Consider the following 71,076-nt stretch of genomic DNA (forward strand, 5'->3'; position numbering starts at 1 on the left):
ACTGAACAGTGTCTGGCATAGAAGGAATTTAATGTATATTCATCCAATAAAGGTTGTTACATGAATGACATGAGAATCAGAATGGTTATCTGGCTTAGATGGGCCTGAAGGCAGTGAAAATCCAGCTAGTATTAAAACATGGGAATCTAGAAGCCCATGCCTGCAGTGATAAAAGAGGGGTTGTCTAGTTTCTTCTAACTGCACTGGAGAATTTCCAGAAAGAGTAATATACTCAAATTCCTAAGATCTGGACTCCATGCATGGTCAGAGGACTTTCCATAGTAATACAGAAAAGATCTCTTATTTCTTGTACATACAAGGTTGAAGTAGCTAATAGTTCATCTTAAAGTTGATTTCTCCAAGTTGCCAAACCACAGCATCAGTTGAAGTCGTAATCTTGCCAAGTCTCTTCTGTACAATTTAGACCATCGATCAAAAGAGGAGCACCCACAGAATTGGAACAGAAATATATGAGAGGGTTTAACTTATAGTACCCCAAACTCCAAATTATCCTCACACTCCACCCTGCCATCCTTCTTGTCTCCAAAATTGTAAGTAAGACCCCCAAGGGAAGAGGTCCATCATAAAGCCACGCTGAGAAAAAAAGGCTTACTCACCAGGAGAATTTCAAGATGTTACTAATCTGTATCAGAAGAAATGTGAATACTGGGTTTGGGGATGGACTCTAATTTTTTGATCAGGCTAAGTTAATCAATATAGAGGCATTAACCAGAGACTCGCAATTTAGCTGCTAGGTTAAGTATCTAGGAGTGGGTCTAAATATTTGTTCAGTTGGGTGGCAAAAAAAACTCAATAGTGGCCTCTACAAAGTAAACTTGAGTTTCCATAGAATCTTTGTTGCAAAGAAGGAAGGAATAATAATAATGGAGGAGGAATAAAGAGGAAGAAATGCAACCAACTAGGGAAACAGGAATGTTGGAGTGGAGTTATGTAGAACCCATTCAACCAACTCCCAACTATGAGAGCCCAGAAGACACTGCCTAGACTCTGGCAATTAAGAAATACCTAGACAAGAGGGAACACAGCATCTTTGAAAAGCATAGTAACAGTTGTTCTTTGGGGTTGTGGGTGGGAGATGCTACCGTTGAATTAGGTTCCCTGATTTCAATAGAGATGGGGTCCTAGGTGGCAGAGGACAGATAGGGACCCTTCAATGCTGGAGGGCTGAGATAGTAAGCAGAATGAGAAGACCTGTAGGGATCCATATGATTGTCAGTTCATCATGGATCTATGATCAAAATACAGGGGTGGACCACCAAGGTCCTGCTTCAATGAGCATTCAGTTTCAAGTAACAGAAACAAATCTCACTTTCTTAACAGAAAGGAATTTAATACAGAGCATTGGCCACTTACAAAATCATTAGAAGGCTGGAGGAGCAGAATCTAGACTGAGCCTCTAGGAATGGTTCCCAGATTAACACCACAGAACCAGCCCCCAAAGGAACTCCTGGTCTGCCACAATAAGTAGCCCTAGGACCATATTGTAACTGGTAGATATACTCCAACAGAAAACACTTCCTTCCTCCAGATCTTTTTCCACTCAACTCATGTCCCACAGAAGTGCATCTGATTGGAAAAACCCAAATTACACTTATACCTGTAGCTGTAAGGGAGTCTAGAAAAGGTAGGGTTAAAGATTTTCTGTCTCTAAGAACAGGGAAGTTCATTAGAAGGATGTGGGAACAGCAAATCAGTCTGTCCTATCAGCCATAGTCTCCTACCCCACCCCCCAAAAAGAAAACTTGAGGCCAGGAAGAGGCCTGTCTTAAGGCCTGTGATAGAGAATGACAGACTCTTATCCAATTCCAAGACCAGAATCAGCTCATAGACCCAGAAGACTTTGAATAAAGGGAAGTCCAGGTACTCTTGAGGAAGGGCTCTGCAATAACATCACAAGCAAGTACTGTATGTCTACCTCCTAATCTTCCCCCATAGGCGCCTGTGAGTATTTACAAGAGTAGTTGTGTACTGGGGGAAGGGAAATATTCAGACCTTCAGGGATTATTAGACTCTGGCTCCAAACCAACTTTAATCCCTGAAAATGAAGAACAACACTGAGGTTCACAATTTAGACTGAAAGCTTATGTGAAGGTAGCTTATAGTTGTCATTTCAATCACTATTCTTTCCCAGGTAAATCCAGAAACTACATTTCCCAGCTTCCTTTGCCACTAAGATAAGCCATGTGATTCAGGTTCCACCAATCAGATGCACCATGTGAGACATCTTAGAAGAGAGGTATGTGAGGAATGGGCTCCACTTGGGGCATCTGCTTTGCTGACATGGATGGCAGAGACTGTGTAGTTCTGAAGCCCAAGCTGTGGAGGCTGTTGATTCAGCAGGCTGCATCCTGACTCAGAAACTCCTAGTCTTGGCAGAGGCAACAGCTCCCTTGGCAGACCCATTCTGCTATGTCATTTTGGGAGATGTTAGCAATTCAGCCTAGATCCTGTTTCTCTATCCCTCCTAATGATTCTTTGAGTTATCTAGAGCAATTACAAATCCCTTACTTATTAAAATAGCCAAAGTAACTTTTTTTGGTTGCAACTGAAGCTCTGACCATTACAGAGGATGAGGTGGCAAATGGAGTTTTGACTTAAGTCTGCCTCTCATGAGCCCACTAGTACCCTGCACGCAACCTGTGTTTTTTTTCCCAGTCTCTGAAATGGAATAGAAGTAGACAGTAAATGGCTCCTTGATCCAGGGAGTAAAGATTATTGTGGTGAGAAGTGCAAACAACACTACATCTCTAAGGGAATGAGAGAGATTAGTGCCATACGAAAGATTTGAAAAATTCAGGGTTGATGACTCTGATCACTTCCCAACTAATTTGTTTTCCCTGTGAAGAATATGGGCATGGGCTTCCTAGGTGGTGCAGTGGTTGGGAATCCGCCTGCCAATGCAGGGGACAGGGGTTCGAGCCCTGCTCCAGGAAGATCCCACATGCCATGGAGCAACTAAGCCCATGTGCCACAACTATTGAGCCTGAGCTCTAGACCCTGTGAGCCACAGGCAACTACTGAATCGAGAAGAGTTAACACCTATCCTTCTCAAACTCTTCCAAAATATTGCAGAAGGCGGAGCACTCCCAAACTCATTCTACGAGGCTACCATCACCCTGATACCAAAACCAGGCAAAGATGTCACAAAAAAAGAAAACTACAGACCAATATCACTGATGAATATAGATGCAAAAATCCTCAACAAAATACTAGCCAATAGACCCTGTGAGCCACAGGCAACTGCTGAAGCCCACGCGCCTAGACCCCGTGCTCTGCAACAAGAGAAGCCACGGCAATGAGGAGCCCATGCACCACAACGAAGAGTAGCCCCCACTCACCGCAACTAAAGAAAGCACACGCACAGCAAAAAAGACCCAACACAGCCAATAAAATAAATAAATAAATAAGTTTTAAAAAAAAAGAATATGGGCAGACACTAGGGAATGATTATTTTACAATTTATGACATATCTATTCCAATAACAATCATTGATCCAGATTGGATCACAGTAATCCTTGACACCTGATATGGAAACCTCTTTTTTCTCTATCCCAATAAGCAAAGAATACCAGAATATGTTTGCTTTCACCTACAGAGAAAGCAGTACATCTTTTTCCAGAATTTTCAGAGAATCAGACTTCAGGGATATGCAAAGAGAAGCCATTGCCCAATTCACACTAAAGGATTGCTTCAGGAAGACACCACTGCTGTCAGTGCTGGCCACAGACATTGCAGCTCAAACCATTGATGTTGGGCATTGTATATCCCTGCAGAACCACCACTGCTGTTGCCTTAATAAACTGCATGTCTCTGCCCCAGCCCTGTTCCTGCCATATTAGATTCCACTCAGTGCTTCCTTCACATGCAAAGCAAAATCTTGTGTAGGATCCCTTGATTGGCAGAGCTATGTCACATGCCCATGTCCTAGCTGCAAGGGAAGTTGGCAAAGCAAGTTTCTGACTTCTCCCTTGGGGAGTCTCATTCTCAGCCTTCAAGGCAATAATGGAATATTGAAATCTTTTCATGCATCAAATTGGAGAATTCCCCAAATAGAGATAGAAGATGTAAAGAGGTAGGAGAGGAAGACAGCTGGCAGCAGGAAGAGAACCAGAGCAGATTGTAACCAGGTGCACTTTAAGCACTAGAGAAAGGATCACAAACTCTCACTGCTCAGGCATCTTGATAGAGCCATTTTGGACCCAGAGACATCATCCAGCTTCCATCTCCATAAATCCCAGCATCTTGGGATTTCTTGAGCTTCCGTGTTTACTTAGTGTCCTAAGTTTACCTTTACATAATCCCTTCCCCAGTGATTCGGACAATCCGTGGCAAATTATGTTTTGCAAAGATCAACATATTTCATTCCACAGGCTGTCCTTCAATGTGACATTGACACTCCTCCATCTTGAGATGGGATCTTTGTTTTCTATTTCTGCCTAGCAAATTACAGCAAATGTAGCAGCTTCGAACAACATGCATTTATTTGCTCACAGTTCTGCAAGTGTGATCTGTTTCTCCTTGAAGGATATCACAAGGCTGAAACCAAGGTGTTGGCCAGGTCAAGTTCTCATCTGGAGACTCTGGGAGAAAATCTACTTCCAAACTCTTTCTCATCCTTGGAAAAACTGAGTTCTTTGTAACTGAAGGATTGAGGTCCCCGTTTCCTTGGTGGCTCTCAGCTCTTAATGGCCATGCACATTCCTTTACACATGCCCCCTTCCATCTTCAAGCCAGCAATGGAATATTGAAATCTTTTCATGCTTCAAATCTCTGACTTCCTCTTCTGTGACCAACCAGAGAAAATGCTCTGGTTTTTTTTTTTTTTTTTTAATACTTATTTATTTATTTTATTTTTGGCTGCTTTGGGCACATGAAATTTTTGGCTGCGGCGCACGCAGGTTCCTCTCTAGTTTTGGCATGCAGGCTCCAGAGTGCACGGGCTCAATAGTTGGGCTTAGTTGCCCTAGGCATGTGGGGAATCTTCGTTCCCCAACCAAGGATCAAACCCACCCACATCCCCTGCATTGGAAGGTGGATTCTTAACACTGGACCACCAGGGAAGTCCCCAAAACTCTCTGCTTTGAAAGAGCTTATGTGATTATGTCAGGCCCACCAGATAACCTCCCTATCTTAATGCCAACACAGTAGAGACCATAATTGCTTCTCCAAAATCCCTTCACAGTAGCACCTAAGTCCATGTTTGATTGAATTACTGTGATTATCTTAAAATTCTGCCTATTGTAAGGTCTATGCTTCCTCCCCTTGAATCTAGGCAAGCCTGTGAGTACACCAGAAGTGACACTGTGTGACTTCCAAGTCTAGTCAATGAAACAAAACAACTTCTTCCTGGTTCTTGCTTGCTTAGAACATATGTCTCGGGAGACCTGAGCCAGCATGTAAGAAGTCTGTCTACTCTGAGGCTGCCCTGCTAAAGGGATCACATTGAGAGTCTTCATATGGAGATGCCAAGGAGCTCCTGCAGGGCCAGCCCCCAGGTTTGAGTCTTTCCAGCCCAGATGCTGAACATGTAATCAAGCAAGACTTAAAATGACTCCAGCCCCCAGCCTATGAGCCATAGTGACACCAAGTGGAACAGAAGTGAGCTGTTCCCACCAAGCCCCCAAATCAACTTTGTTCTGTTAACCCTCTAAGCTTTGGGGAAGTTTGATACACAGCTGTAGCATCTGGAACATAGGCTGAGGGCTCCATCTGTCCCTAGTCGGAATCCTTGGAGAACATTGGCAGCTGCTATCTTGTGTGAATGTTCCTCACTTTGCCTTGGAGCACTTTGTTTGTGCCTACACGTTTCACCACCTGTGAAATCTTCCAAAGCAACACCCACATCATTTTCATCTGTAGCTAAGAGACCTTGCACACTTCTGTTCATTATCTCGGACGAGCTTGAGCCAGCTGGCTGGAGGATGAGCATCATGTTGCCCTTTCACCCCCAACCAGCATGCAGCCAAGCCTCAGAGACAGAGCTACCTAGTTGACTTGGAGCTAACCACAGATGCTTAAAGGAAAACAGAACTGCCCGGTTCAACCTGTCAACAGCAAAAGCATGAGCTAATTAAATGGTTGTGATTTTAAGTCACAAATTGTGGGTTGCTTTGTTACAGGCAAAAGTTAACTGGTAGAAAAGCTAACCAACACTCTTAAAATGGATTCAATTGATTCTCCCTTCAATTCCTTTCTGCCCCTTCTCAATCCCAAAGGACAAATGGGTCAAAGTCCAAGTTTGATTTGCAGTAGGAAAGCTTTATTGGGAAGTCCAGATAAGGCAGGGAGTGGGGTCAACCCCAGACCAGACAGAAGGAGAGACGTCTCCCCAGTTCTCCCAGAGAGGGAAGCCAATGGGCAGCCAGAGGCACACATGCCCAGTCTGCCCAGTCCCAAATGGGCCCTGGGGGCTTGTTGCCAACTATTCCCAATATCACAGTGCAATGAGCAGGCTTCATCCAGGGTCTGTCTGTCTGGGGGATGCTCAGCTGTGGCGGGGCTGGGAAAGTTTACAGGGGCTCTAGTATCACAGCTGGCAGCCTGTGGAGAGACAGAAGAGAGGTGAGTGAGAAGAGAGGACTTATGGTAAGAGACAGAGAGACTGGGACTTGAGGGAAAATGGGCAACTGGGAGCAAGGAGGATGGAGCTCAAAGAGCTGGAGAATGCTGAGATGGATTCCCTCAGGAGTCTCATTGCTGCAGGTGCTCTCTCATTTCTGAGGATGGGGGCTCATGAGGCAGGCCCCTCCTGATTCGACAGCTTTTGTTAGTAAATCCCTTGCCCTCACCTGGACCTTTGATACCAGCTCCTGGCTGCTCTCCCTGCCTCTCTCAGCCCTCCTGACTCCTTGCTCGCACAAGAAGCAGAGTGGACTTTCCAACCCCTGTCTGACCATCACTGACTTCCCTCCACCCCCAAGATAGAGTCCACATTCCTGGCATTCAAGGCCCATCATAAGCTTTCATTCCAGCCCCATCTCTCCCCCTTCCTCAGACCCCCTAACTAAGCCATGCAACACTCCCACACATCGTGCGTACCTCAGAGAATGTGCACACTTGCAGTTCCCTCCAATTAAAATGTTCCTCTCCATCTTTTCTACCCAGAAAACTGCTACTTTTCTTTGGCAACTCATCTATGTGTCCCCTCTTCTGTGAAGCCTTCCCGATTCTCTCCCACTGGCTTTCTGCTTTACTCTGTTAGTTTCCATGCTGTATTGCCGTACCCCCAAACCCAGACCCCACATCGACAGTATAAGCTCCTCTATGCCTCCACTGTTCATCTGGAACTTGTTCCTGTGCTCAGCACTGTGTCTGGTCCAAATAGGATCCCAACAAGTTGGATGAAGGAAAGATAACCTATCGCTGCAGGCAGGAGATGCTAAGAGCCAAAAAAGAGTTAAAGGTAAGAAAAGAGAGGCTGAGGTCATCAACAATGACCTCTAGAAGAGGCAATGACCTCTGGGCTGCAGCTGAAGGATGTTTAGGCTTCATAAAGAACCAGTGTTTCCTGAGATGCTTTCAGGGGATGCATGGAGGCTGTGCTGAATAAGAGTAAGTCACTTGGAGAAAAACATATTTCCTTTCTCCATTTTTCAATCTTTTGCTCAGTCAAGGAGAAAATCTCAGGTCCTAGGGGCTCTCCAACACCCTTCCACACTTGACAATCACCGTTTAATAAAACCAAAGCCAGCCTTAGACTCAGAATGTTTAGGAAGCCACAGTATCTAGTTAGAAGTTAAGTATTTATTTATATCATTCCCTCCTATTTCTGGCAAGTGATTCAGGTTTTCATTTTTTGGTTGTAATGTAGGATTTTCTTTATACATCTTCGCTGAAATGAAAGGTGAGCAGATGTACCAAATTGCACTAAATAATTAAATAGCTAGGACTAAATATGTTAAATAAAAAATTAAACAGGTAGTACAAAAAGTATTGAAGGCATTTTGTAAATGCCTAACACCTGGAGAACTCTTAGACCAAGGTTGGTGGTGAGAGTGTTGGCTGTAAACCTTTCCCCAGGCTTCTGAAACGCTCTGCTGGTGAGACCAGCATCCAACTGCGATGTGATTGCAGACCTGGGAAGGCCCTATCCCAGGCCTGGGCCCACTTCTATTGCCCTGTCTATCTTCTACCCCCATTCCCATGCTGATGCTGCCACTCTGGAATGGAAACTCCAAGTTGCTGGATGGAGGAGAGGTTGGGCAGAGCTGGGGGTGGGGAAAAGCAGCACCTCTGGGGCCCTGCGTGTATATTCCCTGCAAATGCATTCACGTTGGGGCACCCTAAGAACTCAGGCCTGTCTGTATCAGGGTAGCTGAGACCAGCCTGACTGAACAGAAGTTCCCTGCTGGCTCTCATGAGAAACTGCCTCTTTCCAGCCCTGGTCCCAAGCCCACCAATCTCTGCCCTCAGCCACCTCCTTGACTTGCCACCCTCCAGGCGTGTCCTAACTCTCATTCAGCTCAGAGCCGCAGGCCTCAGTCCTCAGAACTCCACTGCAGCTGCCCAGGAAGGCTGACTGGCCATGGGGACCACTGCACAGCCGGACTTCGCCCCACACCCCCCTCCCAGGGCCAGCAAGATGAGGACTTGACAGTTTTCTTTGCTCCAGGCTGCCTGTCAAACCTGGTTCTCCCCTGAATTTTGGATTTATCTGGCTGATTCTCTGCCCACATGGGGGGAACCCTGGCCTCTGCCAGCTTCCCTCCCTCCTTTGAGAGCTAAGAGGGCTGGGGTCTTCCTCCCATGTATGGCCATCCCTGCACACCTGCTTCAGTGCCTGTTGCTCTTTCCTGAGGCTGCCTGTGCTCTCACCAGCTGGTGCTCCCCACTGGGGCTCGGGGGAGCCGTGGGTTGGTGAGCGAAGGAGCTGCCTCCCAGCCCCACTCTCCCCACCCCTGGGGTCCTGGCCTCAGTTGCCTCATGAGAAGCTGTTTCATGCAGAGTTGTCAGGGGCCATAAACACAGTGTGGGTGAGGACTTACCTGGAGGGACCTCTCTATGAATGCCCACCAGTCCCCATGTGCCACCCTGCTCCCCACATCTGTCAATCCTCTCCACATCTGGCCCTGCCTCCAATACAAAAAAAGAGCTTTCAGTGCTGGACAGCTTCTAGGGCCCAGAAACGAGGTCCTATTCCTGTCGCACCGGGGGGCCATCCTTTCTCCTCTCCTGAGCTCTCTGTCTGGCCCAGGGAACCAGGCTGAGCAAGGTGGGGTCAGGGATGAGGGAGGCTGGCCGAGCCCTGGCCTGAGCGATTGCTTTCTTCACGGCTATGTGACATGGCTCACTCCTCTACCCTCTCAGGGCTCAGGGGCTGTCCTCTGAGCCCACCTCCAGCACCCTCCATGAGAAACCTCCAAAGCATGAGTGAGGAACGGTGCACACGCAGCTCAGGACACCCTGGCACCTCAGGCCCAGGCAGAGTCAGCTGCCTCTGGGGCCACGTGCGCAAGGCTGCAACCAGCACCACAGTGTAGCCAGCATCCTCCATGCCAGCCTTGCCAGCCAAGGCCCTTCTCTCCATACGCTGCTCTTAGATTACAGGGCAACGCATGGAGAAAAGGGGCTTCAAGGACTCTGGCAGACAAAGGAACAGAGAGGGAACCACACAGTTCCACCTACGAGGTGTCCCCAGAGGGCAGAGGATATGGAGAACTAGGGGACAAGGACAGCCTTCCTCTGGCCATGCGGACCCCACTGCTTGCCTGTAACCAGCTGCTCAGACCTTCCACTTGCTTCCCCTGACTTGGTGTCTGTCATTGAAGCCAGGTCAGGCCCAGGGAGGGCCCTGAGTCATCCTGTAGCTGGCTGCTGGGGGAGGGAGGACAGGCGTGGTGTATGGGCCCACCCCTCCATTAGCCACCTAAGCAGGGCCAAGGCACTTGCACCTTCTATCAACGCTGAATCTTTACTCACACATTAGGCATCTGCCATTACCCCACCCAACCAGACTTCCCCCCTTCCAAGACCAATGGGCATGGGAAAAGGCAAGGACAATGAGGTAAGCCCTCAGATGCCTCCTCCCCTGAGCCTGGACACCCCAGCCTTGTGTCTGAGAGGACACGCCTAGCAAAGGAGTTCAGGACAATGGCTTTGGAGCCAGACAGGGCTGAGTCTAAAGCCACGTTCTTCTGCTTACTTGGAAAAGTTGCTTCACCTCTTTGGACCTCAATCTCCTCACTGTAAGTTTGGATTCATCCCTTACTGAGCATCTACCATGTTCCAGGTGTTATACTGTGTGCTGAGGATGAGGTGATGAAGTCAGACAGAGCCCCTGCCTTCTTGGGCAGCTATGGGATAAAACAGACTCTCAAGAATAAATATGTACTTCAAAATTGGGGGAGAGAAAGATGGCAGCAAAGTAGAGGGACGTGGAATGCATCCCTCTCCACAGACGCATTGGGAATGCACCACATTCCCACAGAGAACTAACTGACCACCAGCAGATGACCTTGGACACCAGAAACGACTGCAAGGATCCTGACATAACCAGTAGGGAGGCATTTACAATGGTTCAAAGCAGTTGAAGCGGCTGAGCTGTGGCAGACGGGAGGGAGTGAGAAACATACAGAGGGTCCACACCATGGCTCAGTGTTCCCGGACTGAGAGGTCGATTCACAGCTGAACAGGGGGTCTGGGAGTGGGAGCATGGGAACTGGAGAACTGGTTCAGGATGAGAAACACTGTTGGCAGTGGGGTGACAGACTGAGAGGACAGGAGAGAAGAGGTCCACAGTGAAGAGTGCCTTCCCCCGGAGAGCTGTGCAGCCATGGTGGCAGTTGGTTGCTCCTGGCTCACAGGTGGTGGGGAGGAGCCATAGACATAGCCTCTCTCTCTCTCTCTCTCTCTCTCTCTCTCTCTCTCTGCACCTGTGACAGACAGAGGAAGGACACCTGTGGGCCAAGCTATGGCACTCAGGGATAACAAATGCCCCTGGGCAGGACTGGATTAGTTTGCCGGCAGCTGAGAGCAAAAAGCCCACAGAGCAGCCCAACTCTGAGACATTCTGTTTACACCTGAGCCACCAGCATCCCTCTGCAACAGGCACCTCCACGCCCGACTGAACCACCATGACCCAGACACGGCACCACTGCTCACTCACTCCCAGGGGAAGGAGCCACTATTGTACCCTCTCTCTCTCTACACTCCAGAAAGCTCTGGTGATGAACAATAAAGGAAGCTATGCTGGTTTCAGAATAATACAAAAAACCCAAGGCGGGTAGAAGGACACTTACAGCTGAGACCCCGAGGAAACAGAAATATTACTATTAATTCTATTGAACTGGTCCATTCTGGGGTCAGTTCTAGTTTTTTTTGGTTTTTGGTTTTTGTTCTGTTTTGTTTTGTTTTTATTAATTAAGATCTCAGTCCGAAGGGATCTACAAGTTTTATAACATATTTTTTATTCTATTTTTATTCTATTTTTATTTTTAACCTTTTTATATATTTCTATTTCTAGCTAAGTTTTTTGTAGTGCTGACTATATATCCCTCCTACCTTCTTTTCATCTCTATCTTTTATACATTTCTATTTCTTTCTTTTCATTTTCATATTTCCAGTCACACTATGCTCTTCCAGTGCCCTGTCTTCTATCCTTTTTTAGTTTATTTCATCTTAATATACTTATAAGCAACATTATCAGTCTGCTCACTCTCCTTGCTTTATTCTCCAGATGACACATTGCCTTGGTATTTATTATTAGGTTTTTGTCTTTGTCTTAGTTCTTAGTATAAGTGTCTAATTTCATTGTGAGAATCTTCATTCTGTCTGGTGGTACTCTAGCTCTTTTTGATATTTGACCCTAGCTTTCAATATCTCCCTGGATTTGTGTTTGCATGTGTGTGGTGTTATTTGTTTGTTCATTTGTTTGTTTTTGCTTTTGTTTCTGTTTTGCTTTTGAATTTCTGTTGGTTTTCTCTTTGAATGTCTGATAGCATACTGGGGTTCTTCAGTCAGGTCTTTCTAGTGCCTTATGTTCTACTGGATTCAGTATTTGTGTGTCTTACACATGTATGTGTTTCCTAGACTTAGTATTTGTTTGACTCAACAGTCTGCCATTAGTCTGGGGCTTGGACAGTCTTCTTTAAATCCCTTTATTGCTGTGACAAGCAACTTCTGAAGTTTGGACTACCATGAGAAAACAAAGAAACACCATGCAGGCAAAGGAGCAGGAAAAAAACCCACAAGACCAAATAAATGAAGAGGAAATAGGAAAAATGCCTGAAAAAGAATTCAGAGTAATGATAGTAAAGATGATCCAAAATCTCAATAACAAAATACAGAAAATACAAGAAACAGCTTATAAGGACTCAGAAGAACTAAAGAATAAACAGCAATGGACAACAAATAACTGAAATTAATAATACTCTAGATGGTATAAACAGCAGAATAACAGAGGCAGAAGAACGAATAAGTGAGTTGGAAGATAGAATGGGAGAAGTAACTGCCACAGAGCAGGAAAAAGAAAAAAGAATAAAAAGAATAGAAGACAGTCTCAGAGACCTTGGTGATAACATTAAGCATACCAACATTCGAATTATAGGCATCCCAGAAGAAGAAGAAAACAAGAAGGGGTCTGAGAAAATATTTGAAGAGGTTATAGTGGAAAACTTCCCCAACATGGGAAAGGAAATAATTAACCAAGTCCAAGAAGCACAGAGAGTCCCATACAGAAAAAACCCAAGGAGAAATACACCAAGACACATATTAATCAAACTAATGACAATTAAACCCAAAGAAAAAATATTAATAGCAGCAAGAGAAAAGCAACAAAAACATATAAGGGAAAACCCATAAGGATAACAGCTGACCTTTCTACAGAAACTCTGCAGGCCAGAAGGGAATGGCAGGATATACTGAAAGTCCTGAAAGAGAGAAACCTACAGCCAAGAAGACTCTACCCAGCAAGAATCTCACTCAGATTCAATGGAGAAATCAAAAGCTTTACAGACAAGCAAAATTAAGAGAATTCAGCACCACCAAACCAGCCTTACAGCAAGTGCTAAAGGAACTTGTCTATGTAGGAAACACAAGAGAAGGAAAAGACCTACAAAAACAAACCCACAACAATTCAGAAAATGGTAATAGGAACACCCATGTCAATAATCACCTTAAATGTAAATGGATTAAATGCTCCAACCAAAACACACAGACTGGCTGAATGGATACAAAAACAAGACCCTTGTATATGCTGCCTACAAGAAACCCACTTCAGACCAAGGGATACATATAGACTGAAAGGAAAGGGATGGGAAAAGGTATTCCATGCAAATGGAAGTGAAAAGAAAGCTGGAGTAGCAATACTCATAACAGACACATTAGACTATAAAGTAAAGAATATTACAAGAGACAAGGAAGGACACTACATAATGATCAAGGGATCCATCCAAGAAGAACATATCACAATGGTAAATATCTATGCACCCAATATAGGAGCACCTCAACACATAAGGCAATTGCTAACAGCCATAAAAGGGAAATCGACAGTAACACAATAATAGTGGGAGACTTGAACACCCCACTGACATCAATGGACAGATCATCCAAACAGAAAATAAATAAAGACACACAGCTTTAAATGACACATTAGACCATCTTGACTTAATTGATATTTATAGGACATTCCATCCAAAAATGACAGAATACACTTTCTTCTCAAGTGTACACGGAACATTTTCCAGGATAGATCACATCTTGGGTCACAAATCAAGAAAACTGAAATCATATCAAGCATCTTCTCTGACCACAACACCATGAGACTAGATATCAATTAAAGGAAAAACACTACAGAAGATACAAACACATGATGACTAAACAGTACATTATTAAACAACCAAGAAATCATTAAAGAAATTCAAAGAGGAAATCAAAAAATATCTAAAAACAAATGACAATGAAAACACAACAACACAAAACCTATGGGACGCAGCAAAAGCAGTTCTAAGAGGGAAGTTTATAGCAATACAGTCCTACCTTAAGTAACAAGAAAATTATCGAATAAACAACCTAACCTTACACCTAAAACAATTAGAGAAAGAAGAACAAAGAAACCCCAAAGTGAGCAGAAGGAAAGAAATCATAAAGATCAGAGCAGAAATAAATGAAAAAGAAAGGAAGGAAACAATAGCACAAATGAATGAAACTAAAAGTGGGTTCTTTGAGAAGATAAACAAAATTGATAAACCATTAACCAGATTCATCAGGAAAAAAGTGAGAAGATGCAAATCAACAAAATTAGAAATGAAAAAGGAGAAGTAACAAAGGACACCACAGGAATACAAAAGATCCTGAGAGACTACTACAAGCAACTATATGCCAATAAACTGGATAATCTGGAAGAAATGGATAAATTTTCAGAAAAATACAATCTTCCAAGACTGAACCAGGAAGAAACCAAAAATATGAACAGACCAATCACAAGTATGGAAATTGAGGCTGTAATTAAAAATCTCCCAACAAACAGAAGCTCAGGGCCAGATGAGTTAATGGGCAAATTCTATCAAACATTTTGAGAAGAGCTAGCACCTGTCCTTCTCAAACTCTTCCAAAATATAGCAGAAGGAGGAACACTCTCAAACTCATTCTACAAAGCCACTATCACCCTGATATCAAAACCAGGCAAAGATGTCACAAAAAAAGAACATTACAGACCAATATCACAGGTGAATATAGATGCAAAAATTCTCAACAAAATACTAGCAAACAGAATCCAACACCACATTAAAAAAATCATACACCATGATCAAGTGGGGTTTATCCCTGGGATGCAAGGATTCTTCAATATATGCAAATCAATCAATGTGATACATCATATCAACAAATTGAAGGATCAAAACCATATGATCATCTCAATAGATGCAGAAAAAGCTTCAGACAAAGTTCAACATCCATTTATGATAAAAACTCTCCAGAAAATGGGCATAGAAGGAAATTACCTCAACATAATAAAAGCCATATATGAGAAACCAACAGCCAACATCGTTCTAAATGGTGAAAAATTGAAAAAATTCCCTCGAAGAACAGGAACAAGACAAGGGTGTCCACTCTCACCATTATTATTCAACATAGTTTTGGAAGTTTTAGCCACAGCAATCAGAGAAGAAAATGAAATAAAAGGAAACCAAACTGGAAAGGAAGAAGTAAAATTGTCACTCTTTGCAGATGATATGATATTATACATAGAAAACCCTAAAGATTCTACCAGAAAACTGCTAGCACTAATTGATGAATTTAGTAAAGTAGCAGGACACAAAATTAAGGTGCAGAAATCTCTTGCATTCCTATATACTAACAACAAAAAACAAGAAAGAGAAATTAAGGAAACTCTCCCATTTACCATTGCAACAAAAAGAATAAAATACCTAGGAAAAAACCTGTCTGAGGAGGCAAAAGATCTGTATGCAGAAAACTATAAGACACTGATGAAAGAAATCAAAGACGACACAAACAGATGGAGAGACATACCATGATCTTGGATTGAAGAATCAACATTGTGAAAATGACTGTACTACCCAAAGCAATTTACAGATTCAACGCAATCCCTAGCAAATGACCAATGGCATTTTTCACAGAACTAGAGCAAGAAATCTTACCATTTGTATGAAAATGCAAAAGACCCCGAATAGCCAAAGCAATCTCGACAAGGAAAGATGGAGTTGGTGGAATTAGGCTTCCTGGCTTCAAACTATACTACAGGGCCACAGTGATCAAGACAGTATGGTACTGGCACAAAAATAGAAAGGAAGATCAATGGAATAGAATAGAGAACTCAGAGATAAGCCCAAGCACATATGAGCACCTTATCTTTGACAAAGGAGGCAAGAATATACAAGGGAAAAAAGACAGCCTCTTCAATAAGTGGTGCTGGGAAAATTGAACAGCAACATGTAAAAGAATGAAATTAGAACACTTCCTAACACCATACACAAAAATAAACTCAAAATGGATTAAGGACCTAAACGTAAGACCAGACACTATAAAACTCCTAGAGGAAAACATAGGCAGAACACTCTGTGACATATATCAAAGCAAGATCCTTTTTGACCTAGAATAATGGAAATAAAATCAAGAATAAACAAATGGGACCTCATGAAACTTAAAAGCTTTTGCACAGCGAAATAAATTATAAACAAGACAAGAAGGCAACCCTCAGAATGGGAGAAAATACTTGCCAACAAAGCAATGGACAAAGGATTAATCTCCAAAATAGACAAGCAGCTCATGCAGCTTAATACCAAAAAAGCAAATAACCCAATCCACAAATGGGCGGAAGGCCTAAATACACATTTCTCCAAAGAAGACATACAGAAGGCCAACAAACCATGAAAAGATGCTCAACATCACTAATCATCAGAGAAATGCAAGTCAAAGCCACAATGAGGTATCACCTCACACTGGTCAGAATGACCATCATCAAAAATCTAGAAACAACACATGTTGGAGAGGGTGTGGAGAAAAGGGAATTCTCCTGCACTGTTGGTGGGAATATAAGTTGGTACAGCCACTATGGAAAACAGTTTGGAGGCTCCTTAAAAAACTAAAAATAGAACTACCATATGATCCAGTAATCCCACTCCTGGGCATATACCCAGAGAAAACCATAATCCAAGAAGAAACATGTACCATAATGTTTATTGCAGCACTATTTACAATAGCCATGACATGGAAGCAACCTAAATGCCCATCAACAGATGAATGGATAAAGAAAATGTGGCATATATATACAATGGAATATTACTCAGCTATAAAAAGGAACGAGGTGGAGCTATATGTGATGAAGTGGATAGACCTAGAGTCTGTCATACAGAGTGAAGTAAGCCAGAAAGAGAAAAACAAATAATATATCTTAACTCATATATATGGAATCTAAAAAAAAAAATAGTGGTACTGATGAACCCAGTGACAAGACAAGAACAAGGCTGAAGATGCAGAGAATGAACTGGAAGACACAAGGTTGGGGGGGGCAAGGGTGAAGGGGAGGCTGGGACGAAGTGAGAGAGTAGCAGAGACATATATATACTACCAACTGCAAAGTAGATAGCCAGTGGGATGTTGCTGTATAACAAAGGGAGATCAACTCGATGATGGATGATGCCTTAGAGGGCCATGTCGGGGAGACTGGGGGGGAGTCGAGGGAGGGAGAGGATATGGGGATATGTGTATAAATACAGCTGATTGACTTTGGTGTACCTCAAAAACTGGTACAAGAGTGTAAAGCAATTATATTCCAATAAAAAAATTGGGCTGAGTGCTTAGGAAAATGGCATGCACATTATGAGGGTGTGGCCCGGTTGGGAAGATCAGGGAGGGTCTCCCTGAGAAAGTGACCCTTGAGCGAAGGGTGAGTATGCGTGAGCCAGTAGAAGAGCATCCTGGTGGGGGAGGGGATGGACAGAGCCTGTTCAAATGTCCTGAGGTGGGAAGGAGCAACATGTCTGCGGGAACAGAAACCCAGTGTGGCCAAAGGGCAGTGAGTTGTCAAGTAGAGGATCTGGGTGGTGAAAAATAGTTCTGAACTCACCAGGTTGCTGTGAGGCTCAAAAGAGCTAATATTGTAAAGCTGCAAGTGTGGGTTTGGTACACAGAGGGACATTTTCCTGACAATGGCATTGTGTCTGCCCTGACTTTCCCTTGGACCATGTCGTTGTGTTCACAGTCCTCTCACTAATAAGTCCATCCTCCTAGTCTGTTGAGCCTCCACCTGTGCTAAGTGGGGCTGGGGAAAAGGGCAAACAAAGGTTGGAGAACCACGGTTTCTTCCATCAAAAACCCTCCAGGCCTCCAGGTAAGACCCCCGTTGTGGGACTACCCTGGTGGTGCAGTGGTTAAGAATCCGCCTGCCAATGCAGGGGACATGGGTTTGATCCCTGGTCCGGGAAGATCCCACACGCCAAGGAGCAACTAAGCCCACGCGCCACAACTACTGAGCCCGCGCCTAGAGCCCGTGAGCCACAACTAGAGAAGCCACCCCAATGAGGAGCCTGCGCACTGCAGTGAAGAGTAGCCCCCACTCTCCGCAACTACAGTGAGCCTGTGTGCAGCAATGAAGGCCCAAGGCAGCCAATAAAATAAATAAGTAAATAAGACTCCCATTGCTTTCCCTGCCCTGTCATATTTACTCTTCAGAGTCATTTTATGAGGTAGGTACTAATTTTATAGTCACTTTACACGTGAGCACACTGAGGCTCAGAGAGGGTACGTATCTTGGCCACAGTCACAGAGCTAAACAAGGAAGCGGAACAGGTTTGTCCTGCAGTGAGTGGGAACTAAGATGGGCACAAGGCCCGGGGCTCCCTCTCTTCACCCCCAGCCTCCTCGCTTTGTCTCTTCCCTTGTTCAGTCTGTCTCAGTTCATCCTTAGGTCTCCCCACACCTGGAACAGTAAGCTTCAATAAACACATGTTCAATAAGTGATTCATTCAGTGACTGAGCCTCGCTACCTATGCCTAGCCCAGGGCCTTCACTGTCTTGTCTTTCTCTGATTCTGTTTCCGTCTCTTTTTCTCTAACTCCTCTCCTCTCCTCTCTCTCCCCTCCCCCCTGCCCCCCCCCATAAATATAAATATGCATGTCTGTTCTCTCCATCTCTCTGTGTCTCTTTTCACCCTCTCTCCCATGCCGAGTCACTCCAAAGAATACCTCGAAGGAAAAAGGCTTCCATTCCCAGGCCTGGCCCCACAGCTGCTAGCACCGCACTGGGAAGTCCGTCAGGAAAGTGCCGGCCCGGCGAAGGACAGCTCTCAGAGCTGGTGCTTGTCCTGTGTCTGCCTGAGTCCAGGCACTGCCCTGGAAGTCCTTAGCACCTCCTTGTCCCCTTTGGGGCAGCGTCCAGTCTCACTGAGGAGCAGGTCAGGACATCGGGACCACCAGCCTCCTGGGCTTCAGGCCCCCTGGGGGCTGCCTCCTCCAACACCAGCCGTGGGACTAGTTGGCTACATTATCCAAACCAGATCCTCTGTGGCCGTGGGGAAGAGCCCTTCACCTGAGCAGATAACCATAGGGAGATGGGCCACTTGCTGCCTTTAAAGGCCCCTGGACATGTTTGAGGTCTTCTCACAATAAAAAAAAGCCCCCCAAACTAAAGGGGACCCAGAATTTCAAAAAGGACGCTCTCCCATCAAACAAAGACCTTAGAGGCAGCTAGGAAAAATTCACATTGATCCCGTTGGGCTCTCAGCTTCGTCCTGAGAGACTACAGAACAGGAGTGAGCACAGGCCTGACCGGGGAGCAGGCTGGGCTCGGCTGCTTCCCGTCTGTATAACCTGGAGCAGGCCACTGTGCCCCGCAGAGGAGGAGGCTGGAGGAGCCATCTCTGCAGCCCTTTCAGCACTGCCCTTCTGTGTTCTGACAACGGAGAGAGGATCACTCCTTCCTAACTGCTTTGAGGGAAGTCAAGCCAGAGGGGCCACGTGACCAGCCGCAGGCCTCTGAGAGGCAGCTCCTGCTACGTCCACTAGACTGCGCTATGGAGTCGCTTTCCCAGTTTCCTATCATCTAGACCTGGGGTGGTGGGGGGGCAGGTGGTCTTGCCTTCATCAGAGCGAATGGCCCGGGGTCTTTAGTTGGGTGGGTGCTTGTGGCACCTGGGCCCGTGGACAAGCGCACGGGTCAGCAGCTGGACCCAAAGTGCTGGCTCCACTCTTCCTAGTGGGGTGTGGTGGTGAGCCCGTGGGACAGCTGTCCTGTCTGCTCCTTCCCTCCAGGACCCAGCATGTAGGGTGGGACCACCTCAAAGCCCACTGCTTGACTTCCTCCCCTCCCAAGCCTAAGCCTGCTTCGGGTCAGGTGACCCCCAGCTGCCCCCTTACTGTCAAGCAAACCCCCACTCCCTGGATTCCCTCCAAACAGTAATGGCAGCCCCTCTAGTGGAGAGGACGCTCACCCCACCACAGCCGGGTCTAAGAAATCTCACATTTCTATAGTCGTCTAAAGCAGATCTCCTTTGGGGGGTGGAAACTTTAATCTGGCACCACCTCCAAGGCAGAGTGATGTCTGGGGATTCTTTTTTTTTTAATGTTTATTTATTTACTTATTGGCTGCTTTGGGTCTTCGTTGCTGTGCACGGGCTTATCTCTAGTTGCAATGAGCAGGGACTACTCTTTGTTGTGGTGTGAGGGTTTCTCATTGCAGTGGCTTCTCTTGTTGCAGAGCATGGGCTCTAGGCGTGTGAGCTTCAATAGTTGCGGCACATGGGCTCAGTAGTTGTGGCTCGTGGGCTTAGTTGCTCCGTGGCACGTGGGATTTCCCAGGCCAGAGATCGAACCTGTGTTCTCTGCATCAGCAGGCAGATTCTTTTTCTTTTTTAATTTATTTATTTATTATTCTTTTTGAGGTACACCAAGTTCAATCATCTGTATTTATACACATATTCCTGTATCCCCTCCCTCCCTCGACTCCATCCACTCTCCCCGTCCCAATCCTCTAAGGCATCATCCATCCTCGAGTTGAAATCCGTTTGTTATAGAGCAACTTCCCACTGGCTATCTATTTTACAGTTGGTAGTATATACATGTCTATGCTACTCTCTCACTTCGTCTCAGCTTCCCCTTCACTCCCCGCCCCCCCAAACCTCGAGTTCTCCAGTCCATTCTCTGCATCTGCGTCCTTGTTCTTGTCTTGTCACTGAGTTCATCAGTACCATTTTTAGATTCCGTATATATGAGTTAGCATACAATATTGGTCTTTCTCAGGCAGGCAGATTCTTAACCACTGCGCCATCAGGGAAGGCCCTGTCTGGGGATTCTTAATGCAGTCTGCATGCTACTTGAGCTCATTGCCCAGTCAGAACACGGGTCCCCAGGGTCCAGTATCCCTTGGAATATCACACAGCTCCTACCCTCCAGGGTCCTATCACTTTTAGGGCCATAAAACCATTCCTCCCTGTCTCTGAGGAAGATCCTTCAAATCTCCCACTGCCCTGAACTGTCCCCTCCTTCCTCCAAATCTCTGTCACTCACCTTCAGAATGGTCCACCTTCACCCAGAGATCACCCCAGATCAACCCTGTTTAGAGCTAAAACTCAGGTAAAAAAGACATCCCGGAGTCTCAGGCCTTTTTTCCCCGAGGTGAAGATGAGGTCAAAGAAACCAACTTTACTTCATTCCTTCTCCTAACAACTCACAGTCTTACACTTGCATTTATAGAACACCAGCTATGTGCCAACCACACTGCTAAACTCGCTCCTGCATGAGATCATTTAGTCCTCCATGGCCCCATGCAGTGAGGGCTTTCCTTCTCCGTTGTGCAGAAGAGGATCTTGCCCAGATTCTTCCAGGCTAATCAGTGTAGGATCCATGACTCCAGCTCAGGATGTCTGATTCCAGCCCAGGTTTTAGGCCCCTTGCCTTCAAAGACTAAGTCCTTGCTTTAACCCTAGCCCCACCTTTGACTCCCCCCTCGAAGCTTCCTTCATGTGGCCAAATGAATGAGCTGTTGAAATTGACTCAGTGACTAGTCAACTCTTCCCTCGCTTAGGGCGGGGAGCCCTTCCCACCTCTGGAATCTCCACTGCTCAGGTGAGGTCCTCCCCTTCCTCCGCTTTTTCCAGGCCCCCAAAGAGAGGAAAAGACACTCCCCACCACAGGAGGCTCCTACACCCCTGGCTCTTCATCTATTCACTCGCTGATTCCCATAGGAACTCCAAGTAGCAGAGTTCACCATGCTTACTGGATAAATGGGGAAACTGAGACTCTCCAAGTTCACAGAGCTGATTCAGAACAGAGCCACGGTTAGAAACGAATCACTCTCTACCCAAAGCCTCCAAAAATGCCCTCATTAAGGATGAGAGTCACCATGCACCAGAGGAAACCCACACAGTGTCACTCACACAGCTGTGCCCTGAGCCTGCTCTGTGCCAGGCACTGGGCTAGAGGCCTGACATGCAAATCCTCCTAACAAGCTCCCAGGATAGGTACTGTCATTGTGCCCGCCTTACAGATGTGGAAACTGAGGCTTGGAGGTGCTCATGCACTTGCTCAGTGTCAACTCAGAGCAGGCAGGATTCAGACCCAGCTCTGGAGGCAAGAGCAGGTAAAATGGAGGGAGACAAAGCCCTCAGTAAAACATGAGTTCTCACTGGGTTCAGGGACTCCCCTGACGAGCGTTAGGGGACCAGTAAATCTCACAAATTGTATGTACATGTGTGTCTGCTTACTGGGGGTGGCAAGACATCTATAGGTTTCAATATATACTCAGTGGAATCCCTAAAGACCAAAATATTAAGAATCCCTAACTTAGCACAGTGACTGGCATACAGAAAGCACTCAGTAATATCTGTTGAATGAATGAACAAGTGAATAAATGGATGCGTGAGTGAATGAATGAGTATTCCTCCATGCCCCAGAAGACACACAAATGACCTGAGAATCCCATCTATCTTCTGCCATGGTGAAAGCAGTCCTGGGACCTGAGCCCGACCTGCCCCCAGGTCCTTTCTCCCAGACCCAGAGGCCACAGCCAGGTGCTATGAGAGCTACAAAGAGATGCTTCCCCCGCTTTCTCCCTACCTCCACGCCTGACAAGGACCAAGCAGAGGCGGGAGTGGTGCAACTCAGGTAATGAAGCTTTATTGATTGCTGGGAGGGGCAAGGGTGAAACAGGCCTCAGGCGGGAAGAGCTTGGGGGCAGGGGGAACAGGAGAGGGGATCCCTCAGTGACATCTATGTCCACGTGGGGCGCTTTCTAGGCCTGAGCAGTGCAGAGCAGCCTTAGTTCTTGGTGCGGACGACCTGCTCGTGGGAGGACACCACCTTGCCATCGTGCACGTCCACGACTTTGGTGCGAATCTGGCGACTGGAGGTCACTGGGGAAGAGGGGAAAGTGGCCGGTGTCAGAGGTGGACAGGCAGCAGAGAAATCAGGAGTGTGGAGGCCAAGGAGCCGAGGGCACTTAAACGAACTGTCTCCCTGCTGCCCTCTCCCCTCATTACCACTTCACCCACGCTTCGTGCCCCAGCACTGATACCATCAGCACATTTCTTTCCGACTAGAACTCCCTAAGGTCAGGGGCAGCGTCTGTGTCCTCAGACTGGAGCGTCCTACTAACGCAGCCCAAAATGGTTCCATTCCAGATCTGCCCAGAGGGTCTGGTCTTGGTGGGAAGACCCATGTGGGGCTCTATCCGTGGTGCTGACCACCAGAACTATGGGACCTGCCACAAACAGGGGGCCACCCCCTCCTCGCCAGGAGGAGGGCTTAGAAAACGACTTCTTCTACCCACAGAGGTGCATAAGGGATACTGGGCGAGAAAACCCTAGCTCAACCCCTCCAGAAGCCCCCATCGAAGACCCTAGACCTGCTGGGACACAGGGGGTGGTCCTGAGTCCACGCTTGATGAGGAGGAAGGTCTTACCATCTCTGGATGACTGAGAGCCAGAGGAGAACTGCGTGGTGAGGCTGTGAAGACAGAAAGGGGCACGATCATGAGACACGTGGGGGGCAGTGCGTGGACAGTGGGGGCAGGACTTGGGGGCTCCCCAAGCACTCACTGGGCGTCCTCGCCCTCCAGCAGGCGGCGGTAGGTGGCGATCTCCTGCTCCAGCCGGGTCTTCACGTCCAGCAGGATCTTGTATTCCTGGTTCTGCTGCTCCATCTCGCAGCGCAGCTGGGCCAGCTGCTCCTCCACGCTGCTGATCATTTCCTGGATCTGGGCCAGCTGCATGCAGTAGCGGCCTTTGGTCTCCTCCAGGCTGTTCTCCAGAGATGCTTTCTGTGAGGGACGGAAGGAAGATCAGGAATCAGTGAGGGTGGTCATCCTCTCCCTCCAGGGCCCTGGGCACCCCCCAGGCCTGGCAGCACCCCTACCATGCTGAGCTGGGACTGCAACTCGATCTCCAGGTTCTGCAGGGTGCGCCGGAGCTCGGAGATCTCGCTCCTGCCGCTCTGCACCAGCTCGCTGTTGGTGGCCACCTCGCGGTTCAGTTCCTCTGTCTGCACAAAAGAAAACATCACTCGCACAGGAAGTTCCAGGAGGCCGTCGTCCTGAGTGCCTTCCATTCCGAATGCCCCCCACCTTGCTGAAGAACCAGTCCTCGGCGTCCTTGCGGTTCTTCTCTGCGATCTTCTCGTACTGGTCTCGCATCTCGTTCAGGATGCGGCTCAGGTCCACACCGGGGGCAGCGTCCATCTCCACGTTGACATCTCCGCCCACCTGGCCTCGCAGGGCGTTCATTTCCTGCACAAGGGAAGCACAGTCCGCAGTCAGGGGCCTCACTATGGCAGCGGGTTAGGGTTCCCTAGTCCGAGGTGTTCATGTCTGAATGTGGCTCTCCACCATCTCAATTCCCTCTCTTCCCTCCCAGCTAACCCTCCAAGCTGGCTTTTCCATTTAGCCCTCACCTCCTCGTGGTTCTTCCGGAGGTAGGCCAGCTCCTCCTTCAGGCTCTCGATCTGCATCTCCAGGTCAGCTCTGGCCAGGGTCAGCTCGTCCAGCACCCTGCGCAGGCCGTTGATGTCGGCCTCCACACTCAAGCGCAGGTTCAGCTCTGTCTCGTACCTGGAATGACCCAGGAAGAAAGGAATGAGACACCCTCCCCGGTCACATTGAAGGCTCTGTCTCTTCCCCCACCCAGCTGCTGCCCATAGTTGGCATCCTGTGGGTGGTTTAGAGAGCCAGTCTTGAAAATGGCACAGATGGACACAGGGCCCATTATTCCTCAGATCTGAAATTCTGGGGAGGGGGGACAGTGCCGGGAATAAGACAGTTCATGGTGCTATAGAATTCACGGAGGGGCGATGCTTCTGGCCAACCAATAGCACACAAGGCATCCAAATATGACCATCTCCTGCATTTCGGGGGTAGGTGGGGAAGTGGGAGTGCCTCTCCCTAAAGCAGCGGCTCCTTAATCAGACTGTGAATCAGAACCACCCAGGTAGCCTATTAAAAATAACTGAATCTGAACTCCAAGGGTGGGGCCCAAGGGTTTTCTATTTTTACAAGCACCCCAAGGGGTTTTCACACAGCCATCGTGGCACTCGCCAGCTCTGTTGAGGGAACGCTTCTCCAAAGGTGCCCCACCCAGGGGAGACTGGATGCTCTGAACCACCACTGCAAACTCACTTGGTGCGGAAGTCATCAGCAGCCAGACGGGCATTGTCAATCTGCAGCACAACGTTAGCATTGTCCACAGTGGCCGCGAGGATCTGCAGGTGGAAAGGGCACAGGTCATTGGTCAAATGGACAGCACCAGCCAGACCTGACTGCAGCCTGCATCAGGCTTTTGCTGTCATGCTTCTGCCTGAGTCCCTGCTACTCTCCACAAGCCTTTGCCACAGCAGCCTGAAGGATAACTCCCAGGGGTCCAGCTTTGACCCTGGACGTCACTGACTCGTGATCAGCAGAATAGGGAGAAAGAGCCCTGGCCTTAGAATAAAAAGCCCTTGAGTTCTGGTCCTGCATCTGCCACTGACTTGTTGCAAAAAATGGCAAAGCCTGAGAAGGGTCTCGGGGCCTTAAGTTCCCTACCCACAGAGGAGGGCAGTGACCAGGCTCTCCAGACCCACTTCCTGATCTGAATTCTCCCCTCTCTGCACAAGCCAGCCCTGCCAGTCCTCTGTAGGCACACACACTCCTTTTCAAGTCCTCAGAGCACAAGACCTCAAGTGGGGCTTTCCCAAAAGTTGAGATCCAGGGGATTCAAAAAAGAAGAAAAAGGAGGAAAAAAACAAAACATTGAACGCTAGATTGGCTGGAGTTCCCTCCCTCATCATCTAACTACCCTACTCTACTCAAATCATCAGAGCCCGACACCAACAGAAGCAGGATCCGCAGACTCCTGGGGTTACATGGGAGCAAGGAACAGGGGGCTGCAGTTAGATGACACAAGCACCCCAGGCCCCCTCCTGTGCAGGGCACGTAAGGTGGGCCACCACGGATTGTCTCTGTGGGCTTTCCATGCCCTCCTGGCTGTGGGGAGGGGCCGCCCGTGCCAGGGCTCATGGGCGGCAGACGCCACAGCCCAGACTAATGAGCTAATGAGTGGTTTGGACGTCTAGCTGGGTCCCGTTGCAGTCTCGCTCCTCCCCTGTGCTGGAGAACAGGTCGCCACCTTCTGTACTGGCAGGTGGGCCACCAGGGCTCTAGCCTTGGCTCTACCATTCATTTGCTGTGTGACCTTGGGCAGACAGCCCAAAGCTTCAACTTCTTCCTCTGTGAAATGTAAGGGGAGGAATCCCCGGTCTCTCGTGGTCTGAGGATCTGGAGCCCAGAGAGGCATGAACAGGATGGGGGAAGGAGACCATCTTCCCATAGACCAGCTCTGCTGGGGGCGTCCAGAGCCAGAAGGAGGGATCCGGGGCTGGAGGCTCTCCCGCCTATAAATCCAAAGCGACCAGCAGCCCGAGGCATCTACAGCTCCCGAGTGAGGTGGCTGGAATGGCACCTCCTGCCACCTGGTCCACACACCTTGTTCCTCAGGTCCTCGATGGTCTTGAAGTAAGGGCTGTAGTCCCTGATCTCAGTGGGACGCTGCCTCTGGTACCAGTCGCGGATCTTCACCTCCAGCTCCGCGTTGGCCTCCTCCAAGGCGCGCACCTTGTCCAGGTAGGAGGCCAGGCGGTCGTTGAGGTTCTGCATGGTCACCTTCTCACTGCCCACCAGGAGCCCATCACCACCACCAAAGCCACCGCCTAAGCCACCACCAAAGCCACCACCCAAGCCACCACCCAAACCACCACCAAAGCCACCACCCAAGCCACCGCCATATCCGCCACCAAAGCCACCACCCAGGGCCCCGCCAAAGCTGCTACCGCTGCTGAAGCCGCCGCCATAGCCGCCGCCCAGCCCGCACACACCCCCGGAGGAGTAGCGGGAGGAGGAGACAGACAGGCCCCCGTAGGCGCTGGGGGCCCGGCAGGAGCCTCCGGCCAGGACGGAGGACACACGGCTGGAGCCGCCACCGATGATACCACCGGAGCCCTTGATGGAGCTGGAGGAGGTGAACTGGCGGCTACAGGAGGTCATGGTGCCCGGGAGGAGCGAGTGAGCAAGTGAGCACGTCGGAAGAGAGGAGAGAAAGGTGCTTAGGTGAGCTGGAAAGGATGCGAGGCTTTATACTCCTGCGTAGGAGCGGGCCTGGCATTTTCCATTCCCCTTGGCTTTCATCACCCAGGGGCCAGTGCCAACTCCCAGGCAGATCCCTCCTCTCCTCCGCCTCATCATGTCGGTCGTATTTTACTGGAAACTCACTGTTCAGGGTGTTTGGGGGTTCTTGTCCTGCCAGGTGTGATTCAGAGGAGGAGGTGTGGGCCTGCAGGCTACACTTTCCCTTCAGGCCCTGACAGCGCGGCTCTCAGAGCACACATGCTGGGCTCAGCCAGGTGGTGGGAGGAGGGTCTCTGCACCGTAAACCGAGGGACTTGTTTGTTCCCCATTAACTAGGTGGGTCTCTGACATCCACCTAGAGGAAGCCCACCACCCTGCGGGGCACCCGGCTGCGGGAACTCCAGCACAGCAAGGTCCCATCAGGCTGAGGTGTCCCCTCAGCATTACCATGTATAAAAAGAGACAAGGTTTGGGGGCTCTCCCAGGTCAGACCTGCTGGGCTGTGCCAAGGGGCCTGTCTCATCCCTGAAACACGCCAGGCAGGCGTCGGTGGGCTCGGGCTTCTAACCCAACGCCCCCACCCTGCAAAGGGAAACCCAGGCAGCTCTCCCCAGCCCTGGGCACAGACCCTAAGATCCTCCACCCGCTTGTGGGTGGGTCCATGGCATTGGCTGCTCAGTCTGGCCAAGGGCAGGTGGTGTCACAGGAGACATCAGGGAAGAGCATGCAGTCAGACTGAGTCCTGGCTTTGCTCTTTACTCCTGTTGACCCAGGCCCTGACACTCCTTGGAGTCTCAGTTTTCCTCATCTGTAAAGTGGGAGCAAGTACCACCCACTCTGCCTGCTGCAGAGTCGGCACTCAGAATCCAATGTGGCAATGGATGGGAAAGGGTTTTGTAAGCCGAGCGCGGGTAGCATTGTTGTAGCCCAGTCTGGGCCCCAGAGCGGGTGAAGCAACACCACTGGAACAGGAGCTGACCCAAGGGATGTTTGATTTTTTTTTTCCAGGGGTGGGGGACGTGGCGTGCAGGCACCTGAAAGTGAATTCAAGTGTCCCAGACCACTGAGGCCCCAAGGGTCAGGGGACATTTCCAGGGGTCCATCAGGTTCTGCCTCAGAGGTTTGTGTATCAGGACATCGGCTATCCCAGGTCTCCCAGACAACCTCCAAAGGCACCCCCTCCAGCCTCGCTCCTCAGCCCCACAAACCCCGGCAGGCATGTTGGGAGGAATGTGGTCGTGTCTGGGGCTGCCTGACACGTCCCATCTCCCCAGACAGGCCCCAACAGCCCCCGCTGGAGGCTCCCACACGCCTCCTAGGATCAACTGCTCCCAGAGGGAAGCGGGGCCTCCTTCTACCCCCACCCCAGCTGCCACCAAAGCAGAAGTCAGGGAGCCGCCCTCCCACCCTCCGCCACCGGGGCTTAGGAGACAATGCTGAGACAGACACTTGAGGCTGCGGGCTCCTCAGAACTGCCACGCTGAGGACGCTCAAGGATGTGAGTAAGTGAGGGCCCCGCCCCGCCCCAACCACCCCTGACAGACACTCCTAATCTCCTTCCAGAGGATGAGCCCCGCCCCGGCCAGGCCTACAATTTCCTCAGCAAGAGGCAGCAGGAATTTTGGCCAAAGGAGGAGATGCCTTTGTTAGAAGACATTGCTGTCTGCTGTGGGGTGGAGGGGTGGGAGTGCTCTCCAGAGAAAAATGCAACCTCCAGAGGGACACAGGGGGCACGCGTGGGTGCAGAGCCCAACACCCGCTTCCTCCGAGCCGCCCGCCATCCTGTCTCTCTCCACCGCAGGGAATCACAGATAGAATCCCTGGTGCACGGGACACGGGATAAGCTCTTCTTCCCTCCCACCTGATTCAGTGGAACCCAAAAGAGGCTCCCTCCTTGCCTTTCTACGGGGAAAGCAAAAGACAAAGAGGGTAGGGAACCCATGCCACATACATTCACAAACACAATCTAGGAAGAGACCTTTGCCAGCCGCCTCCCTACCTCCATGGGCCCTGGAATCCCAGCATGGGAAACGAGTCTGATCTTCTCCCCGACCCAGGACTAGACCCTGGCGCAGATCCTAAGGTCAGCCCCCTTCCCCTGCAGACAGGGGTCTAGGTGCAAAGAGCCCAGCCTGGTGTGCCTGACATGTTGAAGAGAGGCAGCTTTCCGGGGCAGCAGGGGTTAATGTGATGGGGGTTGTCTGCTGGGGCTGGTGTGCCCCCCACCTCTGGACTCCCGGGCAGGCTTGGTGTGGCATGTCGCCATTGCCTGACCGTCCTCCAGCGCCCTGGGGAAGAGGAGGTGGGGGTAAAGGAGGAGCCCGGGGCGGTGCCTCTTGTGGTTGGTGAGTCTCCCGGGCACCAGCCTGTGGTGGGGGGACTGATGCCAATTCAAACTGGTGAAGGGCCAGGCAGCCCCCCCACAGAGCCCACATTGTGTCCTGAGGACCGGGCTGGGCACAGGGGATGGGATCCTAAGAATGGAGGGGACCTAGGGACAGCCCAGTCTGAGGAGGGAGGCATGGCCCCTGCCCTCAGAGCCCTGTCTAATGGAAGAGACGGCCTCTGCCCTTTGGAAGCCCCCAGCGTGAAAGGAAAGAGAGGATACACATCAGAATTACTGAAGATATGAACAGACAGAAGAAAAGTGCAGGGTATGGAGACTCCAGGCTAGGGTCGCACCGGGAACCTGAAAGTGTCTGAATTCCTATGGCATCCGGATCGTGAGCGGAGTCAGCTTGTCCCGCAGAGGGCTCCAGGGACAGGGCAGGATTCTAGGGGTCTTGTTTTTGTTTTCAAGGGGTGGGGTGTAACGGAGGAGGAGAATGGACGGAACACTGACTGGAACGTTAATTGGAGCATTTCAGATGCGAAGAGTAGAGAAATTCCATACTCTTATTTCTTCAGTTGCTCCATCAGTCTGACTTAAGTATTGAATTCTCAACGTTGAAACTGGCCAGAGTGTTTGGCAGAATTTCACCAAATTCAGGTGTGAGGGTTTGATCCAGTGTAAGTGCCTTTTAGTTAGGGCACGCAATTCAACCACTTTACCATGGGATTTCTGAAGACCTGTGTACTTAGAAGAAATGCCTGCACTGCGGTTTGCTCCTGGAGAAGACAAATTGTACAAAAGCCTTCAGTTAGAAAGATTAGTACTGCCTCTCCAAGGAGCACTGTCATGCCCACCTGGGTGATAGATAAATATGGGAGTAAAGAAGTGCTTCGATTTACCCAGAACGTGATGATACCCATGATACACTATCCAAATGAAGTCATTATTAAAGTTCATGCTGCGAGTATCAATCCTATAGATGTTAGTATGAGAAGTGGCTATGGAGCTACAGCTTTAAGTATGAAAGGCGACCCTTTACATATTAAAATCAAAGGAGAAGAATTCCCCCGACTCTGGGTGGGGATGTGTCTGGTGTGGTGATGGAGTGTGGACTTGATGTGAGGTACTTCAAGCCTGGAGATGAGGTGTGGGCTGCAGTTCCTCCCTGGAAACAAGGCATCCTCTCAGAGTTTGTTGTAGTTGGTGGGAATGAGGTCTCTCACAAGCCCAAATCACTCACTCACGATCAAGCTGCCTCTCTGCCTTATGTGGCCCTCACAGCCTGGTCTGCCATAAAAAAGGTTGGGGGCCTGAATGACAGGAATTGCACAGGAAAACATGTTTTAATCTTGGGCGCTTCAGGTGGAGTTGGTACTTTTGCTATATAGGTAATGAAAGCATGGGATGCTCATGTGATGGCAGTTTGTTCTCAGGATGCCAGTGAACTTGTAAGGAAGCATGGGGCCGATGATGTAATTGATTACAAATCCGGAAATATGGAAGAGCAGCTGGAATCTTTAAAGCCGTTTGATTTTATCCTCGACAATGTCGGTGGATTCACCGAAACATGAGCTCTAAATTTTCTCAAGAAGCGGTCAGGAGCTAGGTATGTGACTTTGGTGACTCCTTTCCTCCTGAACATGGACCAGCTGGGCACAGCAGACGGCATGCTGCAAGACGCGTCACCTTGGGCTCTAAGACGTTGAAGCATTTCTGGCAAGGAGTCCATTATCGCTGGGCCTTTTTCATGGCCAGTGGTCCATATCTAGATGACACTGCAGAACTGGTGGATGCAGGAAAGATTCAGCCAATTATTGAAAAAAGCTTTCCATTTTCTAAAGTTCCAGAAGCCTTCCTCAAGGTAGAAAGAGGACACGCACGAGGAAAGACAGTCGTTAATGTTGTTTAAATAAACACTCAGTTTGGTGAAAAAAAAAAGAAAAGTGCAGTTCATGTGTATTCGTTTTCTGGGGCTGCAATAATAAATTATCACAAACCTGGTGCTTAAAACAACTGAAAGTCTGCTCTCATAGTTCTGGAGGCCAGAAGTCTAAAATTAAGGTGCCACACTCCTTGTGGAGGTGCTGGGGGAGAATCCTTCCTTGCCTATTCCAGCTTCCGGCGGCTTCTTGCATTCCTTGGTTTGTGGCAACAAAATTCCAATCTCTGCCTCTGTCTTCACGTGGCCATCATATCTGTGTGTCTCCGTGTACCCTTTTCTATCCAAGGACACTCACTGGGATTTAGTGATCATCCTCATCCAGTTAGATCTTCTCTCAATTCTTACATCTGCAAAGAGCCTATTTCCAAATCAGTTCACATTCTGAAGTTCCAGATGCACGTGAATTTGAGTGGGACACTATTCAACCCACTACACCACATAACAGACCCAGAACAGTACACGTAGCAAAGGCAGTGGTGAAAACTTGCTGGAGAGATGGTTGTGGTAAGATGTGGGCAGGGCCAATCTGGAGGGCTTCTGAGAGCAGCTCTAACTCAACATATAAAGGTGCCAGGGAGTGAGTAGCAGGGAAGCACAGAATTCTCAGGTCTCAGATCCACACTTCCCACCCCTAGTTTCTCTGACTCCTTCACAATAGACAATGCTTCTAGGAGAGACTTGTTTTTTTAGCATTTTATTTTGAAATAATTTTAAACTTTCAGAAAAAGTTGGACTTCCCTGGTGGAGCAGTGGTTAAGAATCCACCTGCCAATGCTGGGGACACGGGTTCCATCCCTAGTCCCGGAAGATCTCACATGCCACAGAGCAACTAAGCCCGTGCGCCACAACTACTGAAGCCTGTGCAACTAGAGCCCATGCCCAGCAATAAGAGAAGCCCGTGCACCACAACAAAGAGTAGCCCCCACTCACCACAACTAGAGAAAACCTGTGCGCAGCAACAAAGACTCAATGCAGCCAAAAATAAATAATAAAATAAATATTAAAAAAAGAAAAAAGACGTGACTTAGATGGGGCTACTTCTCTGCTCGAAGCCCGATATGCTAGTCATGCTCATCAGTGCTGCTGTAACCACCTCGAAAACTCCACTGGCTTAACATGATGAACATTTGTTACTTGCTCACATAAGGACTAGTGTGACTGTTCCTAGTTCACCTCTAAGCAGTGAACTCAGGCATCCAGGCCCTTTCTATCCTCTGCCATCTGCCATCTGCCATCTTGGAGTCCTTCACCTTCAACTGTGCCTTCAGTGGCTCCCCATTTCACTGGGCATAAAAGCCAGGTTCCTTAGAGCGTCCTACAAAGCCCTAGGTGATGTAATCACTCATCTCTCTGACCTCATCTGCCATCACATCTTTCCTCACTTGCTCTGCTCCAACTGTATTGGCCTCCTTACTCATCTTTGAACATAACAAATACGTTCCCACCTTAGGGCCTTTACATACCCAAGCCCTGTGCCTAGTTTGATCTCCCACCATATGCCCACCTGACTGCCTCCCTCACTCTGTCAAGTCATTGCTGACATTTCACCTTCTCAATGGCCTGGCCCTTGGCCACCTTATTTAAGTTTCCAGCCCTCCCCTCCACACCCCACCACAGTGCTCCAATCCCCCCACCACTCCCTACTTCTCTTTGCATTTATCACCTTAAAATATATTATACTAATTTATTTATGACACTTAGTGTTTTCCCCCTCCCCCTACCTATATTGTAAGTTCCGTGTAGGCAGGAATCTTTGTCTCTTTTGTTCACTGAACAGTGTCTGGCATAGAAGGAATTTAATGTATATTCATCCAATAAAGGTTGTTACATGAATGACATGAGAATCAGAATGGTTATCTGGCTTAGATGGGCCTGAAGGCAGTGAAAATCCAGCTAGTATTAAAACATGGGAATCTAGAAGCCCATGCCTGCAGTGATAAAAGAGGGGTTGTCTAGTTTCTTCTAACTGCACTGGAGAATTTCCAGAAAGAGTAATATACTCAGATTCCTAAGATCTGGACTCCATGCATGGTCAGAGGACTTTCCATAGTAATACAGAAAACATCTCTTATTTCTTGTACATACAAGGCTGAAGTAGCTAATAGTTCATCTTAAAGTTGATTTCTCCAAGTTGCCAAACCACAGCATCAGTTGAAGTCGTAATCTTGCCAAGTCTCTTCTGTACAATTTAGACCATCGATCAAAAGAGGAGCACCCACAGAATTGGAACAGAAATATATGAGAGGGTTTAACTTATAGTACCCCAAACTCCAAATTATCCTCACACTCCACCCTGCCATCCTTCTTGTCTCCAAAATTGTAAGTAAGACCCCCAAGGGAAGAGGTCCATCATAAAGCCACGCTGAGAAAAAAAGGCTTACTCACCAGGAGAATTTCAAGATGTTACTAATCTGTATCAGAAGAAATGTGAATACTGGGTTTGGGGATGGACTCTAATTTTTGATCAGGCTAAGTTAATCAATATAGAGGCATTAACCAGAGACTCGCAATTTAGCTGCTAGGTTAAGTATCTAGGAGTGGGTCTAAATATTTGTTCAGTTGGGTGGCAAAAAAAACTCAATAGTGGCCTCTACAAAGTAAACTTGAGTTTCCATAGAATCTTTGTTGCAAAGAAGGAAGGAATAATAATAATGGAGGAGGAATAAAGAGGAAGAAATGCAACCAACTAGGGAAACAGGAATGTTGGAGTGGAGTTATGTAGAACCCATTCAACCAACTCCCAACTATGAGAGCCCAGAAGACACTGCCTAGACTCTGGCAATTAAGAAATACCTAGACAAGAGGGAACACAGCATCTTTGAAAAGCATAGTAACAGTTGTTCTTTGGGGTTGTGGGTGGGAGATGCTACCGTTGAATTAGGTTCCCTGATTTCAATAGAGATGGGGTCCTAGGTGGCAGAGGACAGATAGGGACCCTTCAATGCTGGAGGGCTGAGATAGTAAGCAGAATGAGAAGACCTGTAGGGATCCATATGATTGTCAGTTCATCATGGATCTATGATCAAAATACAGGGGTGGACCACCAAGGTCCTGCTTCAATGAGCATTCAGTTTCAAGTAACAGAAACAAATCTCACTTTCTTAACAGAAAGGAATTTAATACAGAGCATTGGCCACTTACAAAATCATTAGAAGGCTGGAGGAGCAGAATCTAGACTGAGCCTCTAGGAATGGTTCCCAGATTAACACCACAGAACCAGCCCCCAAAGGAACTCCTGGTCTGCCACAATAAGTAGCCCTAGGACCATATTGTAACTGGTAGATATACTCCAACAGAAAACACTTCCTTCCTCCAGATCTTTTTCCACTCAACTCATGTCCCACAGAAGTGCATCTGATTGGAAAAACCCAAATTACACTTATACCTGTAGCTGTAAGGGAGTCTAGAAAAGGTAGGGTTAAAGATTTTCTGTCTCTAAGAACAGGGAAGTTCATTAGAAGGATGTGGGAACAGCAAATCAGTCTGTCCTATCAGCCATAGTCTCCTACCCCACCCCCCAAAAAGAAAACTTGAGGCCAGGAAGAGGCCTGTCTTAAGGCCTGTGATAGAGAATGACAGACTCTTATCCAATTCCAAGACCAGAATCAGCTCATAGACCCAGAAGACTTTGAATAAAGGGAAGTCCAGGTACTCTTGAGGAAGGGCTCTGCAATAACATCACAAGCAAGTACTGTATGTCTACCTCCTAATCTTCCCCCATAGGCACCTGTGAGTATTTACAAGAGTAGTTGTGTACTGGGGGAAGGGAAATATTCAGACCTTCAGGGATTATTAGACTCTGGCTCCAAACCAACTTTAATCCCTGAAAATGAAGAACAACACTGAGGTTCACAATTTAGACTGAAAGCTTATGTGAAGGTAGCTTATAGTTGTCATTTCAATCACTATTCTTTCCCAGGTAAATCCAGAAACTACATTTCCCAGCTTCCTTTGCCACTAAGATAAGCCATGTGATTCAGGTTCCACCAATCAGATGCACCATGTGAGACATCTTAGAAGAGAGGTATGTGAGGAATGGGCTCCACTTGGGACATCTGCTTTGCTGACATGGATGGCAGAGACTGTGTGGTTCTGAAGCCCAAGCTGTGGAGGCTGTTGATTCAGCAGGCTGCATCCTGACTCAGAAACTCCTAGTCTTGGCAGAGGCAACAGCTCCCTTGGCAGACCCATTCTGCTATGTCATTTTGGGAGATGTTAGCAATTCAGCCTAGATCCTGTTTCTCTATCCCTCCTAATGATTCTTTGAGTTATCTAGAGCAATTACAAATCCCTTACTTATTAAAATAGCCAAAGTAACTTTTTTTGGTTGCAACTGAAGCTCTGACCATTACAGAGGATGAGGTGGCAAATGGAGTTTTGACTTAAGTCTGCCTCTCATGAGCCCACTAGTACCCTGCACGCAACCTGTGTTTTTTTTCCCAGTCTCTGAAATGGAATAGAAGTAGACAGTAAATGGCTCCTTGATCCAGGGAGTAAAGATTATTGTGGTGAGAAGTGCAAACAACACTACATCTCTAAGGGAATGAGAGAGATTAGTGCCATACGAAAGATTTGAAAAATTCAGGGTTGATGACTCTGATCACTTCCCAACTAATTTGTTTTCCCTGTGAAGAATATGGGCATGGGCTTCCTAGGTGGTGCAGTGGTTGGGAATCTGCCTGCCAATGCAGGGGACAGGGGTTCGAGCCCTGCTCCAGGAAGATCCCACATGCCGTGGAGCAACTAAGCCCATGTGCCACAACTATTGAGCCTGCGCTCTAGACCCTGTGAGCCACAGGCAACTACTGAAGCCCATGCGCCTAGACCCCGTGCTCTGCAACAAGAGAAGCCACGGCAATGAGGAGCCCATGCACCACAACGAAGAGTAGCCCCCACTCACCGCAACTAAAGAAAGCACACGCACAGCAAAAAAGACCGAACACAGTCAATAAAATAAATAAATAAATAAGTTTTAAAAAAAAGAATATGGGCAGACATTAGGGAATGATTATTTTACAATTTATGACATATCTATTCCAATAGCAATCATTGATCCAGATTGGATCACAGTAATCCTTGACACCTGATATGGAAACCTCTTTTTTCTCTATCCCAATAAGCAAAGAATACCAGAATATGTTTGCTTTCACCTACAGAGAAAGCAGTACATCTTTTTCCAGAATTTTCAGAGAATCAGACTTCAGGGTTATGCAAAGAGAAGCCATTGCCCAATTCACACTAAAGGATTGCTTCAGGAAGACACCACTGCTGTCAGTGCTGGCCACAGACATTGCAGCTCAAACCATTGATGTTGGGCATTGTATATCCCTGCAGAACCACCACTACTGTTGCCTTAATAAACTGCATGTCTCTGCCCCAGCCCTCTTCCTGCCATATTAGATTCCACTCAGCGCTTCCTTCACATACAAATCAAAATCTTGTGTAGGATCCCTTGATTGGCAGAGCTATGTCACATGCCCATGTCCTAGCTGCAAGGGAAGTTGGCAAAGCAAGTTTCTGACTCCTCCCTTGGGGAGTCTCATTCTCAGTCTTCAAGGCAATAATGGAATATTGAAATCTTTTCATGCATCAAATTGGAGAATTCCCCAAATAGAGATAGAAGATGTAAAGAAGTAGGAGAGGAAGACAGCTGGCAGCAGGAAGAGAACCAGAGCAGATTGTAACCAGGTGCACTTTAAGCACTAGAGAAAGGATCACAAACTCTCACTGCTCAGGCATCTTGATAGAGCCATTTTGGACCCAGAGACATCATCCAGCTTCCATCTCCATAAATCCCAGCATCTTGGGATTTCCTGAGCTTCTGTGTTTACTTAGTGTCCTAAGTTTACCTTTACATAATCCCTTCCCCAGTGATTCGGACAATCCGTGGCAAATTATGTTTTGCAAAGATCAACATATTTCATTCCACAGGCTGTCCTTCAATGTGACATTGACACTCCTCCATCTTGAGATGGGATCTTTGTTTTCTATTTCTGCCTAGCAAATTACAGCAAATGTAGCGGCTTCGAACAACATGCATTTATTCGCTCACAGTTCTGCAAGTGTGATCTGTTTCTCCTTGCAGGACATCACAAGGCTGAAACCAAGGTGTTGGCCAGGTCAAGTTCTCAACTGGAGACTCTGGGAGAAAATCTACTTCCAAACTCTTTCTCATCCTTGGAAAAACTGAGTTCTTTGTAACTGAAAGATTGAGGTCCCCGTTTCCTTGGTGGCTCTCAGCTCTTAATGGCCACGCACATTCCTTTACACATGCCCCCTTCCATCTTCAAGCCAGCAATGGAATATTGAAATCTTTCCATGCTTCAAATCTCTGACTTCCTCTTCTGTGACCAACCAGAGAAAATGCTCTGGTTTTTTTTTTTTTAATACTTATTTATTTATTTTATTTTTGGCTGCTTTGGGCACATGAAATTTTTGGCTGCGGAGCATGCAGGTTCCTCTCTAGTTTTGGCATGCAGGCTCCAGAGTGCACGGGCTCAATAGTTGGGCTTAGTTGCCCTAGGCATGTGGGGAATCTTCGTTCCCCAACCAAGGATCAAACCCACCCACATCCCCTGCATTGGAAGGTGGATTCTTAACACTGGACCACCAGGGAAGTCCCCAAAACTCTCTGCTTTGAAAGAGCTTATGTGATTATGTCAGGCCCACCAGATAACCTCCCTATCTTAACGCCAACACAGTAGAGACCATAATTGCTTCTCCAAAATCCCTTCACAGTAGCACCTAAGTCCATGTTTGATTGAATTACTGGGATTATCTTAGAATTCTGCCTATTGTAAGGTCTATGCTTCCTCCCCTTGAATCTAGGCAAGCCTGTGAGTACACCAGAAGTGACACTGTGTGACTTCCAAGTCTAGTCAATGAAGCAAAACAACTTCTTCCTGGTTCTTGCTTGCTTAGAACATATGTCTCGGGAGACCTGAGCCAGCATGTAAGAAGTCTGTCTACTCTGAGGCTGCCCTGCTAAAGGGATCACATTGAGAGTCTTCATATGGAGATGCCAAGGAGCTCCTGCAGGGCCAGCCCCCAGGTTTGAGTCTTTCCAGCCCAGATGCTGAACATGTAATCAAGCAAGATTTAAAATGACTCCAGCCCCCAGCCTATGAGCCATAGTGACACCAAGTGGAACAGAAGTGAGCTGTTCCCACCAAGCCCTCAAATCAACTTTGTTCTGTTAACCCTCTAAGCTTTGGGGAAGTTTGATACACAGCTGTAGCATCTGGAACATAGGCTGCGGGCTCCATCTGTCCCTAGTCGGAATACTTGGAGAACATTGGAAGCTGCTATCTTGTGTGAATGTTCCTCACTTTGCCTTGGAGCACTTTGTTTGTGCCTAAACGTTTCACCACCTGTGAAATCTTCCAAAGCAACACCCACATCATTTTCATCTGTAGCTAAGAGACCTTGCACACTTCTGTTCATTATCTCGGACGAGCTTGAGCCAGCTGGCTGGAGGATGAGCGTCATGTGGCCCTTTCACCCCCAACCAGCATGCAGCCAAGCCTCAGAGACAGAGCTACCTAGTTGACTTGGAGCTGACCACAGATGCTTAAGGGAAAACAGAACTGCCCGGTTCAACCTGTCAACAGCAAAAGCATGAGCTAAATAAATGGTTGTGATTTTAAGTCACAAATTGTGGGTTGCTTTGTTACAGGCAAAAGTTAACTGGTAGAAAAGCTAACCAACACTCTTAAAATGGATTCAATTGATTCTCCCTTCAATTCCTTTCTGCCCCTTCTCAATCCCAAAGGACAAATGGGTCAAAGTCCAAGTTTGATTTGCAGTAGGAAAGCTTTATTGGGAAGTCCAGATAAGGCAGGGAGTGGGGTCACCCCCAGACCAGACAGAAGGAGAGACGTCTCCCCAGAAACTCCAACTTGCTGGATGGAGTAGAGGTTGGGCACAGCTGGGAGTGGGGAAAAGCAGCACCTCTGGGGCCCTGCATGTATATTCCCTGCAAATGCATTCACGTTGGGGCACCCTAAGAACTCAGGCCTGTCTGTATCAGGGTAGCTGAGACCAGCCTGACTGAACAGACGTTCCCTGCTGGCTCTCATGAGAAACTGCCTCTTTCCAGCCCTGGTCCCAAGCCCACCAGTCTCTGCCCTCAGCCACCTCCTTGACTTGCCACCCTCCAGGCGTGTCCTAACTCTCATTCAGCTCAGAGCCGCAGGCCTCAGTCCTCAGAACTCCACTGCAGCTGCCCAGGAAGGCTGACTGGCCATGGGGACCACTGCACAGCCAGACTTTGCCCCACACCCCCCTCCCAGGGCCAACGAGATGAGGACTTGACAATTTTCTTTGCTCCAGGCTGCCTGTCAAACCTGGTTCTCCCCTGAATTTTGGATTTATCTGGCTGATTCTCTGCCCACATGGGAGGAACCCTGGCCTCTGCCAGCTACCCTCCCTCCTTTGAGAGCTAAGAGGGCTGGGGTCTTCCTCCCATGTATGGCCATCCCTGCACACCTGCTTCAGTGCCTGCTGCTCTTTCCCGAGGCTGCCTGTGCTCTCACCAGCTGGTGCTCCCCACTGGGGCTCGGGGGAGCCGTGGGTTGGTGAGCGAAGGAGCTGCCTCCCAGCCCCACTCTCCCCACCCCTGGGGTCCTGGCCTCAGTTGCCTCATGAGAAGCTGTTTCATGCAGAGTTGTCAGGGGCCATAAACACAGTGTGGGTGAGGACTTACCTGGAGGGACCTCTCTATGAATGCCCACCAGTCCCCATGTGCCACCCTGCTCCCCACATCTGTCAATCCTCTCCACATCTGGCCCTGCCTCCAATACAAAAAAAGAGCTTTCAGTGCTGGACAGCTTCTAGGGCCCAGAAACGAGGTCCTATTCCTGTCGCACCGGGGGGCCATCCTTTCTCCTCTCCTGAGCTCTCTGTCTGGCCCAGGGAACCAGGCTGAGCAAGGTGGGGTCAGGGATGAGGGAGGCTGGCCGAGCCCTGGCCTGAGCGATTGCTTTCTTCGCAGCTATGTGACATGGCTCACTCCTCTACCCTCTCAGGGCTCAGGGGCTGTCCTCTGAGCCCACCTCCAGCACCCTCCATGAGAAACCTCCAAAGCATGAGTGAGGAATGGCGCACACGCAGCTCAGGACACCCTGGCACCTCAGGCCCAGGCAGAGTCAGCTGCCTCTGGGGCCACGTGCGCAAGGCTGCAACCAGCACCACAGTGTAGCCAGCATCCTCCATGCCAGCCTTGCCAGCCAAGGCCCTTCTCTCCATACGCTGCTCTTAGATTACAGGGCAACGCATGGAGAAAAGGGGCTTCAAGGACTCTGGCAGACAAAGGAACAGAGAGGGAACCACACAGTTCCACCTACGAGATGTCCCCAGAGGGCAGAGGATATGGAGAACTAGGGGACAAGGACAGCCTTCCTCTGGCCATGCGGACCCCACTGCTTGCCTGTAACCAGCTGCTCAGACCTTCCACTTGCTTCCCCTGACTTGGTGTCTGTCATTGAAGCCAGGTCAGGCCCAGGGAGGGCCCTGAGTCATCCTGTAGCTGGCTGCTGGGGGAGGGAGGACAGGCGTGGTGTATGGGCCCACCCCTCCATTAGCCACCTAAGCAGGGCCAAGGCACTTGCACCTTCTATCAACGCTGAATCTTTACTCACACATTAGGCATCTGCCATTACCCCACCCAACCAGACTTCCCCCCTTCCAAGACCAATGGGCATGGGAAAAGGCAAGGACAATGAGGTAAGCCCTCAGATGCCTCCTCCCCTGAGCCTGGACACCCCAGCCTTGTGTCTGAGAGGACACGCCTAGCAAAGGAGTTCAGGACAATGGCTTTGGAGCCAGACAGGGCTGAGTCTAAAGCCACGTTCTTCTGCTTACTTGGAAAAGTTGCTTCCCCTCTTTGGACCTCAATCTCCTCACTGTAAGTTTGGATTCATCCCTTACTGAGCATCTACCATGTTCCAGGTGTTATACTGAGTGCTGAGGATGAGGTGATGAAGTCAGACAGAGCCTCTGCCTTCTTGGGCAGCTATGGGATAAAACAGACTCTCAAGAATAAATATGTACTTCAAAATTGGGGGAGAGAAAGATGGCAGCAAAGTAGAGGGACGTGGAATGCATCCCTCTCCACAGATGCATTGGGAATGCACCACATTCCCACAGAGAACTAACTGACCACCAGCAGATGACCTTGGACACCAGAAACGACTGCAAGGATCCTGACATAACCGGTAGGGAGGCATTTACAATGGTTCAAAGCAGTTGAAGCGGCTGAGCTGTGGCAGACGGGAGGGAGTGAGAAACATACGGAGGGTCCACACCATGGCTCAGCGTTCCCGGACTGAGAGGTCGATTCACAGCTGAACAGGGGGTCTGGGAGTGGGAGCATGGGAACTGGAGAACTGGTTCAGGATGAGAAACACTGTTGGCAGTGGGGTGACAGACCGAGAGGACAGGAGAGAAGAGGTCCACAGTGAAGAGTGCCTTCCCCCGGAGAGCTGTGCAGCCATGGTGGCAGTTGGTTGCTCCTGGCTCACAGGTGGTGGGGAGGAGCCATGGGCGTAGCCTCTCTCTCTCTCTCTCTCTCTGCACCTGTGACGGACAGAGGAAGGACCCCTGTGGTCCAAGCTATGGCACTCAGGGATAACAAATGCCCCTGGGCAGGACTGAATTAGTTTGCCGGCAGCTGAGAGCAAAAGGCCCACAGAGCAGCCCAACTCTGAGACATTCTGTTTACACCTGAGCCACCAGCATCCCTCTGCAACAGGCACCTCCACACCCTACTGAACCACCATGACCCAGACACGGCACCACTGCTCACTCACTCCCAGGGGAAGGAGCCACTATTGTACCCTCTCTCTCTCCACACACCAGCGCTTACAGATGAACAATAAAGGAAGCTATGCTGGTTTCAGAATAATACAAAAAACCCAAGGCGGGTAGAAGGACACTTACAGCTGAGACCCTGAGGAAACAGAAATATTACTATTAATTCTATTGAACTGGTCCATTCTGGGGTCAGTTCTAGTTTTTTTTGGTTTTTGGTTTTTGTTCTGTTTTGTTTTGTTTTTATTAATTAAGATCTTAGTCCTAAGGGATCTACAAGTTTTATAACATTTTTTATTCTATTTTTATTCTATTTTTATTTTTAACCTTTTTATATATTTCTATTTCTAGCTAAGTTTTTTGTAGTGCTGACTATATATCCCTCCTACCTTCTTTTCATCTCTATCTTTTATACATTTCTATTTCTTTCTTTTCATTTTCATATTTCCAGTCACACTATGCTCTTCCAGTGCCCTGTCTTCTATCCTTTTTTAGTTTATTTCATCTTAATATACTTATAAGCAACATTATCAGTCTGCTCACTCTCCTTGCTTTATTCTCCAGATGACACATTGCCTTGGTATTTATTATTAGGTTTTTGTCTTTGTCTTAGTTCTTAGTATAAGTGTCTAATTTCATTGTGAGGATCTTCATTCTGTCTGGTGGTACTCTAGCTCTTTTTGATATTTGACCCTAGCTTTCAATATCTCCCTGGATTTGTGTTTGCATGTGTGTGGTGTTATTTGTCTGTTCATTTGTTTGTTTTTGCTTTTGTTTCTGTTTTGCTTTTGAATTTCTGTTGGTTTTCTCTTTGAATGTCTGATAGCATACTGGGGTTCTTCAGTCAGGTCTTTCTAGTGCCTTATGTTCTACTGGATTCAGTATTTGTGTGTCTTATACATGTATGTGTTTCCTAGACTTAGTATTTGTTTGACTCAACAGTCTGCCATTAGTCTGGGGCTTGGACAGTCTTCTTTAAACCCCCTTATTGCTGTGACAAGCAACTTCTGAAGTTTGGACTACCATGAGAAAACAAAGAAACACCATGCAGGCAAAGGAGCAGGAAAAAAACCCACAAGACCAAATAAATGAAGAGGAAATAGGAAAAATGCCTGAAAAAGAATTCAGAGTAATGATAGTAAAGATGATCCAAAATCTCAATAACAAAATACAGAAAATACAAGAAACAGCTTATAAGGACTCAGAAGAACTAAAGAATAAACAGCAATGGACAACAAATAACTGAAATTAATAATACTCTAGATGGTATAAACAGCAGAATAACAGAGGCAGAAGAACGAATAAGTGAGTTGGAAGATAGAATGGGGGAAGTAACTGCCACAGAGCAGGAAAAAGAAAAAAGAATAAAAAGAATAGAAGACAGTCTCAGAGACCTTGGTGATAACATTAAGCACACCAACATTCGAATTATAGGCATCCCAGAAGAAGAAGAAAAAAGGAAAGGGTCTGAGAAAATATTTGAAGAGGTTATAGTGGAAAACTTCCCCAACATGGGAAAGGAAATAATTAACCAAGTCCAAGAAGCACAGAGAGTCCCATACAGAAAAAACCCAAGGAGAAATACACCAAGACACATATTAATCAAACTAATGACAATTAAACACAAAGAAAAAATATTAATAGCAGCAAGAGAAAAGCAACAAAAACATATAAGGGAAAACCCATAAGGATAACAGCTGACCTTTCTACAGAAACTCTGCAGGCCAGAAGGGAATGGCAGGATATACTGAAAGTCCTGAAAGAGAGAAACCTACAGCCAAGAATACTCTACCCAGCAAGAATCTCATTCAGATTCAATGGAGAAATCAAAAGCTTTACAGACAAGCAAAAGTTAAGAGAATTCAGCACCACCAAATCAGCCTTACAACAATTGCTAAAGGAACTTGTCTACGTAGGAAACACAAGAGAAGGAAAACACCTACAAAAACAAACCCACAACAATTCAGAAAATGGTAATAGGAACACCCATGTCAATAATCACCTTAAATGTAAATGGATTAAATGCTCCAACCAAAACACACAGGCTGGCTGAATGGATACAAAAACAAGACCCTTGTATATGCTGCCTACAAGAAACCCACTTCAGACCAAGGGATACATATAGACTGAAAGGAAAGGGATGGAAAAAGGTATTCCATGCAAACGGAAGTGAAAAGAAAGCTGGAGTAGCAATGCTCATAACAGACACATTAGACTTTAAAGTAAAGAATATTACAAGAGACAAGGAAGGACACTACATAATGATCAAGGGATCCATCCAAGAAGAACATATCACAATGGTAAATATCTATGCACCCAATATAGGAGCACCTCAACACATAAGGCAATTGCTAACAGCCATAAAAGGGGAAATCGACAGTAACACAATAATAGTGGGAGACTTGAACACCCCACTGACATCAATGGACAGATCATCCAAACAGAAAATAAATAAAGACACACAAGCTTTAAATGACACATTAGACCATCTTAACTTAATTGATATTTATAGGACATTCCATCCAAAAATGACAGAATACACTTTCTTCTCAAGTACACACAGAACATTTTCCAGGATAGATCACATCTTGGGTCACAAATCAAGAAAACTGAAATCATATCAAGCATCTTCTCTGACCACAACACCATGAGACTAGATATCAATTAAAGGAAAAAAACTGCAGAAGATACAAACACATGGTGACTAAACAGTACATTATTAAACAACCAAGAAATCATTAAAGAAATTCAAAGAGGAAATCAAAAAATATCTAAAAACAAATGACAATGAAAACACAACAACACAAAACCTATGGGACGCAGCAAAAGCAGTTCTAAGAGTGAATCTTATAGCAATACAGTCCTACCATAAGTAACAAGAAAATTATCGAATAAACAACCTAACCTTACACCTAAAACAATTAGAGAAAGAAGAACAAAGAAACCCCAAAGTGAGCAGAAGGAAAGAAATCATAAAGATCAGAGCAGAAATAAATGAAAAAGAAAGGAAGGAAACAATAGCAAAAATTAATGAAATTAAAAGCTGGTTCTTTGAGAAGATAAACAAAATTGATAAACCATTAACCAGACTCATCAGGAAAAAAAGGGAGAAGATGCAAATCAACAAAATTAGAAATGAAAAAGGAGAAGTAACAAAGGACACCACAGGAATACAAAAGATCCTGAGAGACTACTACAAGCAACTATATGCCAATAAATTGGATAACCTGGAAGAAATGGATAAATTTTCAGAAAAATACAATCTTCCAAGACTGAACCAGGAAGAAACCAAAAATATGAACAGACCAATCACAAGTATGGAAATTGAGGCTGTAATTAAAAATCTCCCAACAAACAGAAGCCCAGGGCCAGATGAGTTAACGGGCAAATTCTATCAAACATTTTGAGAAAAGCTAGCACCTGTCCTTCTCAAACTCTTCCAAAAAATAGCAGAAGGAGGAACACTCTCAAACTCGTTCTACAAAGCCACCATCACCCTGATATCAAAACCAGGCAAAGATGTCACAAAAAAAGAACATTACAGACCAATATCACAGGTGAATATAGATGCAAAAATTCTCAACAAAATACTAGCAAACAGAATCCAACACCACATTAAAAAAATCATACACCATGATCAAGTGGGGTTTATCCCTGGGATGCAAGGATTCTTCAATATATGCAAATCAATCAATGTGATACATCATATCAACAAATTGAAGGATAAAAACTATATGATCATCTCAATAGATGCAGAAAAAGCTTTTGACAAAATTCAACATCCTTTTATGATAAAAACTCTCCAGAAAATGGGCATAGAAGGAAATTACCTCAACATAATAAAAGCCATATATGAGAAACCAACAGCCAACATCGTTCTAAATGGTGAAAAATTGAAAAAATTCCCTCGAAGAACAGGAACAAGACAAAGGTGTCCACTCTCACCATTATTATTCAACATAGTTTTGGAAGTTTTAGCCACAGCAATCAGAGAAGAAAATGAAATAAAAGGAAACCAAACTGGAAAGGAAGAAGTAAAATTGTCACTCTTTGCAGATGATATGATATTATACATAGAAAACCCTAAAGACTCTACCAGAAAACTGCTAGCACTAATTGATGAATTTAGTAAAGTAGCAGGACACAAAATTAATGTGCAGAAATCTCTTGCATTCCTATATACTAACAACAAAAAACAAGAAAGAGAAATTAAGGAAACTCTCCCATTTACCATTGCAACAAAAAGAATAAAATACCTAGGAATAAACCTGCCTAAGGAGGCAAAAGATCTGTATGCAGAAAACTATAAGACACTGATGAAAGAAATCAAAGACGACACAAACAGATGGAGAGACATACCATGATCTTGGATTGAAGAATCAACATTGTGAAAATGACTGTACTACCCAAAGCAATTTACAGATTCAACGCAATCCCTAGCAAATGACCAATGGCATTTTTCACAGAACTAGAACAAGAAATCTTACCATTTGTATGAAAATGCAAAAGACCCCGAATAGCCAAAGCAATCTCGACAAGGAAAGATGGAGTTGGTGGAATCAGGCTTCCTGGCTTCAAACTATACTACAGGGCCACAGTGATCAAGACAGTATGGTACTGGCACAAAAATAGAAAGGAAGATCAATGGAATAGAATAGAGAACTCAGAGATAAGGCCAAGCACATATGAGCACCTTATCTTTGACAAAGGAGGCAAGAATATACAAGGGAAAAAAGACAGCCTCTTCAATAAGTGGTGCTGGGAAAATTGAACAGCAACATGTAAAAGAATGAAATTAGAACACTTCCTAACACCATACACAAAAATAAACTCAAAATGGATTAAGGACCTAAACGTAAGACCAGACACTATAAAACTCCTAGAGGAAAACATAGGCAGAACACTCTGTGACATATATCAAAGCAAGATCCTTTTTGACCTAGAATAATGGAAATAAAATCAAGAATAAACAAATGGGACCTAATGAAACTTAAAAGCTTTTGCACAGCGAAATAAATTATAAACAAGACAAGAAGGCAACCCTCAGAATGGGAGAAAATACTTGCCAACAAAGCAACGGACAAAGGATTAATCTCCAAAACAGACAAGCAGCTCATGCAGCTTAATACCAAAAAAGCAAATAACCCCATCCAAAAATGGGTGGAAGGCCTAAATACACATTTCTCCAAAGAAGACATACAGATGGCCAACAAACCATGAAAAGATGCTCAACATCACTAATCATCAGAGAAATGCAAGTCAAAGCCACAATGAGGTATCACTTCACACTGGTCAGAATGGCCATCATCAAAAATCTAGAAACAACACATGTTGGAAAGGGTGTGGAGAAAAGGGAATTCTCCTGCACTGTTGGTGGGAATATAAGTTGGTACAGCCACTATGGAAAACAGTTTGGAGGCTCCTTAAAAAACTAAAAATAGAACTACCATATGATCCAGTAACCCCACTCCTGGGCATATACCCAGAGAAAACCATAATCCAAGAAGAAACATGTACCATAATGTTTATTGCAGCACTATTTACAATAGCCAGGACATGGAAGCAACCTAAATGCCCATCAACAGATGAATGGATAAAGAAAATGTGGCATATATATACAATGGAATATTACTCAGCTATAAAAAGGAATGAGGTGGAGCTATATGTGATGAGGTGGATAGACCTAGAGTCTGTCATACAGAGTGAAGTAAGCCAGAAAGAGAAAAACAAATAATATATCTTAACTCATATATATGGAATCTAAAAAAAAAAATAGTGGTACTGATGAACCCAGTGACAAGACAAGAATAAGGCTGAAGATGCAGAGAATGGACTGGAAGACACAAGGCTGGGGGGGGCAAGGGTGAAGGGGAAGCTGGGATGAAGTGAGAGAGTAGCAGAGACATATATATACTACCAACTGCAAAGTAGATAGCCAGTGGGATGTTGCTGTATAACAAAGGGAGATCAACTCGATGATGGATGATGCCTTAGAGGGCCGGGACAGGGAAGCTGGGGGGATTTGAGGGAGGGAGGGAATATGGGGATATGTGTATAAATACAGCTGATTGACTTTGGTGTACCTCAAAAACTGGTACAAGAGTGTAAAGCAATTATATTCCAATAAAAAAAATTGGGCTGAGTGCTTAGGAAAATGGCGTGCACATTATGAGGGTGTGGCCCGGTTGGGAAGATCAGGGAGGGTCTCCCTGAGAAAGTGACCCTTGAGCGAAGGGTGAGTATGCGTGAGCCAGTAGAAGAGCATCCTGGTGGGGGAGGGGATGGACAGAGCCTGTTCAAATGTCCTGAGGTGGGAAGGAGCAACATGTCTGCGGGAACAGAAACCCAGTGTGGCCAAAGGGCAGTGAGTTGTCAAGTAGAGGATCTGGGTGGTGAAAAATAGTTCTGAACTCACCAGGTTGCTGTGAGGCTCAAAAGAGCTAATATTGTAAAGCTGCAAGTGTGGGTTTGGTACACAGAGGGACATTTTCCTGACAATGGCATTGTGTCTGCCCTGACTTTCCCTTGGACCATGTCGTTGTGTTCACAGTCCTCTCACTAATAAGTCCATCCTCCTAGTCTGTTGAGCCTCCACCTGTGCTAAGTGGGGCTGGGGAAAAGGGCAAACAAAGGTTGGAGAACCACGGTTTCTTCCATCAAAAACCCTCCAGGCCTCCAGGTAAGACCCCCGTTGTGGGACTACCCTGGTGGTGCAGTGGTTAAGAATCCGCCTGCCAGTGCAGGGGACATGGGTTTGATCCCTGGTCCAGGAAGATCCCACATGCCAAGGAGCAACTAAGCCCACGCACCACAACTACTGAGCCCGCGCCTAGAGCCCGTGAGCCACAACTAGAGAAGCCACCCCAATGAGGAGCCTGCGCACTGCAGTGAAGAGTAGCCCCCACTCTCCGCAACTACAGTGAGCCTGTGGGCAACAATGAAGGCCCAAGGCAGCCAATAAAATAAATAAGTAAATAAGACTCCCGTTGCTTTCCCTGCCCTGTCGTATTTACTCTTCAGTCATTTTATGAGGTAGGTACTAATTTTATACTCACTTTACACGTGAGCACACTGAGGCTCAGAGAGGGTACGTATCTTGGCCACAGTCACAGAGCTAAACAAGGAAGCGGAACAGGTTTGTCCTGCAGTGAGTGGGAACTAAGATGGGCACAAGGCCCGGGGCTCCCTCTCTTCACCCCCAGCCTCCTCACTTTGTCTCTTCCCTTGTTCAGTCTGTCTCAGTTCATCCTTAGGTCTCCCCACACCTGGAACAGTAAGCTTCAATAAACACATGTTCAATAAGTGATTCATTCAGTGACTGAGCCTCGCTACCTATGCCTAGCCCAGGGCCTTCACTGTCTTGTCTTTCTCTGATTCTGTTTCCGTCTCTTTTTCTCTAACTCCTCTCCTCTCCTCTCTCTCCCCTCCCCCCCGCCCCCCCCCCCCATATATATAAATATGCATGTCTGTTCTCTCCATCTCTCTGTGTCTCTTTTCACCCTCTCTCCCATGCCGAGTCACTCCAAAGAATACCTCGAAGGAAAAAGGCTTCCATTCCCAGGCCTGGCCCCACAGCTGCTAGCACCGCACTGAGAAGTCCGTCAGGAAAGTGCCGGCCCGGCGAAGGACAGCTCTCAGAGCTGGTGCTTGTCCTGTGTCTGCCTGAGTCCAGGCACTGCCCTGGAAGTCCTTAGCACCTCCTTGTCCCCTTTGGGGCAGCATCCAGTCTCACTGAGGAGCAGGTCAGGACATCGGGACCACCAGCCTCCTGGGCTTCAGGCCCCCTGGGGGCTGCCTCCTCCAACACCAGCCGTGGGACTAGTTGGCTACATTATCCAAACCAGATCCTCTGTGGCCGTGGGGAAGAGCCCTTCACCTGAGCAGATAACCATAGGGAGATGGGCCACTTGCTGCCTTTAAAGGCCCCTGGACATGTTTGAGGTCTTCTCACAATAAAAAAAAGCCCCCCAAACTAAAGGGGACCCAGAATTTCAAAAAGGACGCTCTCCCATCAAACAAAGACCTTAGAGGCAGCTAGGAAAAATTCACATTGATCCCGTTGGGCTCTCAGCTTCGTCCTGAGAGACTACAGAACAGGAGTGAGCACAGGCCTGACCGGGGAGCAGGCTGGGCTCGGCTGCTTCCCGTCTGTATAACCTGGGGCAGGCCACTGTGCCCCGCAGAGGAGGAGGCTGGAGGAGCCATCTCTGCAGCCCTTTCAGCACTGCCCTTCTGTGTTCTGACAGCGGAGAGAGGATCACTCCTTCCTAACTGCTTTGAGGGAAGTCAAGCCAGAGGGGCCACGGGACCAGCCGCAGGCCTCTGAGAGGCAGCTCCTGCTAGGTCCACTAGACTGCGCTATGGAGTCGCTTTCCCAGTTTCCTATCATCTAGACCTGGGGTGGTGGAGGGGCAGGTGGTCTTGCCTTCATCAGAGCGAATGGCCCGGGGTCTTTAGTTGGGTGGGTGCTTGTGGCACCTGGGCCTGTGGACAAGCGCACGGGTCAGCAGCTGGACCCAAAGTGCTGACTCCACTCCTCCTGGTGGGGTGTGGTGGTGAGCCCGTGGGACAGCTGTCCTGTCTGCTCCTTCCCTCCAGGACCCAGCATGTAGGGTGGGACCACCTCAAAGCCCACTGCTTGACTTCCTCCCCTCCCAAGCCTAAGCCTGCTTCCTGTCAGGTGACCCCCAGCTGCCCCCTTACTGTCAAGCAAACCCCCACTCCCTGGATTCCCTCCAAACAGTAATGGCAGCCCCTCTAGTGGAGAGGACGCTCACCCCACCACAGCCGGGTCTAAGAAATCTCACATTTCTATAGTCGTCTAAAGCAGATCTCCTTTGGGGGGTGGAAACTTTAATCTGGCACCACCTCCAAGGCAGAGTGATGTCTGGGGATTCTTTTTTTTTTTAATGTTTATTTATTTACTTATTGGCTGCTTTGGGTCTTCGTTGCTGTGCACAGGCTTATCTCTAGTTGCGATGAGCAGGGACTACTCTTTGTTGTGGTGAGAGGGCTTCTCATTGTGGTGGCTTCTCTTGTTGCAGAGCATGGGCTCTAGGCGTGTGAGCTTCAATAGTTGCGGCACATGGGCTCAGTAGTTGTGGCTCGTGGGCTTAGTTGCTCCGTGGCACATGGGATTTCCCAGGCCAGAGATCGAACCTGTGTTCTCTGCATCAGCAGGCAGATTCTTTTTCTTTTTTAATTTATTTATTTATTATTCTTTTTGAGGTACACCAAGTTCAATCATCTGTATTTATGCACATATTCCCATATCCCCTCCCTCCCTCAACTCCACCCACCCTCCCCGTCCCAATCCTCTAAGGCATCATCCATCCTCGAGTTGAAATCCGTTTGTTATAGAGCAACTTCCCACTGGCTATCTATTTTACAGTTGGTAGTATATACATGTCTATGCTACTCTCTCACTTCGTCTCAGCTTCCCTTTCACCCCCGCCCCCCAAAACCTCAAGTTCTCCAGTCCATTCTCTGCATCTGCATCCTTGTTCTTGTCTTGTCACTGAGTTCATCAGTACCATTTTTAGATTCCGTATATATGAGTTAGCATACATTATTTGTCTTTCTTAGGCAGGCAGATTCTTAACCACTGCACCATCAGGGAAGGCCCTGTCTGGGGATTCTTAATGCAGTCTGCATGCTACTTGAGCTCATTGCCCAGTCAGAACACGGGTCCCCAGGGTCCAGTATCCCTTGGAATATCACACAGCTCCTACCCTCCAGGGTCCTATCACTTTTAGGGCCATAAAACCATTCCTCCCTGTCTCTGAGGAAGATCCTTCAAATCTCCCACTGCCCTGAACTGTCCCCTCCTTCCTCCAAATCTCTGTCACTCACCTCCAGAATGGCCCACCCTCACCCAGAGATCACCCCAGATCAACCCTGTTTAGAGCTAAAACTCAGGGGAAAAAGACATCCCGGAGTCTCAGGCCTTTCTTCCCCGAGGTGAAGATGAGGTCACAGAAACCAACTTTACTTCATTCCTTCTCCTAACAACTCACAGTCTTACACTTGCATTTATAGAACACCAGCTATGTGCCAACCACACTGCTAAACTCGCTCCTGCATGAGATCATGTAGTCCTCCATGGCCCCATGCAGTGAGGGCTTTCCTTCTCCGTTGTGCAGAAGAGGATCTTGCCCAGATTCTTCCAGGCTAATCAGTGTAGGATCCATGACTCCAGCTCAGGATGTCTGATTCCAGCCCAGGTTTTAGGCCCCTTGCCTTCAAAGACTAAGTCCTTGCTTTAACCCTAGCCCCACCTTTGACTCCCCCCTCGAAGCTTCCTTCATGTGGCCAAATGAATGAGCGGTTGAAATTGACTCAGTGACTAGTCAACTCTTCCCTCGCTTAGGGTGGGGAGCCCTCCCCACCTCTGGAATCTCCACTGCTCAGGTGAGGTCCTCCCCTTCCTCCTCTTTTTCCAGGCCCCCAAAGAGAGGAAAAGACACTCCCCACCACAGGAGGCTCCTACACCCCTGGCTCTTCATCTATTCACTCGCTGATTCCCATAGGAACTCCAAGTAGCAGAGTTCACCATGCTTACTGGATAAATGGGGAAATTGAGACTCTCCAAGTTCACAGAGCTGATTCAGAATAGAGCCACGGTTAGAAACGAATCACTCTCTACCCAAAGCCTCCAAAAATGCCCTCATTAAGGATGAGAGTCACCATGCACCAGATGAAACCCACACAGTGTCACTCACACAGCTGTGCCCTGAGCCTGCGCTGTGCCAGGCACTGGGCTAGAGGCCTGACATGCAAATCCTCCTAACAAGCTCCCAGGATAGGTACTGTCACTGTGCCCGCCTTACAGATGTGGAAACTGAGGCTTGGAGGTGCTCATGCACTTGCTCAGTGTCAACTCAGAGCAGGCAGGATTCAGACCCAGCTCTGGAGGCAAGAGCAGGTAAAATGGAGGGAGACAAAGCCCTCAGTAAAACATGAGTTCTCACTGGGTTCAGGGACTCCCCTGACGAGCGTTAGGGGACCAGTAAATCTCACAAATTGTATGTACATGTGTGTCTGCTTACTGGGGGTGGCAAGACATCTATAGGTTTCAATATATACTCAGTGGAATCCCTAAAGACCAAAATATTAAGAATCCCTAACTTAGCACAGTGACTGGCATACAGAAAGCACTCAGTAATATCTGTTGAATGAATGAACAAGTGAATAAATGGATGTGTGAGTGAATGAATGAGTATTCCTCCATGCCCCAGAAGACACACAAATGACCTGAGAATCCCATCTATCTTCTGCCATGGTGAAAGCAGTCCTGGGACCTGAGCCCGACCTGCCCCCAGGTCCTTTCTCCCAGACCCAGAGGCCACAGCCAGGTGCTATGAGAGCTACAAAGAGATGCTTCCCCCGCTTTCTCCCTACCTCCACGCCTGACAAGGACCAAGCAGAGGCGGGAGTTGTGCAACTCAGGTAATGAAGCTTTATTGATTGCTGGGAGGGGCAAGGGTGAAACAGGCCTCAGGCGGGAAGTGCTTGGGGGAGGGGGGAACAGGAGAGGGGATCCCTCAGTGACATCTATGTCCACGTGGGGTGCTTTCTAGGCCTGAGCAGTGCAGAGCAGCCTTAGTTCTTGGTGCGGACGACCTGCTCGTGGGAGGACACCACCTTGCCATCGTGCACGTCCACGACTTTGGTGCGAATCTGGCGACTGGAGGTCACTGGGGAAGAGGGGAAAGTGGCCGGTGTCAGAGGTGGACAGGCAGCAGAGAAATCAGGAGGGTGGAGGCCAAGGAGCCGAGGGCACTTAAACGAACTGTCTCCCTGCTGCCCTCTCCCCTCATTACCACTTCACCCACGCTTCGTGCCCCAGCACTGATACCATCAGCACATTTCTTTCCGACTAGAACTCCCTAAGGTCAGGGGCAGAGTCTGTGTCCTCAGACTGGAGCATCCTACTAACGCAGCCCAAAATGGTTCCATTCCAGATCTGCCCAGATGGTCTGGTCTTGGTGGGAAGACCCATGTGGGGCTCTATCCATGGTGCTGACCACCAGAACTATGGGACCTGCCACAAACAGGGGGCCACCCCCTCCTCGCCAGGAGGAGGGCTTAGAAAACGACTTCTTCTACCCACAGAGGTGCATAAGGGATACTGGGCGAGAAAACCCTAGCTCAACCCCTCCAGAAGCCCCCATCGAAGACCCTAGACCTGCTGGGACACAGGGGGTGGTCCTGAGTCCACGCTTGATGAGGAGGAAGGTCTTACCATCTCTGGATGACTGAGAGCCAGAGGAGAACTGCGTGGTGAGGCTGTGAAGACAGAAAGGGGCACGATCATGAGACACGTGGGGGGCAGTGCGTGGACAGTGGGGGCAGGACTTGGGGGCTCCCCAAGCACTCACTGGGCGTCCTCGCCCTCCAGCAGGCGGCGGTAGGTGGCGATCTCCTGCTCCAGCCGGGTCTTCACGTCCAGCAGGATCTTGTATTCCTGGTTCTGCTGCTCCATCTCGCAGCGCAGCTGGGCCAGCTGCTCCTCCACGCTGCTGATCATTTCCTGGATCTGGGCCAGCTGCATGCAGTAGCGGCCTTTGGTCTCCTCCAGGCTGTTCTCCAGAGATGCTTTCTGTGAGGGACGGAAGGAAGATCAGGAATCAGTGAGGGTGGTCATCCTCTCCCTCCAGGGCCCTGGGCACCCCCCAGGCCTGGCAGCACCCCTACCATGCTGAGCTGGGACTGCAACTCGATCTCCAGGTTCTGCAGGGTGCGCCGGAGCTCGGAGATCTCGCTCCTGCCGCTCTGCACCAGCTCGCTGTTGGTGGCCACCTCGCGGTTCAGCTCCTCTGTCTGCACAAAAGAAAACATCACTCGCACAGGAAGTTCCAGGGAGGCCGTCGTCCTGAGTGCCTTCCATTCCGAATGCCCCCCACCTTGCTGAAGAACCAGTCCTCGGCGTCCTTGCGGTTCTTCTCTGCGATCTTCTCGTACTGGTCTCGCATCTCGTTCAGGATGCGGCTCAGGTCCACACCGGGGGCAGCGTCCATCTCCACGTTGACATCTCCGCCCACCTGGCCTCGCAGGGCGTTCATTTCCTGCACAAGGGAAGCACAGTCCGCAGTCAGGGGCCTCACTATGGCAGCTGGTTAGGGTTCCCTAGTCCAAGGTGTTCATGTCTGAATGTGGCTCTCCACCATCTCAATTTCCTCTCTTCCCTCCCAGCTAACCCTCCAAGCTGGCTTTTCCATTTAGCCCTCACCTCCTCGTGGTTCTTCCGGAGGTAGGCCAGCTCCTCCTTCAGGCTCTCGATCTGCATCTCCAGGTCAGCTCTGGCCAGGGTCAGCTCATCCAGCACCCTGCGCAGGCCGTTGATGTCGGCCTCCACACTCAAGCGCAGGTTCAGCTCTGTCTCGTACCTGGAATGACCCAGGAAGAAAGGAATGAGACACCCTCCCCGGTCACATTGAAGGCTCTGTCTCTTCCTCCACCCAGCTGCTGCCCATAGTTGGCATCCTGTGGGTGGTTTAGAGAGCCAGTCTTGAAAATGGCATGGATGGACACAGGGCCCATTATTCCTCAGATCTGAAATTCTGGGGAGGGGGGACAGTGCCGGGAATAAGACAGTTCATGGTGCTATAGAATTCACGGAGGGGCGATGCTTCTGGCCAACCAATAGCACACAAGGCATCCAAATATGACCATCTCCTGCATTTCGGGGGTAGGTGGGGAAGTGGGAGTGCCTCTCCCTAAAGCAGCGGCTCCTTAATCAGACTGTGAATCAGAACCACCCAGGTAGCCTATTAAAAATAACTGAATCTGAACTCCAAGGGTGGGGCCCAAGGGTTTTCTATTTTTACAAGCACCCCAAGGGGTTTTCACACAGCCATCGTGGCACTCGCCAGCTCTGTTGAGGGAACGCTTCTCCAAAGGTGCCCCACCCAGGGGAGACTGGATGCTCTGAACCACCACTGCAAACTCACTTGGTGCGGAAGTCATCAGCAGCCAGACGAGCATTGTCAATCTGCAGCACAACATTAGCGTTGTCCACAGTGGCCGCGAGGATCTGCAGGTGGAAAGGGCACAGGTCATTGGTCAAATGGACAGCACCAGCCAGACCTGACTGCAGCCTGCATCAGGCTTTTGCTGTCATGCTTCTGCCTGAGTCCCTGCTACTCTCCACAAGCCTTTGCCACAGCAGCCTGAAGGATAACTCCCAGGGGTCCAGCTTTGACCCTGGACGTCACTGACTCGTGATCAGCAGAATAGGGAGAAAGAGCCCTGGCCTTAGAATAAAAAGCCCTTGAGTTCTGGTCCTGCATCTACCACTGACTTGTTGCAAAAAATGGCAAAGCCTGAGAAGGGTCTCGGGGCCTTAAGTTCCCTACCCACAGAGGAGGGCAGTGACCAGGCTCTCCAGACCCACTTCCTGATCTGAATTCTCCCCTCTCTGCACAAGCCAGCCCTGCCAGTCCTCTGTAGGCACACACACTCCTTTTCAAGTCCTCAGAGCACAAGACCTCAAGTGGGGATTTCCCAAAAGTTGAGATCCAGGGGACTCAAAAAGAAGAAGAAAAAGGAGGAAAAAAACAAAACATTGAACGCTGGATTGGCTGGAGTTCCCTCCCTCATCATCTAACTACCCTACTCTACTCAAATCATCAGAGCCCGACACCAACAGAAGCAGGATCCGCAGACTCCTGGGGTTACATGGGAGCAAGGAACAGGGGGCTGCAGTTAGATGACACAAGCACCCCAGGCCCCCTCCTGTGCAGGGCACGTAAGGTGGGCCACCACGGATTGTCTCTGTGGGCTTTCCATGCCCTCCTGGCTGTGGGGAGGGGCCGCCCGTGCCAGGGCTCATGGGCGGCAGACGCCACAGCCCAGACTAATGAGCTAATGAGTGGTTTGGACGTCTAGCTGGGTCCCGTTGCAGTCTCGCTCCTCCCCTGTGCTGGAGAACAGGTCGCCACCTTCTGTACTGGCAGGTGGGCCACCAGGGCTCTAGCCTTGGCTCTACCATTCATTTGCTGTGTGACCTTGGGCAGACAGCCCAAAGCTTCAACTTCTTCCTCTGTGAAATGTAAGGGGAGGAATCCCCGGTCTCTCGTGGTCTGAGGATCTGGAGCCCAGAGAGGCATGAACAGGATGGGGGAAGGAGACCATCTTCCCATAGACCAGCTCTGCTGGGGGCGTCCAGAGCCAGAAGGAGGGATCCGGGGCTGGAGGCTCTCCCGCCTATAAATCCAAAGCGACCAGCAGCCCGAGGCATCTACAGCTCCCGAGTGAGGTGGCTGGAATGGCACCTCCTGCCACCTGGTCCACACACCTTGTTCCTCAGGTCCTCGATGGTCTTGAAGTAAGGGCTGTAGTCCCTGATCTCAGTGGGACGCTGCCTCTGGTACCAGTCGCGGATCTTCACCTCCAGCTCCGCGTTGGCCTCCTCCAAGGCGCGCACCTTGTCCAGGTAGGAGGCCAGGCGGTCGTTGAGGTTCTGCATGGTCACCTTCTCACTGCCCACCAGGAGCCCATCACCACCACCAAAGCCACCGCCTAAGCCACCACCAAAGCCACCACCCAAGCCACCACCCAAACCACCACCAAAGCCACCACCCAAGCCACCGCCATATCCGCCACCAAAGCCACCACCCAGGGCCCCGCCAAAGCTGCTGCCGCTGCTGAAGCCGCCGCCATAGCCGCCCCCTAGCCCGCACACACCCCCGGAGGAGTAGCGGGAGGAGGAGACAGACAGGCCCCCGTAGGCGCTGGGGGCCCGGCAGGAGCCTCCGGCCAGGACGGAGGACACACGGCTGGAGCCGCCACCGATGATACCACCGGAGCCCTTGATGGAGCTGGAGGAGGTGAACTGGCGGCTACAGGAGGTCATGGTGCCCGGGAGGAGCGAGTGAGCAAGTGAGCACGTCGGAAGAGAGGAGAGAAAGGTGCTTAGGTGAGCTGGAAAGGATGCGAGGCTTTATACTCCTGCGTAGGGGCGGGCCTGGCATTTTCCATTCCCCTTGGCTTTCATCACCCAGGGGCCAGTGCCAACTCCCAGGCAGATCCCTCCTCTCCTCCGCCTCATCATGTCGGTCGTATTTTACTGGAAACTCATTGTTCAGGGTGTTTGGGGGTTCTTGTCCTGCCAGGTGTGATTCAGAGGAGGAGGTGCGGGCCTGCAGGCTACACTTTCCCTTCAGGCCCTGGGAGTGTGGCTCTCAGAGCACACATGCTGGCTCAGCCAGGTGGTGGGAGGAGGGTCTCTGCACCGTAAACCGAGGGACTTGTTTGTTCCCCATTAACTAGGTGGGTCTCTGACATCCACCTAGAGGAAGCCCACCACCCTGCGGGGCACCCGGCTGCGGGAACTCCAGCACAGCAAGGTCCCATCAGGCTGAGGTGTCCCCTCAGCATTACCATGTATAAAAAGAGACAAGGTTTGGGGGCTCTCCCAGGTCAGACCTGCTGGGCTGTGCCAAGGGGCCTGTCTCATCCCTGAAACACGCCAGGCAGGCGTCGGTGGGCTCGGGCTTCTAACCCAACGCCCCCACCCTGCAAAGGGAAACCCAGGCAGCTCTCCCCAGCCCTGGGCACAGACCCTAAGATCCTCCACCCGCTTGTGGGTGGGTCCATGGCATTGGCTGCTCAGTCTGGCCAAGGGCAGGTGGTGTCACAGGAGACATCAGGGAAGAGCATGCAGTCAGACTGAGTCCTGGCTTTGCTCTTTACTCCTGTTGACCCAGGCCCTGACACTCCTTGGAGTCTCAGTTTTCCTCATCTGTAAAGTGGGAGCAAGTACCACCCACTCTGCCTGCTGCAGAGTCGGCACTCAGAATCCAATGTGGCAATGGATGGGAAAGGGTTTTGTAAGCCGAGCGCGGGTAGCATTGTTGTAGCCCAGTCTGGGCCCCAGAGCGGGTGAAGCAACACCACTGGAACAGGAGCTGACCCAAGGGATGTTTGATTTTTTTTTTCCAGGGGTGGGGGACGTGGCGTGCAGGCACCTGAAAGTGAATTCAAGTGTCCCAGACCACTGAGGCCCCAAGGGTCAGGGGACATTTCCAGGGGTCCATCAGGTTCTGCCTCAGAGGTTTGTGTGTCAGCACATCGGCTATCCCAGGTCTCCCAGACAACCTCCAAAGGCACCCCCTCCAGCCTCACTCCTCAGCCCCACAAACCCCGGCAGGCATGTTGGGAGGAATGTGGTCGTGTCTGGGGCTGCCTGACACGTCCCATCTCCCCAGACAGGCCCCAACAGCCCCCGCTGGAGGCTCCCACACACCTCCTAGGATCAACTGCTCCCAGAGGGAAGCGGGGCCTCCTTCTCCCCCCACCCCAGCTGCCACCAAAGCAGAAGTCAGGGAGCCGCCCTCCCACCCCCCGCCACCGGGGCTTAGGAGACAATGCTGAGACAGACACTTGAGGCTGCGGGCTCCCCAGAACTGCCACGCTGAGGACGCTCAAGGATGTGAGTAAGTGAGGGCCCCGCCCCGCCCCAACCACCCCTGACAGACACTCCTAATCTCCTTCCAGAGGATGGGCCCCGCCCCGGCCCAGCCCTACAATTTCCTCAGCAAGAGGCAGCAGGAATTTTGGCCAAAGGAGGAGATGCCTTTGTTAGAAGACATTGCTGTCTGCTGTGGGGTGGAGGGGTGGGAGTGCTCTCCAGAGAAAAATGCAACCTCCAGAGAGACCCAGGGGGCACGCGTGGGTGCAGAGCCCAATACCCGCTTCCTCCGAGCCGCCCGCCATCCTGTCTCTCTCCACCGCAGGGAATCACGGATAGAATCCCTGGTGCACGGGACATGGGATAAGCTCTTCTTCCCTCCCACCTGATTCAGTGGAACCCAAAAGAGGCTCCCTCCTTGCCTTTCTACGGGGAAAGCAAAAGACAAAGAGGGTAGGGAACCCATGCCACATACATTCACAAACACAATCTAGGAAGAGACCTTTGCCAGCTGCCTCCCTACCTCCATGGGCCCTGGAATCCCAGCATGGGAAACGAGTCTGATCTTCTCCCCGACCCAGGACTAGACCCTGGCGCAGATCCTAAGGCCCCTTCCCCTGCAGACAGGGGTCTAGGTGCAAAGAGCCCAGCCTGGTGTGCCTGACATGTTGAAGAGAGGCAGCTTTCCGGGGCAGCAGGGGTTAATGTGATGGGGGTTGTCTGCTGGGGCTGGTGTGCGCCCCACCTCTGGACTCCCGGGCAGGCTTGGTGTGGCATGTCGCCATTGCCTGACCGTCCTCCAGCGCCCAGGGGAAGAGGAGGTGGGGGTAAAGGAGGAGCCCGGGGCGGTGCCTCTTGTGGTTGGTGAGTCTCCCGGGCACCAGCCTGTGGTGGGGGGACTGATGCCAATTCAAACTGGTGAAGGGCCAGGCAGCCCCCCCACAGAGCCCACATTGTGTCCTGAGGACCGGGCTGGGCACAGGGGATGGGATCCTAAGAATGGAGGGGACCTAGGGACAGCCCAGTCTGAGGAGGGAGGCGTGGCCCCTGCCCTTAGAGCCCTGTCTAATGGAAGAGACGGCCTCTGCCCTTTGGAAGCCCCCATCGTGAAAGGAAAGAGAGGATACACATCAGAATTACTGAAGATATGAACAAACATAAGAAAAGTGCAGTTCCTGTGTATTCGTTTTCTGGGGCTGCAATAATAAATTATCACAAACCTGGTGCTTAAAACAACTGAAAGTCTGCTCTCATAGTTCTGGAGGCCAGAAGTCTAAAATTAAGGTGCCACACTCCCTGTGGAGGTGCTGGGGGAGAATCCTTCTTTGCCTCTTCCAGCTTATGGCGGCTTCTTGCATTCCTTGGTTTGTGGCAATAAAATTCCAGTCTCTGCCTCTGTCTTCACGTGGCCATCATATCTGTGTGTCTCCGTGTACCCTTTTCTATCCAAGGACACTCACGGGGATTTAGTGATCATCCTCATCCAGTTAGATCTTCTCTCAATTCTTACATCTGCAAAGAGCCTATTTCCAAATCAGTTCACATTCTGAGGTTCCAGGTGCACGTGAATTTGAGCGGGACTATTCAACCCGCTACACCGCATAACAGACCCAGAAAAATACACGTTGCAAAGGCAGTGGTGAAAACTTGCTGGAGAGATGGTTGTGGTAAGATGTGGGCAGGGCCAATCTGGAGGGCTTCTGAGAGCAGCTCTAACTCAACATATAAAGGTGCCAGGGAGTGAGTAGCAGGGAAGCACAGAATTCTCAGGTCTCGGATCCACACTTCCCACCCCTTGTTTCTCTGACTCCTTCACAATAGACAACGGTTCTGGGAGAGACCTCTTTTTTTTAACTTTTTCTTTTGAAATAATTTTAAACTTCCAGAAAAAGTTGGACTTCCCTGGTGGCACAGTGGTTAAAAATCCACCTGCCAATGCCGGGGACATGGGTTCCATCCCTAGTCCCGGAAGATCTCACATGCCGCAGAGCAACTAAGCCCGTGCGCCACAACTACTGAGCCTGCGCTCAAGAGCCCATGAGCCACATTTATTGAGCCCACATGCCACAACTACTGAAGCCCACGCCCCTATGTCCCGTGCTCCGCAACAAGAGAAGCCACCACAATGAGAAGCCCGTGCACTGCAACGAAGAGTAGCCCCTGCTCGCCGCAACTAGAGAAAGCCCAGGTGCAGCAACGAAGACCCAATACAGCCAATAAATAAGTAAATAAATTTTTTTTAAGTTGCAAAAATTGTAGAGTCTATGTATACCTTTCACCCAGCTTCCCCTAATGTGAACAGATCACATAAACATTATATAATAATCAAAACCAATACATTAACATTGATCCAAGACTGTTCATTAACTGCAGACTTTACTTGAATTTCATCAGTTTTTCCACCAATGATCCTTTCCTGTTGCAGGATCCACTCCAGGATTCCACTAGCTAGTTGTCACGTCTCTTGCAGTCTGTGACAGCCCCTCCGCCGTTCCTTGTCTTTTAAGACCTTGACACTTTTAAAGTGTACTGGTCAGTTATTTTGTAAAAACATCCCTCAGTTTGGGTTTTTCTGATATTTTCTCAACATCAGATTGAGGTGATGCATTTTGGCAAGAAAACCACAGAAGTGTCATTGTGGCCTTCTCAGTGCATCATCTCAGGCATCTGTGTGTTAATGTGTCTTAGGGTCAGTGACATTGACCCTGTTCATTGGCTAAGGTGGGGTTTGCTAGGTTTCTCCACAACAAGATTATTTTTCTCACTGAAACTAATAAATACTGTGAGGAAGGGACTTTGAGACTATGCAGCTTATCCTGCTTCTCTTTTAAACTTTCACCCACTAGTTTTTGAATCCATCAGTGGAGGGAAAGAGTTCTTGATGCCCACTGGCTCAAGAGCCTCATTTATTCAGACTTTTAGGAAACACTGGAGGAATGGTCCAGACCCAAGAATGAATTCTTTCTTCCTCTCTTGTCCAACCCCAAAGCCATTCTGGGCCCCCTCAAACCTTCTCCGAGCCCTAAGATATTCCCAGGCCTCTTCCCTTAAGAGATACAAAGTGTTTCTCTAACCACTGATGTCTAGAGTCTTTTCTTAGCCTCCCACCAGCCACAGGGGAAAGGAAGGGACAGTCAGGGTATCCTCCCCATGTCACAGGTAGGAAGTCTGAGGTCCAGAGAGGCTCACAGTCAAGTAACCAGTTGGAGCCCTCCTTGCAATTCTCAGACCATCTTCCCCTCCAGGGTCTGCCCAGGGCTGGGCTTCTCCTCTCCTCCTGGCAGAGTCCAATATCTCCTGCCCTTCCTTCTCCGTCTCTCCACACTCTCCCCTGCTCATCTTCACTATGCCCATCCCTCTCCCCACCAAGTCCCAGCCACCTGTGTACAGCATGGGTTAAATCTCCTAGAGCTGAGGGCTTGTCACTTCTAGGAATGACAAGCTGCGACCTGAACTGACCTGGACCTCAGCCTCTGTCGCCATAAAGGCAGGGCTGGCATGGGGGCCAGGAGCAGGCTGGCAGGCAGGATTGCAGGTACAGGAAGCGATCAGGTCCCCCTCCCCTAAAAAGCTGTGCCACCTGCTGGTTTCCCAGGCCAGCCTGCCTGTCTAAGTCAAGTGTCATGTGAGAACCTGGGCTGACAATACAGCTGGGCTGACAATACAGCTGGGCTGATTCAAGTGTTTCTGTGTCCATGGGCCCGTCTGAACCTGCCAGCTGCTAGAACTGATAGAACAGAGGCTGACCATCCCACATTTTAGATGCAGAAGGTTCAGAGTTTGAGGAAATTCTCAAGGGTCCACAGCAAGGAAGCTGCTCAGCCAGGATTCAACCCCTGCTCTGCCTGGGCTGAAAAGCCTCATTTTTCAAAGACAGGTCCCCTCCTGCCAGAGGATCCCCAAAAGTCTGAGCCAGAAAGGGCCTCACGAGTCATCTAGACAGGTCTCTTAACTTTACAGATGGGGAAACTGAGGTCCAAAGAAGGGAAGGGTAGTGTCCAAAGTCACACAGCAGAACCTGCTTTGAAAGTGCCAAGTGTTTAACAATAGTTACGCAGGAATCTGAGCTAGGCAGGGTGAGAAAGTGTGGGGTGAAAAGAGCTGTGCCTGCACCCCAGAATCACATTCGAGTTGTTAAGAATGTGAATGGTTAGGTGACCAAAGGCCAGCAACAGATGGATTCACTACCCCTCTGTTAGCTCCTTGTTCAAGGAAAATAAGTCTTAAGTTCTCCATCCAGTGACCCGTGATGCCCAGTGTAAACTGAGCTCCCCCTCAGCAGCCCAGTTGTCTCACTGACCCCTACACTCCCACTCATCTCCCAGCCTCTGCCTGAATTTCTGTTTCTCTTTTTGCCCAAATCCCTCACACTCTTTAAGGCCAAGCCTCAGTTCAACAGACAGATTTGAGATATGATTTCCATAGACTGTGTATATATAAAGGAGATGCTCAGTGAAAGATAGACAGAAGAGAAAGAGAGGGGGGCAAAGAAGAGAAGAAGAGAGGAAAGGGAAGATGGTAAGGAAATGTGGAAGGCTGGCTGGCTGGCTGGCTGGCAGGCTGGCTGGATGGATGGATGGATTGGCAGGTGAGTGGCAGAAGGATGGATGGAAGGAAGGATAATAAATGAATCAATAGAGAGAAGAATGAATGGTGGAAGGATGGTGGGTGGGTAGGTGGGCAGGCAGGGAAGTGAAGGATGGATGGAACACAGAGATAGGGAAGTCATCTTTCCCAGGGTGGGCAAGCATCCTAGAGGAGTTCTTAACTTAGCTGAATCTTGATGATGAATAGGTGCTAAACAAGCTAAGCAAGCGAGGAAGGACATCCAGTTTGCTCTGGGAAGCGCCTGAGCAAAGACACAGAGGCATGAGACGTGGGTCTGACGGAGAATACAAGCACTCAAGCATTGCTGGAGTGCACCGCCGAAGGCTGGATCTCCCTGAGGGAACTGAGAGCAGAGGCTAGGGGACAAAGTCTGTGCTAAGGAGCTCAGACTTTATCCTGACAACTCTGCGGGCACCGAAGAGTTCTAAGCAGGGCGGTAACACTGTCAGATGTGTTCACAAGGGCCACTCTGGCATCCACGTGGAACACACTTTGGGAGAGGGGGCAGCCACGGAAAAAAGGGGAAGGAAGATGCCACTTGTCCTTATCCAGATAAAGCATGGGTTTGGTGGACCTCTCCTCTCCCAGGAAGTCCCACCCCGTCACCTGAGATCACCTGGCTTTCCCCTTTCTCAGTCCTCCCAGTGCTTCTCTGATCTGTGCACCCCTCCTCCCCCGTTATAGTTTACTACAGTGCCTTAGCGGGCCACAGAGTGTCTCTCTCATGCAGTAGGAGTTCAGTGTGTTAATTTACTGTCAATTACTCTAGTCTGACAGGGGAGACACAGTCCTTGTGCTTGGGGACATCCAGTTTGATGGGGAAGGGCAAATGAGCCTAGAGCTTTCTCTGTTTCATAGGCTGAGGGGAGCCCGGAGCCGAGGAGCCACCGGGGGGGTGGGTAGCACATGGAAGTTTTCTTGGAAAGGTTTGACTCAGGTTTGAAAGAAGGAAGATCCCTGGATGGGTGGAGTGGGAGACGGCATTCCCAGGCAGGGGCGTGGCTGTGGGAACTCCAGCACCAGCGAACTCAGCACCTGAGAATCACAACAGCTGAGTCAGGATCCTTAAGCAATAGGTGGGAGAGAGAGCGTAGGGGAGAAGGTAAGAAAGGCAAAGGGGTCCCCCAGCAGTTCCAGCCTGGAGGGTAGAAAGGAAGGAGCCGTTTCCACCAGGCAGAGGTGGGGGACCAGGTTCAATGCCATGTAGCCCACTCCTCCCCGCAGCCTGAGACACCAAGTAGCCCTGGAGGGAGCAGGGCCTCCCAGGTCAGTCAGACCTGGGGTTCCAGCCTGGGTTCCCCCACTAACCAGCCGCGTGAACTTTGACAAGTCACTGCAGCCCTCTGAGCCTGTTTCCCAGCAGATGGGCATAAAAATAGTTCCTCCCTCGCAGGATTTTTGAGAAGAGTAGACAATTCATGGCAAGTAGCCAGCATGGTGCTTGGCACAGAGGAAATGCTTGGCTAAAAACTTCCTTTTTAAGTGAAGCCCTCGAGGTTGATCAGTGGCGGGCAGGGGGTGAGCGCAAATGGAAAACAGTTATCAAAATTCAGGCAAAGGCAGAGGCAAAGGACAAAGAGGAGTCCAGGATAGCGCCGGGGCATCAGAGTGACAGGAGGAGGGAGGCCTCAGGAGAGTTGCTGAGGCCAGCGGGTCCCTGGTGATGAGCTGGTGAGTCTGTGAGGGCCTGGCCAAGGTGGAGTCTCTGGGAACCAGCAGACCCAGAAGCCTTGCCAAGGAGAAAAGGCAGGAGCCCACATTCTGAGGCTGAAAGTTCAGCACCATCTCCCCCACCCCCACCCCCACCCTGCTCTGGCCTGGGATTGAGGGAGGCGGGGAAGCAGCAGGGTTTCCAATGAGGCCCCGAGACCAGGGAAGTCCCACCAGTCACTTGGCATCACCCAATACCCAGTTCTCCGCCCAGCCCCTGCTATAGGTGCAATGGGGCAACATCTGGCCAGTAGCCAGAATCCTATATGAGCAACCCAGCAGGCATGCTTGCCCCACCGCCTCACCCCCCAACTAAGGAGTAAAGGTCTAGTATCAGAAGAAGTAAGGGACACAGATTTGGTCCAACCTTTGTGATCTAAGCAGCCACCCCCATTTGTGTCTACTGCAAAAGGGAGGTGGTGGTAACTACAGGAAGCAGGCTGCTGTACCTAACATCCAGCTCTGGTTTTCCCAGCAGCCAAGACAAAAAAGTAAAACTCTCACTAACTAAAAAGTAGGCACATCTGACTGTCAAGAGAGATAAACATCTTCTAAGGTCTGCGGTCTGAGAAGAATCTATCTTCATAGAATCTGAAGGACTTTTAGAGCTTTCATTTACTGAACCCTGTACTAGGCACTACAGCCAATATTCTCCCTTAATCCTAACCCTCTTGGGGAAAGTGTTACTGTGTTCGTGTTATAGACTTAGAGAGGTAAAGGCAAGAGGTAAAGGCAAGGAAGCTCCCCTGGGCCTCATTCCCCAAGCGCTGAGCCCCTCCCAGCTGCCACTGAATGTGCAGGTGTCCCAAAGTTGCCAAGATACTCCATAAAGCCAACCCCTGGCAGCATCACAGCCTACCCCCTGTTACCACCAAGCTCCGGCCACTTCTCCTAGGCACTTACTGGCCAGATTTGTCAGCACCAGAGACTTTTGCCTGAAGACCTTCTCTGGCCACCAGAGCCCATGCTGCTGGTGTACAGAGCAGGCCAGAGTGCTGGGGGGTTAACACCACTCCCCCTGCCTGAGACTGATGGAATGGGAGGATAGATACCCCAGCTCCCTCGTTCCTTGGGAAGAACACTGAGGTGGTAGTTCCCTGGTGCGATTACGCTCCAGTTGCCCACAGTGTGCACTTGCTTGATAACACACATCTTATTAGCTTCCTTCCCTGCCCTGTCTCACTTCCCGCTTCCTAACAGTGTTTCATCAGACATCACCCAAAACACTTCTTGCACTTGAAACTTTTGTCTAAGGATCTGCTTCTAAAACCCAAACTGAGACATATGAGTTTTTGAGTTTTAACTATATAAGCCAGTGGAATGCTGGTAAATGTTCACCCACCAGATATCCAGAGGGGAGGGGAAATATATACATTATATACAAATAATATATAATATATGATTTTACTAATATATAATTACATAATTTTACAATATATTGTGTATGTATGTATTATATAATACAGAATATGTTGCAAATCATAATAAATATGTAATTTTACAATGTATAATAATTACTATATATTGTACATATTACTATATAGTTATATATATCACATATTATAATGTATTATTGATTATTATGTTAATTATATATTATATTAATTATTAATATATTCATGATGTATACAATTGTATATTATAAATACACAACAGTCATAAATAATATATTATGTATAATACATAGATAATAACAATATATAAATTTTATAATTATAAACTATAAATTTATAATTACTATATGTATAAATTATATATTTATAATTATATCTATAAGTTTATATAAATATAAATATATAATCTATGTTTTACTAACATGAGGGATGTCTAGCACACAATTAAAAAATAAGACATACTCTTTAACTGTAGTTCTATAGAGTTGAATTATTCCCATAGGATGCTTTCATCAGTTTTGCCAAATGCTTGTATTCTCTGGTTGCAGCTGATAAGCGAGTGTTTTTCTGATATGAAAGGTGGTTGAAATTTGTGTTTATATCAAGGGATAAGATAAAAGTGAAACAACAAAGGCCTAGGCCCTAACTTCCATCATTCACCAATGATGTGAGTGACTTTTTGCTAAGTTAGATAGCAGATTCCAAACACTGAAAGGATATTTTCTTGTATTTTTTGCTATTCACAGTGCAGTGGTTACAGACATGACACACTTCTCAGGTTAATCTGCATTTTTTTAACTTTTTTTTTTTCTTGAAATGTTAAAGCTTAGACTTTAAGTCTTGACAACCACTAAAACACAACGAATCAAGCCCTGATTTGTAGCATGGGCCATTTTCACGGTGTAAATGCTCCACCGCCTTACCTAGAGAAGGGGGGAGGGGAGGCATCAGCCAAGGCCAGGCTGCCCAGGGGCCCTTGGCCATGGGGAGGCGGGGTACCACCTGCACGCCCCAGAGGCACCTCTAGGAGAAGGACAAAGAGTAGAATTCCACGCATAGGAGCCGTAAATCAGCATCTCCTTTAAGGTCAGGGCCGCTCCTGAATGACCAGAGCACCTGGCCCAGAGCAGCCTCTAAGTGAACATGGGCTGAGTTCACTGGGCTCCTGCCAGAACTTGCTGTCTCTGCAAACCTGATCAAGTCAAACAAGACCAGCGGTCCGCTCATCTGGAAGAAGTGGGATGGGGGGACCCCATTCTAACACCCCACTACCAGTCACATGCCCTTGGGCAAGTGGCTCAGCCTCCTTGAGCCTCAGTTTCCTCATCTGTAAAATGGGACGGGTGCAGCAAGGAGTCTTGGCAGAGAGCGGGCAGGGTGGAGGCATTTGCTTCAGCTCAGCCTCAGTAGGCAGGACACAGCACCTGCCCCCAGCCTTGCTGCAAGAATCAAAGGAGGTAACAACAGGTTGCATTGCTCTGAAAACTCTCCGAGAGAGAGGGAAGGAGCCAGCAAATATTGGTTGGGTGACTGCTGTGTGTTTTGTCCACCTTATGTCTCATTTAATCCTCACATGAACCCCTTCAGGCAGATACCAGCACCCTAAATTTACAGAAGTGGAGACTGAGCCTCAGAGAGATGAAGAGATCGGATCAAGGTCAGGCTCAAAGTTCAACCCACGTGGTCCTCTTCTTCCTTCCACTATTCCAAACTACCTTCTGCAAAGGACTACGATCTTACCTTAGGCTTGTTTTATTTTTTCTTTTTGGTGATCACTTTTGATTTGTATAGTCATATTATTACCTAAATACATGGTGAATTTAAAAATCTAGTACATGGTGTCATATGCCACAACATGGATGAACCTGGAGGACATCATGCTAAGCGAAATAAGCCAGACACAAAAAGGACAAATGCTGGTTGATTTCACTCATAGGATGTACCTATACCAGTCAGAATCAGAGAAACAGAAAGTAGAAAGCTGTTTAGCAAGGGCTGGGAGTAGGGAGGAGAGAATTAGTGTTTAGGTGGGTATAGAGTTTCAGTATTGTAAGATGAAGTTCTAGAGACCTCTTGCACAACAATGTTAATATATTTCACACTACTGAACTCTACACTTAAACTGTAACATGGTTTTAAAAATCTATCATATAGCTACATGCACCTCTATGTTCATAGCAGCATTATTCACAATATCTAAGACTTGGAAACAACCTAAATGTCCATTGACAGATGAATGGATAAAGAAGATGTGGTACACATCTACACATATACACAACAGAATACTACCCAGCCATAGAAAAATGAAATAATGCCATTTGCAGCAACAGGGATGGACCTAGAGATTGTCATACTAAGTGAAGTAATTCAGAAAGAGAAAGACAAATACCATATGATATCACTTATATGTGGAATCTAAAGTATTACACAAATGAACCTGTCTATGAAACAGAAACAGACTCACAGATATAGAGAACAGATTTGCGGTTGCCAAGGTCGGGGGGAGAGGGTGGTGAGGGAGAGAGATGGATTGGGAGCTTGGTATAAGCAGATGCAAACTGCTATATGTAGAGTGCATAAGCAACAAGGTCCTGCTATATGGCACAGGGAAATATATTCAATAACATGTTATACACCATAATGGGAAAGAATATGAAAAACATGTACATATATGTATAACTGAATCACTTTGCTATACAGCAAAAATTAACCCAACTTTGTAAATCCACTGTACTTCAATAAAATAACAAAAAAAAATTTCATATAGCAATATAAAAGTCACAGTCCAGGATATTAGTGTGTGCAATCTGTTTTTAACTAGGAATTTGATGTGTTATTCAACAAATGAACTGTCTTTGGTTTTTAAATTTTTTGTTGATTTTCTTTGTTCATAGACACACAGACACAATTTTATGTATATAGAGAAAAATGTGTGCACTTTTTTTCCCTTTCCTGTTTTTCTTGGATCCCCTCTTCTCATCTACTCTCCCCCTCCATCCACATCAACTTCCCACCCTACCCCCAAGATAACCCATGCTAATCACAGCATACATTCCCATGCATATTTGGTGCTCATAATTGTACACACACACATATTCATTTGCATAAATGGGGGACCAACTTATTTATTCACACAAGTGAGATCAATATCCTACGTGAGCTTTTTTACATTTGAGGAATCTCTCTTGCCATCTGACATAGCTCCAATTTATTGATTATGACAGCTGCTGAATATTCCATAGTATGAGTGGAGCACTGTTTCTGAACCAAACTTGGATTCACTCACCTGCATGCAGTAAAGCCAATCCACTGACACCAGGTTGTGGTGAAGGAAAGTGCAGTGTTTATTGCAGGGCACCAAACAAGGAGTCTGGGACAAATAGTGCTGAAAAAGCCTGAACTCCCTGATGGGTTTCAGTGAAGCAATTTTTTTTTTTTATGTATATTGGAAGTATAGTTGATTAACAATGTTGTGTTTGTTATAGGTGTACAGCAAATTGATTCAGTTATACATATACACGTATCTATTCTTTTTCAAATTCTTTTCCCATTTAGGTTGTTACATAATATTGAGCAGAGTTCTCTGTGCTATACAGTAGGTTCTTGTTGGTTATCTATACTAATTATAGTAGTATAGTAGTGTGTGTATGTCAATCCTAAACTCCCAATTTATTCCCCCCCCCCACCACATTTCCCCTTTGGTAATCATAAGTTTGTTTCCTAAGTCTGTGAGTCTGTTTCTGTTTTGTGAATAAGTTCATTTGTATCATTTTTTTTTAGATTCCACATAAGCAGTATCATATGATAT

At 48.3% G+C, this 71,076-nt stretch overlaps 2 protein-coding genes and 1 pseudogene across 2 annotated transcripts; 1 reads left to right on the plus strand and 2 right to left on the minus strand.

Annotated features, from left to right (window-relative positions):
• Positions 1–22,564: 22,564 nt before the first annotated feature.
• LOC130840069 (keratin, type I cytoskeletal 14) lies at positions 22,565–27,046 on the minus strand. Its single transcript, XM_057715141.1, has 8 exons — positions 26,422–27,046; positions 25,078–25,160; positions 24,357–24,513; positions 24,031–24,192; positions 23,823–23,948; positions 23,507–23,727; positions 23,371–23,414; positions 22,565–22,822 (listed from the first exon to the last, which is right to left on the minus strand). Exons 1-8 carry the CDS (start codon positions 26,977–26,979, stop codon positions 22,728–22,730), a joined length of 1,446 nt encoding a protein of 481 aa, XP_057571124.1. The 5' UTR covers positions 26,980–27,046; the 3' UTR covers positions 22,565–22,727.
• Positions 27,047–28,245: 1,199 nt separating this feature from the next.
• Positions 28,246–31,301, plus strand: LOC130840078 (reticulon-4-interacting protein 1, mitochondrial-like; annotated as a pseudogene).
• Positions 31,302–53,578: 22,277 nt separating this feature from the next.
• Positions 53,579–58,067, minus strand: LOC130840068 (keratin, type I cytoskeletal 14). Its single transcript, XM_057715140.1, has 8 exons — positions 57,442–58,067; positions 56,096–56,178; positions 55,375–55,531; positions 55,049–55,210; positions 54,840–54,965; positions 54,524–54,744; positions 54,388–54,431; positions 53,579–53,839 (listed from the first exon to the last, which is right to left on the minus strand). The coding sequence occupies exons 1-8, from the start codon at positions 57,997–57,999 to the stop codon at positions 53,745–53,747; spliced, it is 1,446 nt and encodes a 481-aa protein (XP_057571123.1). The 5' UTR covers positions 58,000–58,067; the 3' UTR covers positions 53,579–53,744.
• Positions 58,068–71,076: the final 13,009 nt, after the last annotated feature.

This window comes from Hippopotamus amphibius, chromosome 17 (assembly GCF_030028045.1).
Source record: "Hippopotamus amphibius kiboko isolate mHipAmp2 chromosome 17, mHipAmp2.hap2, whole genome shotgun sequence".
Classification (NCBI taxonomy): Eukaryota; Metazoa; Chordata; class Mammalia; order Artiodactyla; family Hippopotamidae; genus Hippopotamus; species Hippopotamus amphibius.

Excerpts from the sequence above, each read along its gene's own strand:
- LOC130840069 (XM_057715141.1), bottom strand. The coding sequence starts at position 26,979 with ATGACCTCCTGTAGCCGCCAGTTCACCTCCTCCAGCTCCATCAAGGGC. Across the intron at positions 24,193-24,356 it reads TCCGGAAGAACCACGAGGAG|GAAATGAACGCCCTGCGAGG; the intron begins GTGAGGGCTAAA and ends TCCCTTGTGCAG. Across the intron at positions 22,823-23,370 it reads CTCTCAGTCATCCAGAGATG|TGACCTCCAGTCGCCAGATT; the intron begins GTAAGACCTTCC and ends CCTCTTCCCCAG.
- LOC130840068 (XM_057715140.1), bottom strand. The coding sequence starts at position 57,999 with ATGACCTCCTGTAGCCGCCAGTTCACCTCCTCCAGCTCCATCAAGGGC. Across the intron at positions 56,179-57,441 it reads TCGAGGACCTGAGGAACAAG|ATCCTCGCGGCCACTGTGGA; the intron begins GTGTGTGGACCA and ends TTCCACCTGCAG. Across the intron at positions 55,211-55,374 it reads TCCGGAAGAACCACGAGGAG|GAAATGAACGCCCTGCGAGG; the intron begins GTGAGGGCTAAA and ends TCCCTTGTGCAG.